Raw genomic sequence first — 72,089 nt, forward strand, 5'->3', positions numbered from 1 at the left:
ACATTGTAAAAATGCATCGCGGGCATCAACAAGCGTGAACAGACGTGCCTTAGGCAGCTTGTACAAAACATCCTTGAGAGTTGGCATGATGTAGTGAGATCGCCTCAGTGTCTGATTCAAGAATTTGGAATCTATGCATATTCGACAACCTTCTGGACTCCCTGGGGCAGAAAAAGATAGCTCAAGTTTCCTTTTGGAATATCAGTTGCACCAGAGTTGTATAAACGTAAACAACATGAAATATTGGCTGGACTCAGTGGTATCGAACCAATAGCTGATGACATCCTTGTGGTTGGCTGTGGGGACACAGATAGGGAAGCAGAGCAAGATCATGATGGCAAACTATTGGAACTAATGAATCGTTGTAGGCAGGTGAAACTAAGACTTGGCATGAAAAAACTGCAATTCAAGGTCAAAGAAGTCCGCTTCCATGGACACATACTATCCTTTGAGGGTTTGAAGGCTGACCCAGAAAAAATCAGAGCTATACTGGATATGCCACAGCCAGCAAATGTGAAATTCCTGCTGCGCTTTATAGGATTTGTTACCTACCTTTCAAAATCCCTACCACACCTCTCAGAGGTTTGCAAGCCGTTGAGAAGACTTCTGGACAAGGATGCAGTTTGGCATTGGCTTCCTAAGCATGATAATGCAGTGCAGGACATCAAACGTTTGGTCACTGATACACCTGTCCTGAAGTACTATGACGTTACAAAACCTGTAACTATTCAAAGTGATGCAAGCAAAAGTGGACTAGGGTGTTGCCTATTGCAAGCTGACCAGCCTATCGCTTTTGCTTCAAGGGCACTGACCCTTACTGAGCAAAACTATGCACAAATCGAAAAGGAATGTCTGAGTATTGTGTTTGCCTGCCAGCGCTTTCATCACTACCTCTATGGTCGTGATGAGATCACAGCAGAAACTGACCATAAGCCTCTGATATCTATTTTCAAGAAACCACTTTTGTGTGCACCAAAACGTCTACAGAGCATGTTGCTCACGTTACAAAATTATTGCCTAAATGTTGTCTATAAACCTGGACCTGAAATGTACATTAGTGACACTCTTAGCAGAGCTACAGCAGCAAGTGGTACACCTGAGAGTGCACAACACACAGTTTGCAATGTTCAACAGGACCTGGTTGTCCTGTTGCAGATTAATCATTCAGACTACTTAAACGTCACAGACCAACGATTGCTTCAGATAAGACAGCACACAGAAATTGACAAGAGTTTGCAAGCACTTAAGTATGTTGTTCTGAATGGTTGGCCAGATTCAAAGGCAGAGGTGCCATTAATTGTAAGAGAATATTGGACTTTCTGAGACGAAATCGGCATTCAGGATGATGTACTGTACAAGGGGTCAAGGGTCATCATTCCTAAATTATTAAGATCGGAGATGCTGACGTGTATTCATGCCAGTCAAATTGGTGGTGAAGCATGCTATAGACAGGCACGAGATACCCTATATTGGCCTAACATGCAAAATAAGATTAGAGACTTTGTTAGCCGTTGTTCAGCATGCAATGAATATGCGCAGGCACAACAGAAAGAACTCATGATGTCACATGTGCTGCCCACACGGCCTTGGCAAATTGTAAGCATGGATTTACTGAATTATGCCGGGCAAGATGTTCTACTAATCGTTGATCACTATTCTGACTTTTGGGAGATTGAGCTCCTTCCCGACCTGTCTGCTGAAACTACAATCAAGCGTTGTAAAGCACAGTTTGCACGTCATGGACTGCCAGACAGGGTAATCTCAGATAATGGACCTCAGTTTGCATGTGAGCAATTCAGACGGTTCTTTACAAATTGGGGGTTTGAGCATCTTTCCTCTTCTTCCCCGTGGCACCCTCAAGCTAATGACAAAGCGGAATCAGCTGTAAAGATAGTGAAGAATCTTTGCAAAAAGGCCAAGTATGAAGGTAATGGAAAGCCATTCTACGTTGGAGGAACACCCCAACTGAAGGCATGGACAGCAGTCCTGCACAGCGCTTGATGTCAAGGAGGCTGAAGACTTCATTGCCAGTGGCAAATAAATTACTTGAACCTTGTGTGGTAAGAGGGGTACTGGAGAAGCTGCGACGGAGGAAACAGTTCTCCAAACTGACATACGATGTGTCTGCCAACAACTTACCTGAACTAAGCATTGGAGAGCCAATCTGTATGAAGCGGCTCCCTGGTGACAGGACTGGTCGCTGGAGACTGGGTACCTGTGTTAAGAGGGTTGCTCCTCGCTCATATCTTGTGGATGTGGAAGGCAGTCTCTACCGCCGCAATCGAGTGGACCTGCGAGTGGCAGAACATCTCACCACACAAACCTATAAGCATCCGGCACTTGAGCATTCCGAGGCTCTCAATGCACTTAGTCCTACTGGACCACATAAGCAAGGCAGAGACAATACTGCTGTCATATCGGAAGGATACAATGAGGATGCCATAATGCAGCCTCTTATACCAGCAAGTTCTTCCGTGCCAAACACACGAGCACAGGGAAAGAGGGCAGCTCCTTAACACCTTCTGGAGCTGAACAGCTTCACCCAGGCAAAATCCCTGTGGCCTTGCGTAGTGGTCGAGTTTCAAGAACACCAGATAGACTCAATCTGTAGTGTATCTACCAGTAATGTAGTATGTTATGTTTAAGACTGTTCAGGATCTGTTTTAGGTAAATTGTTAGCAAGTTTAGGATTGAATGTAAAAAGGGGAGATGTTATGTAGTTATTATGCAAATACTGTGACTCTGTTTGTTTATGGTAATATTGAATTGCCTTATACTTCCTGTTTCCTGTTCCTACCTCTGACCTGGATGTAGTTCTTTAGTTCAATATGATTCCTCACACTAACAGCTTGTAGTATCTTTATTTCTATACATGAAACAGCTTCTAGAACATAAAATATGGGATGCAACAATGTTGACCATAAAGGGACATATAAATGCTTAGATTGATTAAAATGCAAAAGCAAAAACATGTATATTTAACTAGAAGCGTGACTCTAAGCCCTCAAGTCTCTTTCCTTAATTGAAATTTTTAATTTTATAAATTTGTATTAGGTAATTTGGGGAGAAAAGCTAAGAGGAGCACAAAGACTAAGGTTATAGTTATAGTATATATGTTTGAAGAGTTTCTGATGCTAATGAAGCTGTTTTTTTCAGTATTTCATGTGATACATTTGTGGCATGGGCCATCATTTGTGGTATGGCAAGTGCTTTGATTTCTATGACATTCAAAAATAATACATCCCACTGTTGTGATAAATTAAATTTACTTTTATATACTTATCAATGTCAATTTGACAATTAGACCTTGACTAAAATGTGCCCACCACTAAAATGAATTGTGTGTATGTGAAACAGAGTGAAAGTGTGTGTTTATGTGAGAGAATGTGTGTGTGTGTGGGCCATGTGTGTGTGGGCTATCTGTGTGTGCTTGTGTGGGCTATGTGTGTGTGGGGGTTATCTGTGTGTGTGTGTGTGGGGGCTATCTGTGTGTGTGTGGGGGCTGTGTGTGTGTGTGGGGGGCTATCTATGTGTGTGTGTGGGGGGGCTATATGTGTATGTGTGGGGGGGCTATCTGTGTGGGCGCTATCTGTGTGTGTGGGCTCTCTGTGTGTGTGGGGGGCTATCTGTGTGTGTGTGTGGGCCATATGTGTGTTGTGTGGGCCATGTGTGTGTGGGCTATCTGTGTGTTTGTGTGGGCTATCTGTGTGTGTGTGTGGGCTATCTGTGTGTGTGTGGGGGGGCTATCTGTGTGTGTGTGTGTGTGTGTGGGGGGGGCTATCTGTGTGTGTGTGGGGCTATCTATGTATGTGTGTGGGGGGCTATCTGTGTGTGTGTGGGGGGCTATATGTGTATGTGTGGGGGGGCTATCTATGTGGGCGCTATCTGTGTGTGTGGGCTCTCTGTGTGTGTGTGGGGGCTATCTGTGTGTGTGTGGGGGGGGAGCTATCTGTGTATGTGGGCGCTATCTGTGTGTGTGTGGGTGGGCGCTATCTGTGTGTTGTGTGGGGGCTATCTGTGTGTGTGTGGGCGTTTACACATGTGTATGTATATCTGTGTATGTGTCTGAGTGTGTGGATGTATGTGTATATAAGTATCTCTGTGCGTGTATTATATATGTGCACTGTGTTTGTGTGGTAGAGTGTTTTTTGTTCTGGGTAGAGGCCTGCGCTGTCATTCTGCCTAGGGACCTGCACTTGCTAGGGCGACCTTAGCATCTCTAATGTTCTTGTCAAAAGAAAACACATAAAAATGAGGCCCAGTTCAACTCAACTGTTCCTAATTGTCAGCACAATTCTTCATTATATACATAAACCGTTGTTCCAATAGTACAAATGGTATATTGCAATATATACAATGTTAGAGTGCTCCATTTTAGTGGATTTATATGGTTTTTTTTTATTTAACCCTTTAAGGACACAGCTTTCAGTTTGCTCAATTGTTTTATGACGGAAAAATTCCGTCATATGTCCTTAAGAGGTTAAAATGTTGTGCATTACCTTAAAATGATTTTTCTCCCATTTTTTTATTTGTAAAAACGGTGAGGACGGGGTTTGGGGCGGAAATTGGGCTGGGTTGGAGAGGAGATTAGGCGGGGTTGGGGTGGAGATGGGGCAGGGTTGGAGGCGGGGATAAAGGGGGCCCCATTTTGTCATCCTGCCTTGGGCCCCGCAATGGCTAGGGCTGGCCCTGCCCATCTGCTTCAAGGTTCGACGTGTTGTGCATTCAGAGATGGTATTCTGCATACCTTGGTTGTAACGAGTAGTTTATTTGAGTTACTTTTGCCTTTCTATCATCTTGAACCAGTCTGCCCATTTTCCTCTGACATCAACAAGGCATTTTCGTTCACACAACTGCTGCTCACTGGATATTTTCTCTTTTTTGGGCCATTTTCTGTAAACCCTGGAGATGGTTGTGCGTGAAAATCCCAGTAGATCAGCAGTTTTTAAAAAATACTCAGACCAGCCCGTCTTGCACCAACAACCATGCCATGTTCAAAACCACTTAAATCCCCTTTCTTCCCCATTCTGATGCTCGGTTTGAACTTCTGAAGTCTTCAGCAAGTCGTCTTTACCACGTCTAGATGCCTAAATGCATTGAGTTGCTGCCATGTGATTGGCCCATTATCCATTTGTGTTACAAAGGAATTGAACAGGTGTACCTAATAAAGTGGCCGGTAATATACATATTTATACATATATAGACATATATATAAGTTCAGAAAACATGAAAAACTTATTTATGCAATATTCATATTTAATAAAGTGTTTGTGTATTTACTGTAAATAGCTCACATTTTAATGTTCTGCACAAAGGGGAATATATGTATTTGTAAATAGATATTCCTATATATATATATATATATATATATATATATATATATATATATATATAAAATCAGCATGCACAGTAACTGGATTTACTGAAAAACGTGATTTATGGCAGTTTATGTGCCAGTAGAGCACTTTTTTCAGTAAATCCAGTGAGTGCATGCTGATGATTATGGATTTATATAATAATTCTGCTTGCGTGCACCCTGGTAGTGTTTAGGACGTTGAGAATGCGCACTGCTGGGATATAAATAATGTAAGTAAATTACAACTTCGTTACACATAACTAACAACAACAACGTCACTTCCTCTCTTCTGAGTATTATACAACAGTAAAAATGTGGCGGGAAATAAGCAAGTAAATTGGGTTACAGTTTTCTATTCTGGTTTGCAAAGTGGGTGTAAACTTCTATTCCTGCAGCCAGCTACAGCCATTGTAAACCGTGAACACCGCTCACTCTATTCAAGGACGCGCCTATTCCTAAAGTTTGCAGTAGTCTGTGAAGTGAACTGCTGTTATTATTATACACTTCAGACTCCGCCTTCTCAAGTGAAGCTCCGCCCTCTAATGCAAATTAATCGATAGAGATAGTTACGAAACTACCAGCTGTGCAGACTACGAGGCTGAAGTAAGTTTAGTTTTCTTTTAATTTACCAATTATTTATATTATCTTAATGATATGATACGCTTTTCCCTCATCATTTTCATAATTCCCCGCTCCGCTAAATGTTTTATCTTCTACTTATTTCCCCATTTAGCATTATATTCCCTTATGCGTGTGAGTAGGACAGTTAGATGTGACGGATCAATCAATGATTATGTATATGACAGCCCTAGATTCACTAAGTTCTCAAAGAACCATTAACAGCAACCTCTATACCCTATTCTGTTTTAAAGGGACAGCAAACTCGAAATACAATTTAGATGTATTGCATAGGGCATGACATTGTAAAAAACTTTCCATATTACTTGTACACAGTATTATCAATTTTCTTTAGTTCGCCTCTTGCTATTCTTTGTTAAAGAGTAAGTCTAGGTGAGCTCAGGAAAATGCACATTCTTCTAAAGACACATGCACTCTCCTATCAGACTACCTAGATTTATACCAAGAGACAAAGCACGTTTGATAATAGAAGTAAATTGGAAAGTTGTTTAAAAAATGCAAGTCTTCTCTCAAGTATGAAAGTTTTATTTTGATTTTATTGCCCCTTTAAAAAAATGATGAACATAAAGATTTTTTATTTTTTTGTGTGAATTATAGAGAATTTTTCGCTTGATTCCCCCCCCCCCCCCACGCTTATGCAAGGATTATTAGCGGTTTAGAATTTTGGAAACAAGCCACTTAGCTGAATCAACTAGCATTGCATTCAAGTTGTATACTGTTATAACTTGTAAGACTGGTGAAAAATGTCTATTCACAAACCTTATACACATGTATACGCACTTCTCTTTAAAATAAAAAAAGAAGCAATTAAAAAATACATATTTTTAAATTACCGGTACTTAAATTTAAAATAATTTAATATTTATCTATTTAAAAAGGAGTTACTGACACCTTTTTGCTAATCAATAAGCAAGTAATAACTAAACATTTACAGGCAAATATCTTTAAATGTTTGAATTTGCATATATGTGTCAAGTATAGATTTTTTTTTGCTTTTCATGTGACTTACTGTGCTGTTATATAAGACATAATTTTGTCAATATTTATCAGATTATAAACAGAAATAAAAGGAGAGTGGTCCCAGAGGTGCAGTTCTGAACCTAGAAATAATAGTTAGGATATACTAAATAAGCAGGACATTTAAGTTACTATTCTTGTCACTTGACCAAAATAACAACAGTTTTTCTTTTCTTAGAAATACATACACCAGGTGACATGACCCAGGATTCCGGTCTCTTACAATCATCTGTATTGTCCCCCAATAAAATGAATTGTGCAAAACAGAGACTCCCACGGAAACGTTTGCTGGCTCTCGAATCTCAAGAGGAGAAGCCCCAGAAGAAGAGAGTGTATAACCGTAAAGAGCAAAACAATGCAAAGAACCCAGTTGTGGTGGTGTCGCGTATTGATGAAACTAAAGCTGAAACAGCATCTGATGAGGACTCGGACCATGATGAACTCTATGATCAGGTGGATTGTCTTGAAAATAATCAGTCATTCATTTACAATTACTTTTCATTCTCTACTGCTTAGATAGTGTAACATCAGCTTGCACAGGATTTTTTTGGTGCTGTGAGCTTACAGCGGCTCAGATGGGTTAGGAGACCAGAATATTAGAATTGTAACATGATTATAGTAGCAGCCAATGAGTTAAATAAAGTAAATATAATGCATTTTCTTTCTCTCATGTTTTTCTTAAAAGCAATTTTTCTTTGATTCTGATGTGACAGTGTTGTACTTTATTATAGAGCTTGGGAATGAGTCATATCACAGTGTTGTTTATTAAAGGGACAGAAAAAGAGTTAACTGTCTGTACTATTGTATAGAATAGTTCATTATTAAAGGGACAGTCAACACCCGATGCAACTTCACTCCATACCTTAGATCAGGAATAGAAGATGCAGCTGCACCACATTGCATGTTGATGAGCTCTAACGGTATAGGAGTAATCACCCAGAATACATATGTTTTTATTCTGTGTCGATATGGCCGCCAAACTCCCCCCACTGTTTTATTTTATTTACTTTCCTTTTTTTTTAATCTTCCAATCATAATCCAATCCTCGGTTGGATTAACAAGCGTTCACAGAGAATTGCGCATGCGCAATGGATAATCACAGCAGCACTTACGATTTCAGCTTGCGTTTGCGAGCGGGCAGAAGATAATGCACATGCGCATTATCAGAAACAGCAACGTCACCCTTTGGAACATGAACGAGCAGGGAAAATATTAGAGAAGGGGACGAAGGAGGATGGGGAGGAGTTTGGCGGCCATATCTACATGGAATAAACATTTGTATTTTGGTTGATTACTCCAATACTGTTAGTGTTTCAACATGCGATGCAGTGCAGCGGAATCTTCTATTCCTGATCTAAGGTATAGAGTTAAGTTACATCGAGTGTTGACTGTCCCTTTAACCATTTTGCAGTATGATATAATTAGAACTTATTTGTAAAAAATTTTTTTTGTAGTTTACCTAATATTAAAAACTAGCCCAAGCCCTCCAGAACTGAATGTGAAACTTCCCATTAGTGCAATTGTACGCTGATATCAATGTTGGCTACCTGCACGTGCGCAGTAGGCTCTGTACGGCTTTGCAATTTCACAGCAACACCCATAACGTTCCAGACAGGGCGTTACTGTGATTGAGCAGGCTAACAGCAGGGGCGTTAACGCTAAGCAGTAGACAAGTCCTTGCTGTTTCCCAAGCAGTTTAGTTGCCGGATCAGACTCTGTTATTGCTGTGATCGACATTGCCCACTTTAAAAGTAAGCGCCTCTATGAGTGCCCCAATGAAGACAGAGCTAAATGCGTGATAAAAGGCTAAACAGGATATAGATCCTGATTGGCTTTTGTGTGGAGACAGCCTGAGTGCATCTTCTCTAGAGGGTGGATCAGACTCTACAGTCACAAACTATTTAGCATGACAAGCGGTAGATAATTTATTATTAAATAAACAGCGAATATTGTTTTTAACACCATGGGGCATTTTAATAACTAGTATAGATAATTTGCAAGTGCATATTTGGGCACTTATTTTCTATACCTTTAAGCACACTCTGCTGGGTTGGTTGTACCCAGCAGATTTTGAAGCATTTGTTATATTGCTGATCTGGAAGTGTTCTGGCAAGACGCCAGACATGCCATTTGAGAATATTCTCAATGTTACTTCACCAGGTTAGGTACTTTAGACCAGTGTTTCTCAACTGCGGTCCTCAAGTACACCCAACAGGTCAGGTTTTCATTATAGCTGAACCAGTGCACAGGTGAAATAATCAGCTGATGGATGAGAGCATGTTGGTTACCAAGGCTACTGATCAGCTGATTACTTCACCTGTGCACTAGTTCAGCTATAATGAAAACCTGGCCTGTTGGAGGTACTTGAGGACCGCGGTTGAGAAACTTTGCCCTAGACAAACCTAGCTGTGGTTGATATCAGTAGTCTGTGGCAACATCTACTTTATCAGCTCTGAAACTATCTAGTAACACAAGACTGTGATTTTCATCATCTATAATGGATTAACCAGGAGGCTCTGAACACAGTGTTTATACTTGTTTTAAAAAAAAAAGTTAATTCTGTCAAAAAGTGACATAGTAAATTTGTTCCATAAAATTAGTTTTTTGTTCCAGATCATGAGTTTAAGCAGCTGTTTTCTTGTCATTTGTGAAAGATTAAAATTAGGAAGTTGGGTAATTGAATTGTGTCTTAGATTTAGAATTTGATTATAGAAAGACCTGTTGGGTAGCATTTTGTAGGCTATCTATTATTTAATATACGAAAACTTTACACCTGTTTCTTTTTTTTCTTTTTCTTGCAGGAACAATCTGGCCTGTCAGCATATGAACTAGAAAGGTTAAGAAACATAAAAGAAAATACAAAATTTCTCTCATGTTTGAATTTGTTTGAGGTATAGTAAAGTTTTTATTCTAAATACTAAATATGATTTTATTATTCTTTATTTAAAAGTGTAATCCTTATTTTGCATAGTAATAACTTTTATTAAGGTATGAAAATTAAGATAATCTGTATGTGAATACTCAGATTACTATATATATATATATATATATATATATATATATATATATATATATATATATATATATATATATATATATATATATATATATATATTGTAATCTGAGCATTAACATACAGATTATCTTAATTTGCATACCTTATTATATATACATATATACACAAAATCACATTTATAGCCTTTTGAGTGTATTACAGAAAAGTATGTCTTTAGCAGGATACGTCGCATGCTGACATTATTTTAACAGACTTTGAATTCTTTTTTAGGTTGCATTTTATATTTGCATTTTATAATTTTCTTAGAAGATTTACATTATAGCTGCCCAGTACAGCAGCTATATTTTGTTTGAACGTTTCTTTATAAATATTTTTTACAGGCTGCTTCAAATGCTCGTCCTTCCAAACAAAATCGAAGTCTGACCCGTGGTATTAAAAGGTAAAATCTTCTCATACTTTTATATGATTTTTAACAGAGCTCTAAAATTTTTAGGTTTTGTGTTTTTTTTTTTTTTTTTTGTCTGTCTTCCTTAATATTGTTTTATATTTCCGCAAAAATTCTTAAAGGAAATATAGTGATGAGCTTTTGAGAGCTAGCAGGAGATGGTTTAAAGGGACACTATACAAATTGTAATTATAAGACATTTCTGTTGTCTTGCTATAGAATAACATATCTGCCAAGACTAAACCTTTTTAAAGCAAAGTAACATCATTTTATTTACTGCAGTTGTTTTTTCAAAGCCAGACTCCACCTACAGCTTGCCTTTTTTAGAGGGACCAATCAGGGCTTGAGTCTGCAGACATGGCTATTCACTGTCGTTAAAGGGACATTAAACACTTTGAGATGGTCATATAAAATGATAAATCATATATGTAAAAAAAAACTGCAATATACTTTCATTATTTATTTTGTCCCCCTTTCCTGTAAATCCATTCTGAAATTGTGAGCTTTTCAGTTCCTGTTAAAAATGGAAGTTCAGTTCCACACAGCCGTTGGCTGCACACTCTAGTGACCTATTTTTATAACTGTCCATAATTGGCCACAGCAGAGAAGGTAACCTAAGTTACAACATGGCAGCTCCCATTATTTTATAGACACTAAAACTTTAAACTTTTTTTCAGTATTTAAACAGCTAATGAAACTTTAAAAAAAATACATCTACATGTTCTTCTCAGACTAATATTTTCTTTGAATGCATCACTCTATCTAGCATTTATTTAGTGTTTAATATCCCTTTAAAGGGACAGTATACTGTAAAAAAAAAGTATAAAATGTATGAGAAATTTTATTTTCAGTTAATTTGTGTATATGAAATAGCTGGTTTTGTGCTTTGAAACCACATCCTATTAACATGGGTTGAGCTTGCAGATAAAATCAGATCTCATTATGTTATCACTTTGTGTACACATACTTGCTTTCTTATCTTATATTTGTCTGTAAACCAAAGTTCAATACTTAAAGAGAGAGAGAGAACAATGGAAAAAGTTTCATTTTATTAGTTATGATTTCTTCACCCCACCTGGAGTGTAATTTATTCTACTGGTTGTGTTTACATAGCCTGTCAATAGCCTGGACTTAAGTATAGAAACTTTCAGTTTAGGTGTGGCTACCACAGGCTAAATCTGCTATTTCAAATTCCAAATGTTGGACACAAATAAGGGCTGCTGAGTTTTGAAATGCCACCTTTATGTGGGTGCAGATTGAAGTTGATAAAGGTTCTTCTGCTTGAGGTGCCACTGAAACTTTATTTGATTGTATTGACTGGGAGACCCCGTCTGATGGTTCTGAGTTAGAAGCAAACCTTTTTTTAGGGGAAACTATTTTTATTTAGGGCAATTGTTGATTTTGATTACTGAAATCAAAATAGGAATTGATAGGACTAAATAGGGAAAGAGATTTGTTTTTTATTTATAAAAAAATACTTGAAATTATAACATTATTAAGAAAATTAGAAGCTGACTTCAACATTTTCTGATGTCTAAAGTACCAAAACCAGAAAGCAGATGCTTTGCATTGATACCCCACACCAACTATATTTCAGTCTAGATGGTTTCACACAATTCTTGGATTTTCATAATTCAACAGCCTTACTCTTCTTGGAAATCTCATTTCGGCCTGTTTTGCACAATGTTTGGGCATTTGCACTGTATTTTGTTTACTTGTTTGTTTTTTGCACATGCATACATCACATGTTGATAAACACAATTCTTTTCTCATTTAAAAAAAATTAAAGCTATAGTTCAAATTACAGTTTTAAAGCATGACACTTGTGATTAATTGTTTGGACATTTATAAAGTGTTTTATTATTATGCTTTATTTATAAAGTGCCAACATATTCTGCAGCTCTGTCAATAGTCATTTAAACAAAATGTATTGATTATAAAACAACAAATTTATACAAAATTGTTTATTGCATACATCTTCAAATATTATTGTTGGTTAAGTGAACTAGCCACTGTGTTTTGCTTTAAAGTGAATGTAAATTTTGATGATAAAGTGCCAGTTTCCATCTAAAGGGGAGGAGAGTTCACAGCTTCATTCATTACTATTGGAAATTAAGAACCTGGCCACCAGAAGGAGGCAAAGACACCCCAGCCAAAGGCTTTAAATACCTCTCCCACTCCCCTCATCCCCCAGTCATTCTTTGCCTTTCGTCACAGGAGGTGGCAGAGAGGTGCCAAAGATTCGGAGGTCTCTTATGGAGGGTATTACTCTTCACAATGGGACAGGAGTTTTAAGTAGCCCTATAAGGCTTCTCAGTGAGGGCTTGGGTGAAAGTTAAAGTCCCGAGATGCAGGAGAGTCTCTTTTGCAAAACCATCCCGACTCATATTAACAGCTCCTACAGCAATCGGAGTTGACGAGTTTCGCAGACTTTCTTCTCTCAAGTCCATATCAGGAGCGCTGCTATGACCTGTCACACTTGAAGGGCTGTGTTCCTGTTCCACGGCGTGGATTCTGGTAAGATCGTTTCATTTTATACACAATGTTAATATAGAAGACAGGGCCACAGTGTGGTGCCTCTTATCTTTACAGAATCACAGGTTAATATTCCTGGTAGGTGGGGGTTATACATGATATTGTGTGTCATTGATGTGTGGAACTATCAGGTTCTTTTCCCAGAGTTTTTGTGCAGTCTTTTTTTTTTTTTTTGTGGGGCTCTTCACTTCTGGTCTGATCTGCGACGGAGACAAAGCGGTTTCTGTAGTCCGGTTCAAAGGAGGTGGTGAGTGCCCCGGCCATTGGCGATTATAAAGAATTCTGACGCGTTAGAGGGTATTCCCTCTTTGACAAAATCTCATTCCTGTGTTTATTGTGAGGTTCTGGTAGAGCAGCCTGCCCAATTATGTTCCACATGCCTTAAGAGGGTCGAGACATCCAAGACTAAAAGAATGTCTAGTACCACTGAGCCGTCCACCTCTGAGGGTTCTCTGTCCTGTGAGGTGCGTTCCCGAATTGAGTTCCCTATTGCACATGCAGCGCCCGGGGTCCGACTGTTGCTCCTTCGGGAGAGATATGTTGACCGCCAGATTTTGTGGATCAACAGCAGACGGCGGTTTCTAAAGTGATCCACGCCACAAGCGTAGGGCCTTTCAGAGCGGCCCGACTCAGGACTTGTCTTTGTCGGATGCTCCTGCGGAGTGGTTCAATGACGAGGCCCACTCTGACGTTTCGGAGGGGACTCCTTCTGGGTTGCAATTCGTGTCGTATAAAGCTCCGGCAGAGGAGCCTGGCTATAGGTTTAAGATGGACAATTTGAGTTTTTTGTTAAAGCAAGTGCTTGCTACTCTAGAGGTTTCGGAGCCGAAGCTTCTGGAGGAACCTTCTATCTCTAAGCTAGATAAGGTATATGAGGACAGGGTGGTACCCCAGACCTTCCTGGTTCCTATAAAGATGGCTAACATTATCAAGAACGAATGGGCTAGATTAGGTTCTTTTCCCCTTCCTCGTCCTTTAAGAAACTTTTCCCCCATTCCGGAGGCTCAGTTGGAGCTTTGGAGGGCCATTCCTAGGGTGGATGGGGCCATCTCCACGCTCGCTAAGCTAACGACTATTCCCCTAGAGGATAGTTTGTCGTTCAAAGAGCCCATGGATAAAAAGTTGGAGAACATGCTGAGAAAGATGTTTCAGCACAGGGTTTGTTTTCAGCCGGCAGCAGCCGTAGCCGCGGTTGCTGGAGCTGCGTCATATTGGTGTAATTCCCAGTGTGAAATGATTTGAGGCTTTTAGGGTAGCCAATTCTTTCATTTGCTATGCCAATATGCAAATTATCCGCCTGAATGCAAAGTGTCGGTTTTAGCGTGCAGGGCCTTGTGGCTAAAATCTTGGTCGGCGGACATGACCTCTAAATTGTGGTTGCTGTATCTGCCTTTTCAAGGAAAGATTCTGTTCGGTCCAGGCCTGGACTCGATCATTTCCACGGTTACAGGAGGCAAGGGTGCCTTCCTACCCTAAGAAAAGAGGCCTACTTTTCGTCCCTTTTGTGTGGATAAGGCCCAGCGCCAGCAGCCCGCCGCAAAAGCGGACCAGTCCAAGGGAACTTGGAAGCCTGCTCAGTCTTGGAACAAATCCAAACAAAACAAGAAGCCCACAGAGACAGTCGGCATGAAGGGGCAGCCCTTGTGACAGGTCTTCAGACTGAGTAGGGGGCAGGTTATCTCTAGTCTCCAAAGCCTGGTTGCAGGAAGTTCAGGACTCCTAGGTTCTGGAGGTTGTCTCCCAGGGTTACAGGATAGGATTCAAGTCCTTCCCTCCCGGGGCAGATTCCTCGTGTCAAACCTGTCATTGAGGCCGGAAAAGAAAGAGGCCTTTCTAGGATGTGTGAGGGATCTTTCCTTTCTAGGCGTTATCGTACCAGTACCCCTTGCAGAAAGGGGTCTAGGGTATTATTCAAATCTGTTCGTAGTGCACGTTCCGCCCGATTTTGGATCTGAAATGTTTAAACAAGTTTTTGTTCGTTCCATCGTTCAAAATGGAAACAATCAGGTCCATTTTGCCCCTAGTTCAAGAGGGGCAGTTCATGACCACAATAGACTTGAAGGATGCTTACCTTCATGTTCCAATTCACAGGGACCACTTCAAGTTCCTAAGATTTGCATTTCTGGACCAGCACTTCCAGTTTGTGGCCCTTCCTTTCAGTTTGGCGACGGCCCTGAGAGTTTTCACGATGGTTCTCGGGGCCCTGCGTGCTGTAGCCAGATCCAGGGGCATTGCGGTGGCGCCCTATCTAGACGACATCCTGGTTCTCATGGTTGGAAGATAAACTCCGGAAAAAGCTCCGTGGTACCCAGCACAAGGGTGGAGTTTCTGGGCACGATCATAGACTCGGTGTCCATGAAGATTTTTCTCACGGATCAGAGACGCAGGAAGCTTGCATCCTCTTGTCTGGCCCTTCGATCCTCAGAGAGACCCTCGGTGGCCCAATGTATGGAGGTGATTGGGCTCATGGTCTCCAGCATAGACGTCATTCCATTTGCCAGGTTTCATCTCAGGCCTCTTCAGTTATGGAACGGCGATCATTCAGATCTCTCACAGCTGATATCCATGGATGTTTGGGCTCGGACCTCCCTCTCTTTGTGGATCCGCCCGGAACAACTGTCCATGGAGACATCCTTCTTGAGACTGTCCTGGGAGATTGTGACCACGGATGAGTCTGGCGGGATGGGGAGCTGTTTTGGATGCCAGAATGGCACAGGGAAAATTATCCGATTTAAATATCTTTTAACTTCAAGCAATCTACAATGCTCTGAAGGTGTGGCCCCGTCTGGGGGCATTTAACTTCATAAGGTTTCATACGGACAACATTATCTCGGTGGCTTACATCAACCATCAGGGGGGTACGAGGAGTTCCCTCGCAATGAGGGAGGTGTCTCTGATATTGGAATGGGCGGTGACCCACAACTGCTTGCTTTCGGCGATCGACATCCCGGGTGTGGACAACTGGGAAGCGGACTTTCTCAGCAGGCAAACATTCTATCCGGGGAAATGGTCTCTTCACCCCCGAGGTGTTTGCGGAGATTTGTCTCAGATGGGGGACGCCAGAGATAGATCTCATGGCATCCAGACTCAATTGCAAACTTCCCTGTTACATGTCGAGGGACCCTCAGGCAGAACTGATAGATGCATTAGCGGTGCCTTGGGGGTTCGATCTAGCGTACATTTTTCCTCCCTTACCACTTATACCTCGTATAGTGGCACGCATAAAGCAGGAGAGAGCGTCGACCATTCTGATTGCTCCTTCGTGGCCGCAGAGCACGTGGTTTGCGGATCTGGTGGGGATGTCATCCTCTGCCGTGGAGGTTACCCTGTCGCAGGGATCTGCTGGAACAGGGTCCTTTCCAACATCAGAAACTCGATTCTCTGAGGCTGACTGCGTGGAGATTAGCCAAGAGAGGTTTTTCTGAAAGTGTGATTGACGCTCTAGTTCAGGCAAGGAAGCCAGTCACTCTGTGCATCTACCATAAGCTGTGGAGGACTTACTTGACATGGTGTGAGACATGGATACCCTTGGCACAAGGTGAGGGTTTTCAGAATTCTTTCCTTTCTTCAAGAAGGTTTAGAGAAGGGACTTGCCGCTAGTTCCTTTTTAAAGGGACAGATTTCAGCATTATCTGTTTTGTTACACAGGAGACTCGCTGAGCTCCCTGACATTCAATCCTTTGTTCAGGCTTTGTCTCAAATCAGGCCTGTCTTTAAGCAGTCTGCTCCCCCATGGAGCTTAAACTTGGTCCTTAGGGTTCTGCAAGGGGTCCCTTTCCTGTTGGCCATTGCATCGGCACGCAGAGTATCTGAACTGGCGGCCTTGCAACATGGGCCACCTTATCTCCTTTTTCATTCGGATAAGGCTGTTCTTCACACCAGCTTGGGTTTTCTTCCCAAGGTGGTGTCCAATCGTAACATCAATCAGGAAATAGTTGTTCCTTCTCTGTGCCCTAACCCTTCTTCGACGGAGCGGTTACTTCATAATCTAGATGTGGTCCGTGCCCTGAAGTTCTATCTTCAGGCTACAAAGGACCTCAGACAATCTACATCTATTATTGTCGTGTATTCAGGGAAGCGCAGGGGTCAGAGGGCTTCTGCTACTTCTTTCTTTTTGGCTGAGGAGCTTTGATTGTTTGGTTTATGAGACAGCGGGACATAAGCCTCCTCAGAGGATCACGGCTCATTCCACTAGAGCGGTGGCTTCATTTTGGGCCTTCAAGAATGAGGCCTCTATGGAGCAGATTTGTAAGGCGGCTACTTGGTCTTCCATAGTTTTATGAAGTTTTACAAATTTGACGTTTTTGCTTCTGCGGAAGCGGCTTTTGGGAGAGAGGTTTTTACAGGCTGTGGTGCCCTCAGATCAGGGTCCGCCTTTTACCCTCCCGGTTTCATTCAGTGTCTTCTAGAGCTTGGGTATATGTTTCCAATAGTAATGAATGAAGCCGTGGATTCTCCTCCCCTTTTAGATGGAAAACATAAATTATGCTTACCTGATAAATTCATTTCCATTGTGGGGAGGAGAGGCCACGGCTCCCGTCCGTATCTCCGGTGGGCGGACCTAAATTTAATTTCTCTTCTGGCACCATTTATACCCTGATATTTCTCCTACTGTTTCTTGTTCCCTCGGCAGAATGACTGGGGGGATGAGGGGAGTGGGAGAGGTATTTAAGCCTTTGGCTGGGGTGTCTTTGCCTCCTCCTGGTGGCCAGGTTCATTCCCAATAGTAATGAATGAAGCCATGGACTCTCCTCCCCACGATGGAAACAAAATTATCAGGTAAGCATAATTTATGTTTTTTTTAAAAATTTGATTAAAAACAGGGGCACTAATTCATCAAAATTTACATTTCACTTGTGCTGTGAAAATACTTACCTTTTAATCTTCACAGCAGCTCCAGCTTCCTCCGTCCGTCGCAAAGCCTCTTCCTGGGTCTAAAATGAGGAATCCGGATTCCTCCAATCATGGCGTTGAATCAGACACTGGTTCCCCCAGGGGGGAAACTGTGATTGGAGGATGACCGATCCGTCATTTCTGTCGTAGGAAGAGGCTTGCGACGACCGGGGGAAGCTGGAGCGGCTGTCAAGATTAAAAGGTAAGTATTTTCACAACACAAGTGAAATGTTAATTTTGATGAATTAAAGTGCCCTTTTTTTAATCAAATTTTTTAAAAAAACGGGCACTTTATCATCAAAATTTACATTCACTTTAACTGCATATTTTTTGCTTTGGTATAGATCTGTGGGAAAACTCCTTTTTAAAAAGCCTGTTTTATATACATTTTTTATGTATTTACTCAGTTCAAATATAAGAAAACCAGATAGTTGCATACATAATTTGTACAGTTTATACAACAGATAAGCTTCTAATGCAATGTTTTCACATAGCAATTTTAATAGATTGGAATGGAGGGCACTGGAACATTAAAGGGACACTGAACCCAATTTTTTTCTTTCATGATTCAGATAGAGCATGCAAATTTAAGCAACTTTCTCATTTACTCCTATTATCAATTTTCTTGGTTCTCTTGGTATCTTTATTTGAAAAAGTAGGAATGTAAGCTTACGAGCCGGCCCATCTTTGGTTCAGAACCCTGGATTGCGCTTGCTGATTGGTGGCTGCTTAAAATTGCATCCTCTATCTGAATCATGAAAGAAAAAATGTGGGTCCAGTATCCCTTTAAGATTTCTAGTTTTCACCTCCTTTTTATGTAGCTATGTTATCTATTGGTTTTAATGGATTGTTAGGAGGGAAAAAAATCTTGCTCTGTTCTTTCATCTAGAGAAAAGCCAAAAAAACAGGAGGTAGAGCATGTAAGGCGTCGTTCCATGAGACTGCAAAGAATTGATCCTTCAGGTGCCCCACTCCCCGACAAGCCTGAACTGCTAGAACCAATGGTAGAAGAACATGTGAGTAGAAATAGTTTTTATATAGACATAACCCCATGTTAGGCGGAAGGCTGTATAGGACTGTAAGTATTGTGTTCAGTGTATGATGGAAGTTGTTCTTCACTGTGCTATATTGGGGACCACCGTACACTGGAATCCTGTTATAACAAGTTTTTATGCAGTTTGTGTGGCTGTCGCATTATTTTAAAGAAGTGTAGCTATAAGAGTTTTCAGTCGGTATGTTCCCATTGACTGTTTTATGCACTGGGGCACTGAAACAAAACTTTAAAGGGACATGAAACCCAAACCATTTTCTTTCATGATTCAGACAGAGCATGTCATTGTAAACAACTTTCCACTTTACTTCTGTTATCTAAATTGATTCATTCTCTTGACATCCTTTGTTGAAAAGCATACATAGGTAGGCTCAGGAGCTAGCTGCTGATTGGAGCCTGCACATCATGCCTCTTGTCATTGGCTTAACAATGTGTTAAGCTAGCTCCAAGTAGTGCATGCATTGCAGCTTCTTCAATAAATGTTACCAAGAGAATGAAGCAAAATTGATAATGGAAGTAAACTGGAAAGTTGTTTAAAATTGTATGTTCTGTCTGATTCATGAAATAAAATGTTTGCTTTTATTCTGTCACACATGCTGCTCTTAGTATATAATTAGGTGAAGTCTCATGCTGTTCTTTAGTGGCCTACATATATTACATTTTTTATTTTAATTCCAAGTTATTAGTAGATATCACATTCGTGACATTTTCTAAAAAGTGTATTTATCTCTCACATTTTAGCCAATGAAGCCTCCAGGTCCTTTCGAGATGATTCCCTCCAATCAGGCAGATAAAGAAACAGTAGGGATGTTCATGACTATGTGGAAATCTATTAGCCAGGTTTGTTATTGTGTTTATATTAAAACAACCTATTTAGGGCTAGATTACAAGTGGAGCGCAATCTTTTGTGCCTGAGCGATAAGGATTATAGTGCAAGGGTTTGCTCTCATCGGACTTGCTTGTATTACAAGTTAAGCGTAAGCATGAGCGCAATCGCAATTTACGTTGGAATTATTATCTCTGGTTAACTGTTTTGCGAAAATAAAAAGTTGCATAAAACATCATAAATACATTGCAAAGTATAGTAACACTCATAATAACACTAATAAAAATTATTTGAAAAAAAATATTGCACACATGTTATAAGGTATAAGATATGAAATCTCGGGTGTTAGAAAGAAAGAAAAAAAAACCTGGGAAAGGGCTTTTAACATACATATACATGTCTAAAGATGGGTGGGTATGTGTGTATGTAATATATATATATATATATATATATATATATGTGTGTGTGTGTGTATACTACTGCACTTGTAATTTAGCCCTTAGTGTCTTGGTGATCTGTACTGCTTGCTATTATTACTATAATATTTGAAAACAATTAGTTTTTATTTATCTTGTAATTTATTTAATTTCCTATATGATAAAACAGGAAGAAGTAAGAAGTTGTGAGAAGCCACAACAAGGAAACCTGAAGAAGTAAGGAGGGCTCATTTGTAGTAAATTTGCAAACATGACATACTATGATAAAACCTGCACAAAACTATTGCAAAAATCACGAAAATAAGTAAACCATGTAAACTAGGGGGAGATACCATCAGGTTAATATTGGTTTCTAGTGTAAGTGTAGGACGGGAAACTTTTGAAGTGTTAACAAGGATCTGCATACAGGTAATGCCCAATTCCTCTTCTCATTTACTGACATAAAAAAGGGACGTCTCTGTACTCATTTCCCATGAGTAATTTATGATTTAGACAAGAGGTTGTGCGTAAGTGTGATTGTGGTATATTTTTTTTTAAACATAGTTTAGAGCCTGGTGATATAATCTGCCTTTGATGAAAAGAGATAAATTGACTTGGCTCGAAGTAGGACAACTAAGCTGACAAAAATGTGGAGCTATTTTGGATTTGAGATCTGTAAAAATGTTGTACTTTTATTATGTTGAGAGAGCAAGATTTGCCAGCTAGTGAACCCTTTTGTTGGAAGGCAAAGGGAGTACTCAGTTGCCCAGCACTAGGGATAGTGGAGAGCGAATTAAGGACAACTGTGGAACTTTTACTGCTATTTTCTTATAAAAATGTATTGTATAACTGAGTTTTATTTGCGTTGTGGTAATGTGTTTGGTTTGGTATGTAGTCTAAGAAAATCATCAAAGCTATTATATTTCTTATTTGGTAAAATTTCAGGTATGCATCCAGTTTGAAAGCAATGACTCTAAAGGAGGAAGCCGTCGCAAAAGTTGTTCAGAACCGTATCTTCTCTGTGGCTATCCATCCATCACGTAGTCATGCTCTGGTTGCAGCTGGAGATAAATGGGGACAAGTAGGACTATGGGGCCTGGTATGTGTTTGTGTCCCTTGCGTTGGACACTGTGCAAAAATGTTATACCTTTTATGTTATACCTTTTTATATTATACATTCTACATTGCATAAGATCTATCATAGTTGGTGTTATAAACCAAACTGACAGCAAGATCTATAACGCACTGCATGGCCAAAAGTATGTGGACACCTAACCATCACACCTATGTTAGCATGTTGAACATCCCATTCCAAAACCATGGCCATTAATATGGAGTTGGCCTCCCCTCTCCCTTTTTGGCTACAACAAGGAGTAGTTCCAATGGTGTTCATTAGGGTTGATGTCAAGCAGGTCTTCCCTTAGGATGAGGCAACTTAGGCAGCTACCTAGGGCTCCATGCTTATAGGGGCTCTGCACCTGCTAACTGCGAATTACAGAGTCCTCTATGTCAGGCCTTGTGCTTGGGTACCGCATGTTTATGTATTATTATTCTGTTCTAAATTGGCATCAGAGCGTTGGCCTTCCACATCTGCCCTATTCTCTCTGAAAAAATAGGGAGGGGGGAGGACTAGAGCAACGGTGCAGAGTGCCTCCTCAGCATGAGCAGTAGGGTCCCCAGTATGCTGACTGTGCCTGTAATAGTTTATGTGCATCTCCTATATTGTAAGTAAACCTAAGTCTAGTTTTTATAAATGTTGTTGCAGCATGTTGAAGATCATTCAGTGATTTACAGATCAAAACAAGTGAAAGGGATTCTTGGGTAATTTTGTTGAGTGCCTGGTAATTAGTGCAGGACTTGGAGATTGTGATTGCTTCAAAGATGATCCCTGTAGATTAAGTAGATAGTGTGTGTGGCATAGTGTGTTGTCCCTTTTCTTTGAAGTAATTTTATTTCTGGGTAGGAGACCCATACTGCCTAGGCTCCTCACACTTGCTAGCGCTAGCTCTGCGTTTAGGGCTCTGTGCAGGACACTCAAGTTCTCCACACCAAACTCTTTAAAACATGTCTTAATTAAATGAAACAGGAAAGGGCTTTCCCCAAACTGTTGCCACAATGCTCAAAGCACCCCATTGGCTAAAATGTCCTTGTATCCTGTATGATTTAAATGACCTATCACTGAAACTAAGCAGCCTAGCTGAAACTCTGAAAAACAGACCATTTTCCCTCCTCCATCAAACTTTTCAGTAGGCACTATTTATTCTTGTAGGTAGCATTTTCCTGGCATCCGCAACACCAGATTCTTTCATCAGACTGCTATATAGTGAAGCGTGATTCATCACTTCAGAGCTGCTCTGGCTAAAAGAGGCTGCTCCTAGGTGGTAACTCGCCATAGAACAAGCTACTGAGCTGCTGTTCGTTCCTGGTAGAGCACTTCTCTTTCTGCATGCATTTTTATTATGACCCTGGGGAAGTCTCCCTAAGAATGATGGGGGAAACCAGACGTGGACTCCTTGCTCGGTGTGCTTAGAGGGATATAGTTGCACCTCACTGAGGCCCACAGAAGGCCAAAAACGATTGCCTGGGGTTGCCATGTTCCTTGTTCAGAGGAGGACTGTCTGGTATTTAGGGCTGGACTGACCTTACTAGGTGGGATCAGACTAATATACTTCAGGAAAGTTGTCCTCTGTTAAAGGCACAATTGGGCTAAAAGAGGCTACTCTTGGGTGGTCACGCCCCATAAAACAAGCTACTGAGCTGTTTGTTCCTAGTAGAGCGCTTCTCGTTCTGTATGCATTCATCACTCTAAAGAATACGTATCCAGTGCTCCAGAGTCCTGTGGCAATGTGCTTTACACCACTCCAGCCAACGCTTGACATTGCACATGTTGATTTGAGTCTTGTGTACAGCTGCTCCGCTACGGAAACCCATTTTGTGAAGCTCCTGATGCACAGTTTTTGTGCTAATGTTGCTTCTAGAGGCAGTTTTTGAAACTCTGTAGTACGGGATGCTGCAGACAATTGGTGATTTTCACGTACTTGAGAACTTGGCAGCTTTGTGAGTTTGCGTGGACTACCATTTTGTGGCTGGGCTTTTGTTGCTCTAGACGCCTCCACTTCACAATAATAACACAGTTGACAGGGTCAGATCTAGTTGGACAGAAATTCCATAAACTGACTTGCGGCATCTTATGACGGTGCCACATTTAAAATCACTGAGCTGTCAATGTTTGTCAATGGAGATTTCATGGCTGTGCGCTGGATTTTTTTGCAGCTGTTAGCAATGGGTGTGGCTGAAACACCAACTCAATAAAGGGTGTCCACCTACTTTTGGCCATATGCCATATAGTGTGTGTTTAAAGGGACAGTATACACTCATTTTCATATAACTGCATGTAATAGACACTACTGTAATAGACACTACTATAAAGAATAAGATGCACAGATACTGATATAAAAATCCAGTATAAAACTGTTTAAAAACTTACTTAGAAGCTCTCAGTTTAGCTCTGTTGAAAAGGTAGCTGGAAATATCAGACACTCCCCCTTCTTTTGCATGTGAAAAGACCCTTTACACAAACAGGAGCAATCTGTAGTAGGTAGCTGACGGTATTCACATAAAACTTTGGGGCTTGGTTAGGAGTCTGAAAATCAGAGCAATGTTATTTAAAAAAAAAAAGCAAAACAATAAATTTAAAAAAAAAACAAAAAACTTTATGGGTTATATAGATCATCCACAAAACATTTATGCAAAGAAAAAATGAGTGTATAATGTCCCTTTAAGGGTAATAAAGTACACTTTTATGTTGTATAATATATTTTGTCAATTAAACACTACAAAGCGCTTCGTTAAAAATCAATGTTTTAAAACTCAGTGTTTAGAAATATTTGCAGGGTCATAAAAACATGACAGTTTATGGATACACCTCTTGACTATCAGGTCTGCATGGTTAGTTATGCTTTTTCCCAGGGGCTGCAAAAATGAGTGCAGAGGGCCAAATGTAGCCAACAGTTGGCTATCCCTGATCTAAAGCAATCCCTGTGTACCATATAGAATACTAGTTAATTTTAATTTTGAATATAACCATGTTTGTAAAATATATTACTGTTTCGGGGGTAGATTTAACTGTGCACAAGCACACAGACTATTTGTGCACTGTACCACACACTGATTAGCAGTTACATTTTACACCAAACTAACTGCCAGCTATCACCTCACCCTAGTGATGCAACAAGGCAGTGCATGATAATAAAAAGCATTCTGTTATATTCTTTATTCTTAGTGTGTATTTTTCATTCTAGGACTTTAAATCATCCGATGATGGAGTCTGTCTGTTTATGCCACATTCCCGACCTGTTAGTTGCATGTCTTTCTCCGCCGTTAATGCTGCACAGTTGTTTTCTCTCAGTTACGATGGAACCGTGCGCTGTGGAGATGTTTCTCATGGAGTCTTTGATGAGGTGACTATTTCCTGCCTATTCAAGAAGTAGCTTAGAATTATCACCAGTTGTGAATGATTGTCAATGTAGTGAAACATAAGTAATTATTAAGTAAAAAAGATGGATGATCCATCATGAAATATATTCTCACATGCTCATGATGCAAATCATTTGCATCCTTTTTTACACTTCTCCTGTAAAATTATTTAGAAGTTTTATTTCTTTTTAAAGACACGAGTCCACGGATTTCATCCTTACTCCTTACTTGTGGGATTACGCCTCCTGGTCAGCAGGAGGAGGCAAAGAGCACCACAGCAGAGCTGTATATATACAGCTCCTCCCTCCCACTCAGTCATTCTCTTTGCCTACGTTTAGTGATAGGAGCTAGCAAAGTGAGGTGTTAGTTTTTGATTCTTCAATCAAGAGTTTTTTATTTTCAAAATAGTGACAAAGTGTGCTGTTTTGTCTATGGTGTAGCCGTAGTCCACATCAGAGCAATGGGAACTGGTGGGACATAATTCTCACTGCGCCTCCCATATATTTCATGCTGCCCTGTATCCTACAGTCTGAGGTGAAGATTATTCAGCACTTTGTCTCCACAGGTCGATGTGAGGAAGAGGACATCTCAAGCCGGTGAGGCTGCCTTGCTGCAGGCAGAAGTTCAAGGTAAGTGCTAACTTTAATGTTTTCTGGAGATATAAAACCACTCAGAAGTAAAGTGAGCACTACATTACTGGACAGTCACACAAGCAAGGGCTAAGAAATAGGGCTCTTCACGTGAGGGGACAAGTAAACTCTCCTAGATGGAGAGGTCTATTGGCAGCTAATTTTATGCAGACTCTGATAGGAGTTTGACTATACCGACAAGAGATGGTTCCGGTTTGGGTTATTACAAACCAGTCCACTTGGAAACGGGTATGGAGACGTTAATGTGGCGAAACACACAATCGTTTGGTAAAATAGGAAATGGTGTATGGGTCACTCTTTTAGTCTGTGGAGCTACATGACTTGCGGTAGCCTGATCGTCCTGAATGAATGGAGTGCCAGTCTCTGAGGGTACAGTTTTAACTAACTCCCGGTGACCTATCTATGAAAATTAATGGTGACCGGGAGATTGTTTGCTACACACCCACTATGGGCGGAGTTACTAATTCACGCCGTTTTGGGCTGCTTTTTCTCTATCTCAGGGCACAGTCATAAAAGTCCCAGGAGATGGAGCTTTTTCACGCCCACGAGGGGCAGAGCTATGTGGGTGTTGGATTACGCTCTTCACCTCTGTCGTTATCGGGGGCAGAGCATTTAACACAGTACTAGTGGTGTTGTTTTTTCATTGCGGGTATAGCACGCTATGAGAGAGCCAGTGGTGCATTGCATTATTGATTACTCAATTTACATGATCAATAGTGTCTCAGGGATACAAACTGGAGTTAAGAAACTCCCCCCCCCCCCCCCCCCCAGGAAGATTTCTTCTTTCAAGATTATCTGCTGTCCAGATAAAGAGAGGCGTTCTTACATTGTGTAAGAGATCTCTCTTCCATGGGAGTAATTTGTCCCGTTCCAATACAGGGACAGGGGTTTTATCAAATCTGTTTGTAGTTCCCAAAAAGGAGGTATCTTTCAGACCTATCTTAGACCTCAAGAGTCTAAACAAGTTTCCCAGAGTTCCATCTTCAAGATGGAACCTATTCGTACCATTCTCCCATTGATCCAGGGGGGTCAATTTATGACAACAGTGGATCTAAAGGATGCATATTTTCTTGTGCCTATCCACAGAGATCATCACAGGTTCCTGAGGTTTGCCTTTCTGGACAAACATTTTTAATTTGTGGCTCTCCCTTTATATCTGACCACGGCACCCAGAATTTTCACAAGGGTTCTGGAGTCTCTACTGGCGATTCTAAGACCGCGGGGCATTGCGGTGGTACCTTATCTGGACGATATTCTAATCCAGGCGTCTTATTCCTCGGCTGTCAGTGGCTCATTCCATGGAGGTAATCGGATTGATGGTGGCGGCAATGGACATCATAACGTTCGCTCGGTTTCATCTCAGGCCTCTGCAGCTAAGCATGCTCAGGCAGTGGAATGGAGATTATACAGATTTGTCTCCTCGAATAATCCTGGATCAGGAGACGAGGGACTCTCTTCAATGGTGGTTGTCTCTGGCTCATCTATCCCAAGGGACATGCTTTTGCAGACCTTCCTGGGTGATGGTGACAATGGCTGCCAGCCTTTTAGGATGGGGAGCAGTCTGGGGCTCTTTAAAGGCTCGGAGTATGGACTCAGGCAGAGTCTCTCCTTCCCATCAATATTCTAGAGCTGAGGGCAATCTTCAATGCGCTTCAGGCCTGGCCTCAGTTGGCTTCGGCCAAATTCATCAGATTCCAGGCGGACTACATAACGACGGTGGCTTACATCAGTCATCAGGGACAAGGAGTTTCTTAGAGATGACCGAAGTGGCCAAGATAATCCAGTGGGCGGAGGCCCATTCTTGCTATCTGTCGGTGATCTACATCCCAGGGGTGGACAACTGGGAAACAGATTTTCTGAGCAGGCAGGCTTTTCATCCAGGAGAGTGGGAACTCCATCCGGAAATATTCTCCAACCTGATTCTCCGATGGGGTCGGCTGGAGTTGGATCTCATGGCATCTCGTCAGAATGCCAAGCTTCTGAGATACAGGTCCAGGGACCCCCATGCCGAGTTGATAGATGCCTTGGCAGTTCCTTGGTCCTTCAGCCTAGCATATCTATTCTCCCCCGTTTGCGCTCTTTCCCCGGGTTATTGCTCGAATCAAACAGGAAAGGGCATCAGTGCTCCTCATTGCTCCTGCCTGGCCTCGCAGGATTTGGTATGCCGATCTGGTGGACATGTCATCTCTGCCACCTTGGAAGCTTCCATTGAGGAAGGTCCTTCTCATTCAGGGTCCCTTCCGTCACCTGCATATAGTTTCTCTGCAGTTGACTGCTTGGAGATTGTACGCTTAAACATATCCAAGCAAGGGTTTTCTGATTTGGTCATAGATACCTTAATTCAGGCGCGTAAGCCAATACCTAGGAAGATTTGCCATAAGATATGGAGCAAATATCTTTATTGGTGTGAATCCAAGGGCTACTCATGGAGTAGTTAGGATTCCCATGATTTTGTCTTTTCTCCAAGAAGGATTGGAGAAGGGGTTATCACTCGGCGAGTTCCCTAAAGGGTCAGATCTCTGCCTTTTCTATTTTATTGAGCAAGCGTCTGACAGATGTACCAGATATTCAATCTTTTTGTCAGGCCTTGCTTAGAATCGGGCCTATGTTTAAACCAATTGCTCCTCCATGGAGTTTAAATTTAGTTATTACAGTTCTTCAAGTGGTTCCGTTTGAACCTATGCATTCCATAGATATGAAGTTATCATCTTGGAAAGTTTAGTCTCTTGTTGCCATTTCTTCTGCTCGAAGAGTGTCTGAGCTTTTGGTATTACAATATAATTCTCCTTACCTTATTTTTCATTCGGACAAGGTGGTGTTATGTACTACACTTGGTTTTCTTCCTAAAGTTGTTTCAGACAAAAACATTAGTCAGGAGATTGTTTCTTCATTGTGTCCTGATCCTTCTTATCAGAAGGAACGCCTGCTACGCAATTTGGACATAGTCCGTGCTTTAATATTTTACTTACAAGTGACTATGGACTTTTGTCAATCGTCTTCTTTATTTGTCGTTTTTTTCGGGAAGACGTAAAGGTCAGAAAGCTACGGCTACCTCTTTCTTTTTGGCTGAAGAGTATCGTCCGTTTTGCATATGAGACTACTGGACAGCAGCCTTCTGAAAAAATTACGTCTCATTCCACTATTCTCATATTACTTAGTGACAAAACGTTTACATGTTTTCATAAATAGAACGTTTTTTTTCTCTGAGGGAGATAAGTCTTTATTTGGGGCCTAGTTTTCCAAATGGCTAGTCAGGTACTCCTAGGAGTATTTTCTTAAGGCCCCTCTGACATCCAGTACATGGTGGGAGGGGCCTATTTTTGCGCTCTAGATGCGCAGTTTCCTTCAGACTGAGACACCCAGCTTCCCTAGAGGAGTCCTCTGGCATCTGAGGACCATCATAAAGGGTTTATTTCTTCACTAAATCGTATTTGAGGGCAGGTAGGAGCCTCAGCAGAGCTGTGGCAAGGTGCTCAACTGTCTTTTACCTGTGGTTGACGTTTTTTTAAATCCGGTTTGGGGGCTAAGGGGTTAATCATCCATTTGCAAGTGGGTGCAATGTTGCTTTAGTCCCTTACACATACTGTAAAAATTTTGAAGACTTTACTATATTTTTACACTGTTTTGCAGTTTAAGTGCTAGTTTTTTTCTCTTAAAGGCACAGTAACGTTTTTGTTTAATTGCTGTTTCACCTTTATTAAAGTGTTTTCCAAGCTTGCTTGTCTCATTACTAGTCTGTTAAACATGTCTGACATAGAGGAAACTCCTTGTTAAATATGTTTGGAAGCCATTGTGGAACCCCCTCTTAGAATGTGTACCAAATGTACTGAAATTGCTATAAACTATAAAGACCATATTATGGCGCTTAAAGATTTATCTCCAGAGGTTTCTCTGACTGAAAAAAGGGAGATTATGCCATCTAGCTTTCCCCATGTGTCAGAACCTATAACTCCCGCTCAAGTGACGCCAAGTACATCTAGCGCGTCTAATTCTTTTACCTTACAGGACATGGCGGCAGTTATGAATGCTACCCTCTCAGAGGTATTGTCCAAACTGCCAGGGTTACAAGGAAAGCGAGACAGCTCTGGGGCTAGAACAAATACAGAGCTTTCTGACGCTTTAATACCTGTGTCCGCTATACCCTCACAATACTCAGAAGCCAAGGCAGGAGAGCTTCTATCTGTGGGTGACATTTCAGATTCAGGGAAGGCGTTGCTTTAGTCTGATTCTGAAATGACAGCGTTTAAATTTAAGCTCAAACACCTCCACTTATTGCTTAGGGAGGTTTTAGCGACTCTGGATGACTGTGAACCTGTTGTAGTTCCAGAGAAATTGTGTAAGATGGACAAATACTTTGCAGTGCCTGTTTACACTGATGTTTTTCCAGTCCCTAAGAGGTTTTCGGAAATTATTACTAAGGGATGGGATAGACCAGGTGGGCTGTTCTCTCCCCCTCCTGCTTTTAAAAAGATGTTTCCCATAGATGCCGCCATACGGTACTCGTGGCAGACGGTCCCTAAGGTGGAGGGAGCAGTCTCTACCCTAGTTAAAGTGAAGGTAAAGTTTTAGTTATTAAACTTCTTTCCCTGTAAATAGTATCCAAATAAATGTGTTTAATTCATCAAAATTTTCGTTTCGCTATATTAATGTATTTATTACCTCTTCTTTATCCGATTCATCAGACTGTTTAAACAGCCCGTTTTTTATTTATTTTTTCCTTATCCTGGTCACGTTTTTTTCTAAGCCAATAGAGACACTGGCCGTTAGGTGGCCGTCAAATTACGTCACTGCAAAACTCTAACAAATGCGCATGCGTTGTATTTACTTCCTATGTGTTAGGCTCAACGCGCGTTCTAGTTTTTGCGCATGCACTTTCCTCAATTCCTCCGGCTATGTCTTGTATTTTGTCAAAATAGGTCACGCAGGCGCAAATACAAATTACGGCAAGTGGTGCGCATGCGCAATTGCTCATGAAAACATGAACGAGCTTTTGAATGACGTACAAAGCGGGTGGGACTGCTCTGTACGTAATGTAATGAATAATCCGGAAATCAATGGAGGGAGGAGCAACAAACGGCCGGGAGAGTAAATATAACATGTTTATAACACTATAATCTATATACTTATATTAAAAAAAAAAAATAGCGATCATGTTATTTAGGACTTATATAATATATTACAGGTGACGAAACCACTAAACTTAACCTTCACTTAAGCGTACAACTATCCCCGTCGAGGACAGTTGTGCTTTCCTAGATCCTATGGATAAAAAATTGGAGGGTCTCCTTAAGAAAATTTTTGTACATCAAGGTTTTATTCTCCAGCCTCTTGCATGCATTGCCCCAGTTACTGCTGCAGTGGCTTTCTGGTTCGAGTCTCTCGAGGAGGCTCTACAGGTGGAGACCCCGTTAGATAATATTTTAGACAGGATTAAAGCTCTTAAGTTGGCTAAATCCTTTGTCTCTGACTCCGTTTTTCATTTAACCAAGCTAACGGCTAATAATTCAGGTTTTGCCATTCTGGCGCGTAGGGCGCTATGGCTTAAGTCCTGGTCAGCAGACGTTACTTCAAAGTCTAAGCTTCTTAACATCCCCTTCAAGGGACAGACCCTTTTCTGGCCTGGTCTGAAGGAGATCATTTCTGATATTACTGGAGGAAAAGGTCACGCCCTTCCTCAGGATAAGTCCAATAAGTTAAGGACCAAACAGAATAATTTTCGTTCCATTCGAAACTTCAAGAGTGGCGCAGCTTCAGCTTCCTCTAATGCAAAACAAGATGGAAATTTCGCCCAGTCCAAACCAGTCTGGAGACCTAACCAGGCTTGGAACAAGGGGAAGCAGGCCAAAAAACCTGCTGCTGCCTCTAAGACAGCATGAAGGAGTAGCCCCCGGTCCGGGACTGGATCTTGTAGGGGGCAGACTTTCTCTCTTCGCTCAGGCTTGGGCAAGAGACGTCCAGGATACCTGGGCATTAGAGATTGTTTCCCAGGGATATCTTCTGGAATTGAAAGGTTCATCTCCAATGGGGAGATTTCACCTCTCACAACTATCTGCAAACCAGATAAAGAGAGAGGCATTCTTACGTTGCGTTCAAGACCTTCTGGTTATGGGAGTGATCCACCCAGTTCCAAGGGAGGAACAGGGGCAGGGTTTCTATTCAAACCTGTTTATAGTTCCCAAAAAAGAGGGAACGTTCAGACCAATCTTGGTTCTCAAGATCCTAAACACATTTCTCAGGGTCCCATCTTTCAAGATGGAGACAATCCGAACCATCCTCCCTATGATCCAGGAGGGTCAATATATGACTACCGTGGACTTAAAGGATGCTTATCTCCACATTCCGATTCACAGAGATCATCATCAGTTCCTCAGGTTCGCCTTCCTAGACAGGCATTACCAGTTTGTGGTTCTTCCCTTTGGGTTAGCCACAGCGCCAAGAATCTTTACGAAGGTTCTAGGGTCTCTCTACTGGAGGTTCTAAGGCCGCGGGGCATAGCGGTGGCTCCTTACCTAGACGACATCCTGATCCAGGCGTCGACTTTTCAAATCGCCAAGTCCCATACAGACATTGTTCTGGCCTTTCTGAGGTCTCACGGGTGGAAGGTGAACAGAGAAAAGAGTTCACTCTCCCCTCTCACAAGATTTTCCTTCCTAGGGACTCTGATAGATTCTCTAGAAATGAAAAATTTTCTGACAGAGGTCAGGATATCTAAGCTTCTAACTTCTTGCCGTGCTCTTCATTCCACTTCTCGGCCGTCAGTGGCTCAGTGTATGGAAATGATCGGCCTGATGGTAGCGGCAATGGACATAGTTCTGTTTGCCTGCCTACATCTCAGACCACTGCAACTTTGCATGCTCAATCAGTGGGATGGGGACTACACAGATTTGGCTCCTCTGTTAAATCTGGATCAAGAGACCAGGGATTCTATTCTCTGGTGGTTATCTCGGGTCCATCTGTCCAGGGGAATGAGTTTCCGCAGGCCAGAGTGGACTATAGGAACGTCAGATGCCAGCCTTCTGGGCTGGGGCGCAGTCTGGAATTCCCTGAAGGCTCAGGGTTCGTGGACTCGGGAGGAGGCCCTCCTTCCGATAAACATTCTGGAGCTAAGAGCGATATTCAATGCTCTTCAGGCTTGGCCTCAACTGGCTGCGGTCAGATTAATCCGATTTCAGTCGGACAATATCACGACTGTAGCCTATATAAACCATCAGGGGGGAACATGGAGTCCCCTGGCAATGATGGAGGTTTCCAAGATAATTCTTTGGGCAGAGGTTCACTCTTGCCATCTCTCAGCTATCCATATCCCAGAAGTAGAGAACTGGGAGGCGGACTTTCTAAGTCGGCAGACTTATCATCCGGGGGAGTGGGAGCTCCATCCAGAGGTATTTGCCCAGCTGATTCAACTATGGGGCACACCAGAACTGGATCTGATGGCGTCTCGTCAGAACGCCAAGCTTCCTCGTTACGGGTCCAGGTCAAGGGATCCCCAGGCAACGCTGATAGATGCTCTAGCAGTGCCCTGGTCCTTCAGCCTGGCTTATGTGTTTTCACCATTTCCTCTCCTCCCTCGTCTGATTGCCAAGATCAAGCAGGAGAGAGCTTCAGAGATTTTGATAGCACCTGCGTAGCCACGCAGGACTTGGTATGCAGATCTGGTGGACATGTCATCCTTTCCACCATGGCCTCTGCCGCTGAGGCAGGACCTTCTACTCCAAGGTCCATTCAAACATCCAAATCTAATTTCTCTGCGTCTGACTGCTTGGAGATTGAACGCTTGATTTTATCAAAACGTGGTTTCTCCGAGTCGGTCATTGATACCTTGATTCAGGCCCGAAAGCCTGTCACCAGGAAAATCTATCATAAGATATGTTGTAAATATCTTCATTGGTGTGAATCCAAGGGTTACTCGTGGAGTAATGTCAGGATTCCTAGGATATTATCTTTTCTCCAAGAAGGATTGGAAAAGGGATTATCGGCTAGTTCCTTAAAGGGACAGATTTCCGCTCTGTCTATTCTTTGCTTAAGCGTCTGGCTGATGTTCCAGACGTTAAGGCGTTTTGTCAGGCTTTGGTTAGAATCAGGCCTGTGTTTAAACCTGTTGCTCCACCATGGAGTTTAAATTTAGTTCTTAAAGTTCTTCAAGGGGTTCCGTTTGAACCTTTGCATTCCATAGATATCAAGCTTTTATCTTGGAAAGTTCTGTTCCTAGTAGCTATCTCTTCGGCTCGAAGAGTTTCAGAGTTATCTGCCTTACAGTGTGATTCCCCTTATCTGATCTTTCATGCAGATAAGGTAGTTTTGCGTACCAAACCTGGGTTTCTTCCTAAGGTGGTATCTAATAAGAATATCAATCAGGAAATTGTTGTTCCGTCTCTGTGTCCTAATCCTTCTTCAAAGAAGGAACGTCTGTTACACAATCTTGACGTGGTGCGTGCTTTAAAGTTTTATTTGCAAGCTACTAAAAATTTTCGTCAAACATCTGCATTGTTTGTTGTCTATTCTGGAAAGGCTTTGGGAACTTCTCTTTCTTTATGGCTGAGAAGCATAATCCGTTTATCTTAGGAGACTGCTGGCCAGCAGCCTCCTGAAAGAATTACAGCTCATTCTACTAGAGCGGTAGCTTCCACATGGGCTTTTAAACATGAGGCCTCTGTTGAACAGATTTGTAAGGCGGCGACTTGGTCTTCGCTTCATACTTTTTCTAAATTCTACAAATTTGATACTTTTGCTTCCTCGGAGGCTATTTTTGGGAGAAAGGTCTTACAGGCAGTGGTGCCTTCCGTTTAAGTTCCTGCCTTGTCCCTCCCTTCATCCGTGTCCTAAAGCTTTGGTATTGGTATCCAACAAGTAATGGATGAACCCGTGGACTGGATACACCTTACAAGAGAAAACAAAATTTATGCTTACCTGATAAATTTCTTTCTCTTGTGGTGTATCCAGTCCACGGCCTGCCCTGTCACTTTAAGGCAGGTGTTTTTATTTTTTAAAACTACAGTCACCACTGCACCCTATAGTTTCTCCTTTTTCTTACTTGTCTTCGGTCGAATGACTGGAGGTGGGGGTTAGGGGAGGAGCTATATAGACAGCTCTGCTGTGGGTGTCCTCTTGCAACTTCCTGTTGGGAAGGAGAATATCCCACAAGTAATGGATGAACCCGTGGACTGGATACACCACAAGAGAGAAATTTATCAGGTAAGCATAAATTTTGTTTTTAACAACGTTTCAATTTACCTATGCTATCAAATGTGCTTTATTTTCTTGGTATCCTTTGTTGAAGGAGCTGCAATGCACAAATTTGAGCTAGCTGAACACATCAGATGAGCTAATAATGAGGCTTGTATGTACAGCCACCAATCAGCAGCTAGCTCCAAGTACTACATTACTGCTGCTGACCCTACCTAGGTATGCTCTACAACAAAGGATCCCAAGAGAACAAAGCAAATTACATAATAGAAGTAAATTGGAAAGTTGTTTCAAATTGCATGCTCTATCTAAATCTTGAAAACTTTATTTTTACTTTACTGTCCCTTTAAAGTGAAGGTCAATTTTTACGAATTAGTGCCCGGTTTTTAATAATCCTATTAAAAACAAGGGCACTTTAATTCATCAAAATTTAAATTTCAAGCGTTTTCTTCAAAAACGTACCTTTTAATCCTGAAAGCTGCTCCATTGATTCCCCGGGCCGTCAGAAGCCTCTGCTTAAAGGGACAGTCTACACCAGAATTGTTATTGTTTAAAAAGATGGATAATCCCTTTATTACCCATTCCCCAGTTTTGCATAACCAACACAGTTATAATAATATACTTTTTACCTCTATAATTACCTTGTATCTAAGCCTCTGCAGACTGCCCCCTTATCTCAGTGCTTTTGACAGACAGGCAGTTTAGCCAATCAGTGCAGACTCCTAAATAACTCCATGGGAATGAGCACAATGTTATCTATATGACACACATGAACTAGTACTGTCTAACTGTGAAAAACTTTCAAAATGCTCTGAGCTAAAAGGCGGTTTTCAACGGTTTAGAAATCAGTTTAAGCCTACCTAGGTTTAGCTTTTGAAAAATAACACTGAGGGAACAAAGCAAATTTAGTGATACAAGTCAATTGGAAAGTTGTTTAAATTTTCATGCCCTATGTGAATCATGAAAGTTTAATTTTGACTAGACTGTCCCTTTTTTAAGTCAGAAATGACAAATCCGTCTTCCTCCAATCACGGCGTCCCCCCCTGGAGATCATGGCCTGAAGGAACGTCGTGATTGGAAGAAGCCTGTTTTGTCATTTTGGACCTGCGAAGTGGTCTAGCGACGGGCGGAGGAAATGCTGCAGCGGCTCTCAGGATTAAAAGGTACGTTTTTGAAGAAAATGCTTGAAATGTCAATTTTGATGAATTAAAGTGCCCTTGTTTTTAATAGGATTATTAAAAACTGGGCACTAATTCGTCAAAATTGACCTTCACTTTAAATGTTGCAAACATCTAAATGATGTTTAGGCATATAAGATATGTGCACCACCTATGTATGCTCCCATTTTGACACCCTAGGCATGTAAATAGAGCTGATCTCTGAGTTTAAAAAAATAAATGGCTAAGCAACTTTTTATTTTTTAAATGAAGTACAATGCAAAGTTGCACTAAAATAGCCCTTTTAACTAGATTGTCACTCTGTTATTCTCTAACATGCATAGAGTCAAATGCACAATTGTTTATAAGATAGTAAGACCCAGGCTTTGTGTGGCATCTCTGAAGGGCCAACACCTGGAGCATAAAGAAATATCCCTTCTGACGATGCCTAACTCCTATTTTTGGAGGCTGTCTCAGACTATGTTTAAAAAATTAGAGAGCAATCAATAATATAAAAAAGAAAAGTTGCAGAATGGACAGAAAACATAAATTGAGATGAAACAGCACAGTACAATGAGCTTGCAGTAGCACACAAATGTAAATAGATCTCAGTGCACAGTACTACAGTATAAACCTAAACACTACAGTCTGTAGAATGTATCAACTCAAAATACAGCAGATTGTATGTCCTAAGAGTGTGTACATTTTATGTTTGCAGGTGTTTCGTGATGAAAATGACAGCTTTTCGTCTTTTGACTTCCTGTCAGCTGACTCTAAAGTCCTTTTAGTTAGCCACTGGGACGCCTCCATCTCATTGGTGGATCAAAGGACCCCAGGAACATCATGTGAGCTTCATGCATCTCTAAGCATCAAGAGTGTTCGTACAGTGCATGTGCACCCTCTACAAAGAGACCTTTGTGTTGTAGCTGGTGCAAGGTAAGGAAGCAAAAATCTTGGCTGGCTCCATGAGTCTATTCTACTAAGATTACTTATGTAAGAAGTAGCTGAGCTATCTAAATGCAAAAGGTTAATGAACTCATCCTCAAATCTAAACAAACTAGTGGGGAGGTGCAGAAAATGTACAGCTGTCAGAAGTAAATTACAGAGAAAGCAAGCAGAATGAATAATAAATGTACATTGAATAATTTTTCAGTGCTTGATAAAACGTATTGCGTGGCTTTGATTTTAAAATGTAATGTTTCTTTCTTCCACAATAGGCATACAAAATAATTTTCAGTTGTTTGCCTTTCTGGTTTGTGCATGTGTTCTATTGGAGAAAAGAATGGGGTGTTACTGATCTTTTTCAAATAAATTTCCTTTTTATATGCAGCATGTTTAAAATGATTGCATTCTAGAGAAGGGGCAACTGAAAACTAGGAATGTTCTACTTCTATATTATGGGGAGGCTAATAACTTGATTGTTAAGATGGTCTTCACGTTTTGTCACCCAGAATGTTCAGATGGGAATATTTTAACTTCCGTTCACTAGCAGTGCTCTTTACTAGATTAACTTTTACAGAAATGTCTTTAAAGTGTGTTACGTTTGTAGACTGAGAGTGCCCTCAATCACATTGCTTTTTAGATAATCAAAGATAGTGCTCTGCATTCTGTATGTTCCATCTAATATGTATTCTGTGTTATGATCCCTCGTCATTACTGTTTTGCAGGGATGTATGTATCTATGATATTAGGCAGCTCAAGCAGAAGAGAAACCAGCCCATATTGTCTCTGCCCGGACACACCAAATCTGTAGCCTCTGCATACTTCTCGCCTAGTACTGGCAACAGGATACTCACCACTTGTGCTGATGACTGTATCAGGTAAAGGAGATTTGTGTTAGTGATGTGTAGTTGGAGATATGATCTATCATGTTTTTACCATATGATAACATCTGCTGACAGATATTACCAACATTTACTAACATCTAGAAACATTTTAGTTTCCTTTCAGCTTCTCACTCTCTTTACCTTTTGGCAAACCATGAGGTGAGATTTTATATGTTTAGGGTCACCTTATATTTCTTATAAAATGACTAACATGAATTCTTATATGGATGTGTGTCTGACATCCCCAGTTGTCACTTCTGTATATTTTATATGTGTACGCTTCTTAATGCAAGTAATAAGTAAACCAGCTTCATCTATACAATTACAAGATCAGTAACTAGGCACTTTGGGACAGAAGATATACATAGTCCAAACTGCAAGGAATGAGGATAAGTAATTTTTTAGCCAACATTTTAGCACTTATAATGTCATTTTAGAATAAAGAAGCTGCTGTCAGTACTGCTGCAGCTGGATAATTTAGCGAATACTTTATTCCTGGGTTTGATATGGGATAGCTGAGTCGACAACCTGTTTTAGTTGCCAGAGTGTATTCTTTCTGAACAAACTGTTATTTTGTTTTGTTATTTCAGAGTCTATGATAGTAGCAATATGGGTTCTGTGGCTCCTCTTCTTAAATCAATCAGGTAATGTGTACAAGGGCTTCATGTTCAGATCGTTACAATTCAAACTATCCAACCTTTTTTTATTGATATTTATAAACGGTATAATAAAGTAACAACTGAAATATAGTAAAAAAAAAAAAACAATGCAGGTGCACCAAAATATATTCATTCTTTGATGGGATTAAAACAGCAAGCATTAATCAATAGAGAGAGTCCATCGTCTGGAGGGAGAAAAGCAAAATGGAGATCTACAAGGATCCCCTATCAAAAGCAGTGTCTAATGACTGTAGCTACTAGGAAATATAGGCGGCACATAACTAATGTATAGAAACAGAATTTTTTTTTTTTTTTGCTACCATAATAAATTCTACTTTTAAAGTTACAATAAGCCCTGCCGTAGGTACAAAGAAAATATCCTACCATTGGAAGTCCTTTTTTTATTTCAAGTAAAACAAAAGTGTCCTCTTCTAATGATACAGTATCTCAAAAAAGTGAGTACACCCCTCACATTTTTGTAAATATTTTATTATCTTTTCATGTGATACTGAAGAAGTAGTGAGTATACAGCCTGTATAAAAGTGTAAATTTGCTGTCCTCTCAAAATAACAACACACAGCCATTAATGTCTAAACCATTGGCAACATAAGTGAGTACACCCCTAAGTGAAAATGTCCAAATTGGGCCCAATTACCCATTTTCCCTCCCCGGTGTCATGTGACTCGTTAGTGTTACAAGGTCTCAGATGTGAATGGGGAGCAGGTGTGTTAAATTTGGTGTTATCACTCTCACACTCTCATACTGGTCACTGGAAGTTCAACATGGCACCTCATGGCAAAGAACTCTCTGAGGATCTGAAAAAAAGAATTGTTGCTCTACATAAAGATGGCCTAGGTTATAAGAAGATTGCCAAGACCCTGAAACTGAGCTGCAGCATGGTGGGCAAGACCATACAACGGTTTAACAGGACAGGTTCCACTTAGAACAGGCCTCGCCATGGTCAACCAAAGAAGTTGAGTGCACATGCTTAGCGTCATATCCAGAGGTTGTCTTTGGGAAATAAATGTATGAATGCTGCTAGCATTGCTGTAGAGGTTGAAGGGGTGGGGGTTCAGCCTGTCAGTGCTCAGACCATACGCCGCACACCACATCAAATTGGTCTGCATGGCTGTCGTCCCAGAAGGAAGCCTCTTCTAAAGAGGATGCACAAGAAAGCCCGCAAACAGTTTGCTGAAGACAAGCAGACTAAGGACATGGATTACTGGAACCATGTCCTGTGGTCCGATGAGACAAAGATAAACTTATTTGGTTCAGATGGTGTCTAGCGTGCGTGGTGGCAACCAGGTGAGGAGTACAAAGACAAGTGTGTCTTGCCTACAGTCAAGCATGGTGGTGGGAATGTCATGATCTGGGCCTGCATGAGTGCTGCCGGCACTGGGGAGCTACTGTTCATTGAGGGAACCATGAATAACATGTACTATGACATACTGAAGCAGAGCATGATCCCCTCCCTTCGGAGACTGGGCCGCAGGGCAGTATTCCAACATAACAACCCCAAACACACCTCCAAGACGACCACTGCCTTGCTAAAGAAGCTGAGGGTAAAGGTGATGGACTGGCCAAGCATGTCTTCAGACCTAAACCCTATTGAGCATCTGTGGGGCGTCCTCAAACGGAAGGTGGGGGAGCGCAAGGTCTCTAACATCCACCAGCTTTGTGATGCTCTGGTGAACTCCATACCCAAGAAGGTTAAGGCAGTGCTGGAAAATAATGGTGGCCACACAAAATATTGACACTTTGGGCCCAATTTGGACATTTCCGACTAGGGGTGTATTTACTTTTGTTGCCAACAGTTTAGACATTAATGGCTGTGTGTTGAGTTATTTTGAAAGGACAGCAAATGTACACTGTTATACAGGCTGTACACTCACTACTTTACATTGTAGCAAAGTGTAATTTCTTCAGTGTTGTCAAATAAAGATATAACAAAATATTTACAAAAATGTGAGGGGTGTACTCACTTTTGTGAGATTCTGAATCTTGGTGTGGTTTGGCTCCAGCTTGATTTTTCAGAGGGAGGTGGCCATGGGTGGGCTGGCCTGTTCAGTTGGTTATTAAAGGGGTGGTCCTGGTTAGTTATTTAAAATGCAGATCTCAGTTGACCTTTTGGTTAAAGGTTAATTATGGTGGGGAAATCAGTGGGCCTAGCATTTAAAGATTAAATGTAGTAAACCTAGCTTAAAGGGTAAATTGTGGTGGGGGGTCTCGTGGTATAGCAGTTAAGGATTAATTGCACTGTTAAGGGTCATGGCTAGGATTAATTTGCATTAGGAGTCTGGGCCAAAAAAAAACTTTGATTTATAAGTCACATGTAAAGTGAAAACTAGTATAGACGGCACAAAGTAAAGGATACCATATCATCAATGCTGTTGCGGCTCTTATATAAAGTATGAGGTTAGTACAAGCTACTTTATTCGTTCTCTTGCTATCTTTATTTGAAAAAGGCATCTAAGCTTTTTTTTGGTTAAGACCTCTGGACAGCACTTTTTTATTGGTTGATAAATTTAAAACCCAGGTTGTTCACCAAAAATGGGCCGGCATCTAAACTTACGTTCTTGCATTTCAAATAAAGATACCAAGAGAATAAAGAAAATTTGATAATAGGAGTAAATTATAAAGTTGCTTAAAATTTCATGCTCTATCTGAATCATGAAAGAAAAAAAAAATGGGTTCAGTGTCCCTTTTAACCCCTTAATGACCACAGCACTTTTCCATTTTCTGTCCGTTTGGGACCAAGGCTATTTTTACATTTTTGCGGTGTTTGTGTTTAGCTGTAATTTCCCTCTTACTCATTTACTGTACACACACATATTATATACCGTTTTTCTCGCCATTAAATTAACTTTCTAAAAATACCATTATTTTCATCATATCTTATAATTTACTATAAAAAAAATTATAAAATATGAGGAAAAAATGGAAAAAAACACACTTTTTTTTTAACTTTGACCCCCAAAATCTGTTACACATCTACAACCACCAAAAAAAAAACATGCTAAATAGTTTCTAAATTTTGTCCTGAGTTTAGAAATACCTAATATTTACATGTTCTTTGCTTTTTTTGAAAGCTATAGGGCCATAAATACAAGTAGCATTTTGCTATTTCCAAACTACTTTTTTTCAAAATTAGCGCTAGTTACATTGGAACACTAATATCTTTCAGGAATCCCTGAATATCAATTGACATGTATATATTTTTTTTTAGAAGACATCCCAAAGTATTAATCTAGGCCAATTTTGGTATATTTCATGCCACCATTTCACCGCCAAATGCGATCAAATACAAAATATCGTTCACTTTTTCACAAATTTTTTCACAAACTTTCGGTTTCTCACTGAAATTATTTACAAACAGCTTGTGCAATTATGGCACAAATGGTTGTAAATGCTTCTCTGGGATCCCCTTTGTTCAGAAATAGCAGACATATATGGCTTTGGCATTGCTTTTTGGTAATTAGGCCGCTAAATGCCGCTGCGCACCACACGTGTATTATGCCCAGCAGTGCAGGGGTTAATTAGGGAGCTTGTAGGGAGCTTGTATGGTTAATTTTAGCTTTAGTGTAGTGTAGTAGACAACCCAAAGTAATGATCTAGGCCCATTTTGGTATATTTCATGCCACCATTTCACCGCCAAATGCGATCAAATAAAAAAAAAACGTTAAATTTTTCACAATTTTAGGTTTCTCACTGAAATCATTTACAAACAGCTTGTGCAATTATGGCACAAATGGTTGTAAATGCTTCTCTGGGATCCCCTTTGTTCAGAAATAGCAGATATATATGACTTTGGCGTTGCTTTCTGGTAATTAGAAGGCCGCAAAATGCTGCTGCGCATCACACGTGTATTATGGCTAGCAGTGAAGGGGTTAATTAGGAAGTTTGTAGGGAGCTTGCAGGGTTAATTTTAGCTTTAGTGTAGAGATCAGCCTCCCACCTGACACATCAGACCCCCTGATCCCTCCCAAACAGCTCCCTTCCCTCCCCCACCCCACAATTGTCCCCGCCATCTTAAGTACTGGCAGAAAGTCTGCCAGTACTAAAATAAAAGCTTTTTGGGGGGTTTAGGTTTTTTTTTTTTTTTTTAAAATAATTATTCTGCTGTATAGGACCCCCCTTAGCCTCCAACCTCCCTGATCCCCCCCCCCCCCCAAAACAGCTCTGTAACCTTCCCTATCTGCCTTATTGGGGCCATCTTGGGTACTGGCAGCTGTCTGCCAGTACCCAGCTTACACAAAAAAGTGCTTTTTTTTCTTAGTTTTTTTTTTTCTGTAGTGTAGCTTCCCCAAACCCCCCCACCACCACCACAAACCCCAACCACCTCATTGATCGTTTTTTTTTTTTCACTTATTTTAAACTGATTGCACCTTTTTCTGTAGTGTAGCGGTTCCCACCCGCTCCCTCCCCGTGCACGCGCCCGCCCCCGCCCTCCCGTGCACGCGCCCGCGTCCGTGCGCGCCCCCGGGCATCCCCGCCCACGATCCCGCCCCCCTCCACATCTCCAGGGCCATCGATGGCCGCCACCCGCCTCCCGGTACTGCTCCCACCCACCAACGAAGGAAGCCACCGATCTCCGGTGCAGAGAGGGCCACAGAGTGGCTCTCTCTGCATCGGATGGCTTCAAAAGGTTATTGCAGGATGCCTCCATATCGAGGCATCACTGCAATAACCGGAAAGCAGCTGGAAGCAAACAGGATCGCTTCCAGCTGCTTTCCACACCGAGGACGTGCAGGGTACGTTCTCAGGCGTTAACTGCCTTTTTTTTTAGGACGTACCCTGCACGTCCTCGGTCGTTAAGGGGTTAAGGAACATTAGTGCATTATTAACATTCCCAGTTAAATTAGAGCATGTTAATTTTTGTATTAGAATGTCCCTTTAAACCTATGGGAGGTCATTAAGACTTTCTTTGTTTTCACACTTTTTTGTGTATAATTATTTTAATACTTAATATAGTTTTGTTTCCCTTTAAATGAATACTCCTGCTAATATATTTTTATGAAAAGTGCAGCACACTATATGAAGTTTGCTAAACTTTTTTACTTTCAGGCACAATAACAACACGGGTCGCTGGCTGACGCGTTTCCGTGCTGCATGGGATCCTAAGCAGGAGGATTGCTTTGTAGTCGGAAGCATGGCAAGGCCCAGACAGATTGAAGTTTTTCATGAAAGTGGAGAGCTTCTACATTCATTTCAGAACGCTGAATTCCTTGGGTCTGTGTGCTCTATTAATGCAATGCATCCCAACAGGCAACTGCTAGTGGGAGGAAATTCCAGTGGAAGGCTACATGTATTCCAAGATTAGCTTTGGCATCGCCTTCCTGTAAAGACTTTTTGGAGTTGCTTTTTGCAGGGGGCATACCTATGTGCTGCTGTTTCCAAGAGGGTAGAGGGGCAGAATCTCAAAAGAAAAAAAAGAATAGGAACAATACCAAAGTGGCTCTATACTGGGATGGGGACCCCAAAATTGCATTGTCTTTAGGCTTTTGTATGCATTAGTGGGATATTATTTAAATACTAATAAACATTGCTGTTTCTGTACATTTATTGGATAGCTTTTACTTAGAAGTCCCTTTTAGTCTGTAAAAATTTTCCATGCAAGGGCCTTTTTGTTTTGAATAAATATGGTATTTTTATTTTTTTTAATAATATAGCAGATACAATTTTATATTGCATATCAGGCACAAATTGTCTATTTTCTTCATGTTTTCCTCTTTTTTCATGTCTGTTTTTATTGTTGCCTGGGAGTGTTTTTTTTCCATATATTTGTTACTATATCATCTGTTTGTCCAAAAAAAAGTTTGTCTACACAATTTTTGTTAACATAAAATTAAACGTATTGAAAACAAAATTTCACATTTTATAAAATGCTTTAAAAAGTTGGTAGTCTTTTCATGTTATTGTGTTAGCTATCTCTTGTTTCCAGTTATTGTATTCATAGAAGTTTTATGCCTGGCTTTATATTCGTCTGAAACTGCAGTTCTCAACTGTTGTTTTTTTTTTAGGACTTCCTTGCCTTAATTTAAAATTAATTTGATCTACATTGTATATTTATCTGCTTGGGAGTTTCCTATGCCTTTTTAAAACTTTAAAGGGACACTCAAGTCAAAATTAAGATTTAAATAGAGCATGCAATTTTAAACAACTTTCCAATTAACTTCCATTAACAAAGAATTCACAGCATATATGTATATGCATCTGTGATTGACTGATGTCGCATGATACATGAGGAGTGGAAATAGACCTAACTGAAATTTGTCACAAAAAATCTACTCATTTGAAGTTCAGACTAAGTGCTACTGCATTGTCTTTTTATCATACATGTTGATTCTGCAAATCTACTGTATTTACTGGTCCTTTAAATACTGCCTATAAAGAAGTACATGAATATAATAGTATGCAAGGTGTATAACAAATAATGTTTGAAGATTGAGTTTTTGGTCAAAGAAAGTAATAATCAGCTTTGACTCTTCACTCTCATCCCTAATTTCCTTCCATAAGGAAGGGAGAGTCCACAACTTAATTCCTTACTGTTGGGAAATACAACACCTGGCCACCAGGAGGAGGCAAAGACACCCCAGCGAAAGGCTTAAATATCCCTCCCACTTCCCCTATCCCCCAGTCATTCTTTTCCTTTTGTCACTATAGGAGGTGGCAGAAGATTTGGATAGTCCTGTAATGGGTATGTTCCTTTCAAGAAAGGACTGGAGGTTTACGTAATCCTGTCAACCTCTGTGAGAGTATTGATGAAAGATAGAGTCTGGAGATGCAGGGAAAGTTTTTCTGTGAACCTATCCAGACTGTCGCCTAACAGCTCTTGAGCAATCAGTGTTGACGAGTTTCACTGCTTGCTGTTACAGACTCGAGTCCATTTCAGAAGCGTCGCTGCAAGACTGTCACACTTGAGAGGCTGTGCCTGTTCCACAGCATGAATCCTGGAGGGTAAGACCATTTTATATATACACTTTCTTTCCAATGACACAGTGAGTCCACGGATCATTTCTAATTACTATTGGGAATATCATTCCTGGCCAGCAGGAGGAGGCAAAGAGCACCACAGCAAAGCTGTTAAGTATCACCTCCCTTCCCTCCAACCCCAGTCATTCTCTTTGCCTACGTTAAAAGCAAGGAGGTGGTAAAGTTTTGGTGTCAAGATTTTATTATTTTACAGCAGAGTGAGTTTGTCCTGCTCCTTCCTGGGGTTTAGCCGTAGCCCATGTTAGTTTCTTTAGTAGAGCAATGGTGGCTTTTAAGCAATTGGGAACTTGTGGGGTATAATCCTCACTGCGCCTCCCAAATAGTTATTGCTGCCCTAACTTGAAAACCTGAGTAAGATTACTCAGTCTTTCTTTTTTTTCCATGGTCCATGTGAGGGAGAATGCCTCTCAAACCTAGTGAGCTGCCCTGCTGCCAGGCAGATTACATTGAGGTAAGTGCTAAATTTATTTTTCTAAGCAGGTAAAATAAAAATATTGTCACTTTAACAGTTAGCTCTGTATGGGACACCAGATACATTAATCCTATTATCGGTTAATAGGATAATATGAGGCAGTTTGTGCAGGCACTGGGGACGAGAGGAGGCTCAAGGGACGTAGGCTGTTTGTCTTTATTCTGGTCAGGGTGGTAGTGTTTTTTACTTGCTCTCGGCGGCTTTACCTTCAGAGTGAAGATTAATGCCGGGAGGTTCAGCTTGATACGCCCACAATGGGCGGGTCTGTTCTGAAGCGGCAAAGAGTTTTTGCACACTTTTTTTTTCCCTTCACACTTCCTGAGTGCCGGAAGGGTGACGTATTTCATTGCAGCTCTGCATTTCAGTGATAGCGGTCGCCGGATACCGGTGAGAGCAGCTCTGGATTGAGTCTGTATTTTCTCTATCTATTGACTCCGGCAACCAGCAGTGGTGTAGAGGCTGTCTGGGGTGCCCTTAAACCACTGTTTCTGCATTGGAAAATAAAAAGTTGTGTTTAGAATTTAAAGGGACAGTAACTTTTGTGCCATAATCTCAAATAAAAGTTTTTTTATTTGTTCAATTATTGGGTAAATATGGACAAAGAGGCCCTGCAAAATGTTACTTGTACTTTGTGTTTTGATGCTAATGTGGAATCACATTCAAAACGTAGCAGAATAACCCGGGTTACCTCAGATATTGGTTAAAACTTTTAACCAATATCTGAGGTAACCCGGGTTATTCTGCTACGTTTTGAATCATCAATATTGGAGTCTAAATTATCCCTGCGTGCATTGGTACTAGGTGCAGGGTGTGATTTCAACTGGCTCACAAAGAACTTATCTCCCAAATCATATCTGGATACAACATACACTCCAGCTGAGAATTTCTTCTTTTTTTGATAACTGGCGGATTTACCGGTGACGTCAGACGCCAAGATCCATGCGGCGTGCTGACTCGGCTGAGAGATAGCCGGCGGACACAGGCTCCAGAAGCTCTTCCAGGACTCAGAAAAAGTAAGCTTTAAAATTTGTCTTAACCACAATTGAAGGGAGTGTGCAATCACCCCTAGAAAACATACCTCTGTGTGTCATCACAATCTATTACGGAACTTGCATAGAGACTCTGTACTATCCACATATAATTTTAAGGTATAAAAAAATTCAGTCCGGATAACAAATCTATCATAGAATTCAACTGTGCTTATATGATATATAGTTTTTGACTATTTGCTGACAATTACAGAGATTGTTTTATTTAAGTTTTTTTTAGATTTTTATGGTTTTAGAGAAATTTTAGGCTGTGCAATTGGGGAGACGTCCCCTTTCTAATTGTTATATTGTAAAACTTTTAATCGATAATAAATATGTAAGATTCTTTACATCTGTGTGCATTTACTATATAAGGGCTATCTGTTAGATCCCTTGGAACCTATTATTTTTCAGTTCTGGACCCATAAATATACAATCTCAAATATTGCTATTGATATTACACTTTCTATTATTAAGTCTCTAAGTACCGTATTACCCTATATAAGGAGTTTTTACACATAATAAATTTTAAACACTGCTAACGACACATTTTTTCACATCACCTTGTTAGCAACATTTTTAGTTACTTTTTTACGATATCACTTAGAGAAGTTTAAATCCACTCTCAATTTTAGCACATAAAATCTAAAGAACAACACCTTCGATCAACATTTGTTTTATTTATAATTTTAGCATATATTTCGAAGATCACATCTTATTATTTTTTTCACCACTGTTTAACATAGCTAAACATAAACAATTCATCAAAATATTAATGTAATACTAATGATCATTAAGAAAAACTAAACTTTGTTCTGATACCTTTAGCTTTTTTAGCGCACTTACCCCATTCCCCTTCTCCCTAGGGGCTACTAATCCCCAAAAGAGCGGAGCTCTGGGGCACATGGTTGCTGGAGCGACCAGGGGTTAAGTTAGCGGGTGTTCTACTGTCCTGTGGCCGACCGGGAGTTCCAGGAGCTCCAGGAGCCCGGACACCCTGAGAGGGGTTAGGCGGGTGTCCGTTGTGAGGCGGCCGACCGGGAGTTCCAGGAGTCCAGCCAGCCTAGGAGGGTTTTCCAGGTTATAGACTCTTTTCTAAACAAGTTTGGAACACAAAACCATGCAACCAAAAGCTTCCAGAGATTGTGGTTGCTCTGAGGAGCCAAAAACCACTGAGAAACAACAGGGGTGAGGTTGTAGGGGAGTGGGGGGTAGCCTTAGCCGTCTGGTATCCGTGACACCCGGTATTACGAGTCTAACTGGGAGGCCAAAAAGGGAGCGGTACAGCCTATACCGCCAAGATCCCTACCGTAAACTGAAAGTCAGTAGTTATGGGTTTTATGCTACAAAGCTGTAGCATAAAATTCATAACTAAAGTGCTAAAAAGTACACTAACACCCATAAACTACCTATTAACCCCTAAACCGCGGCCCTCCCGCATCGCAAATAATAAAACAAAATTATTAACCCCTAATCTGCCGCTCCAGACATCGCCACCACTATAATAAACATATTAACCCCTAAATCGCTGCACTCCCGCATCACAAACACTAGTTAAATATTAACCCCCTAATCTGCCGCCCCCAACGTCGCCGCCACTCTACTAAATGTTTATCGTATTTAATTTATGTAATTTATTTAATTGTAGTGTAAGGTTAGGTTTTATTTTACAGGTAAATTTGTATTTATTTTAGCTAGGTAGTTAGTAAATAGTTAATAACTATTTATTAACTATTCTACCTAGTTAAAATAAATACAAACTTACCTGTGAAATTAAAATAAAACATAAGATAGATACAATGTAACTATTAGTTATATTGTAGCTAGCTTAGGGTTTATTTTATAGGTATTTAGTTTTAAATAGGAATTATTTAGTTATTAATGGTAGGTTTTATTTAGATTTATTTTAATTACATTAAAGTTGGGGGTTAATAACTTTAGTATAGTGGGGGCGGAAGATTAGGGGTTAATAAATGTAGGTAGGTGGCGGCAATGATAGGGGCGGAAGATTAGGGGTTAATAAGTGTAGGTGGGGGACGGCAGATTAGGGGGTTAATGTAGGTAGGTGGCGGCGACATTGGGGGCAGCAGATTAGGGATTAATAACTAATGTAGGTGTCGGGGGCGGCAGAATAGGGCTTAATTAGTGTAATGTGGGTGTCGGCGAATGCGGGGGCAGCAGATTAGGGGTGTTTAGACTCAGAGTTTGTTAGGGTGTTAGGTGTAAACATAAATTTTAGTTTCCCCATAGACTTTAATGGGGCTGCGTTACGGAGCTTTACGCTGCTTTATTGCAGGTATTAGGCTTTTTTCCAGCCAGCTCTCCCTATTGATGTCTATGGGGAAATCGTGTACGAGCACGTAAAACCAGCTCACTGCAGCTTTCAGCAGCGCTGGTATTGGAGTGCGGTATGGAGCTCAATTTCGCTCTACGCTCACTTTTTGCCTGCTAATGCCGGGTTTTTGTAAACCTGTAATACCAGCGCTGTAGGTAAGTGAGCGGTGACAATAACTTGCAAGTTAGCACCGCGCCGCTCATAACGCAAAACTCGTAATCTAGCCGTATGTTTGTAACGTAAGGAGGTTTTGGCTATCTTGGACGACTCCGACACTACTGTCGTAGTCAATCCTAAGAAGTCTAGTAGGCTGAACAAGTACTTTGATGTACCTTCGATAAATAAGCAAAAGAAGTGAGTGCCTAGTAATGAAGGCTAAGGTGGTATAAGGATATAAAAAATTGTACAGTATAATTTAATAAAATCACAATATTAGTCCAATACAGATAAAATATAAATTAAAACCTCCATGGATGCATGATATGGTGTGGAAAAAATAAAATAAGATACAATAGTGCGGTAGAATTACAACAGTTTTCCAATATAGTTACAATATATAGTTATGTTGATGCATTTTGGCCTATAACAGGCCTTTCTCAAGACTATGACTATAGTCTTGAGAAAGGCCTGTTATAGGCCATAATGCGTCAACATACTCCTGGTAAGCACATTTCCAATATTTCAACAAGGTGTCAAAATTGTTCTGCACTATTGTTATTTCTCTTGTTAAGTGTATCCAGTCCACGGATCATCCATTACTTATGGAATATATTCTCCTTCCCAACAGGAAGCTGCAAGAGTCCACCCACAGCAAAGCTGCTATATAGCTCCTCCCCTAACTGCCATATTCAGTCATTCTCTTGCAAGCCTCAACATAGATAGGAGGTTGTGAGAGTCTGTGGTGCTTTCTGCTTAGTTTATTCTTCAATCAAAAGTTTGTTATTTTTAAATGGCACCGGAGTGTGCTGTTTATCTCAGGCAGTATTTGGAAGAAGAATCTGCCTGCGTTTTTCTATGATCTTAGCAGACGTAACTAAGATCCATTTGCTGTTCTCACACATTCTGAGGAGTGAGGTACTTCAGAGGGGGAATGGCGTGCAGGTTTTCCTGCAGATAAGGTATGTGCAGTAAAATATTTTTCTAGGAATGGAATTGACTAAGAAAATACTGCTGATACCGAAGTAATGTAAGTAAAGCCTTAAATGCAGCGATATCGACTGGTATCAGGCTTATTAATAGAGATACATACTCTTGTAAAAATGTGTTTTAAAACGTTTGCTGGCATGTTTAATCGTTTTTAACATATGTTTGGTGATAAAACTTATTGGGGCCTAAGTTTTTTCCACATGGCTGGCTTAAATTTTGCATAGAAACAATTTCCACTGTTATAGTATAAAAGTTACAGTTGGTGCAGTTAAAATTACAAACAGTGACATTCAGCTTCCCTCAGCAGTCCCCTGCATGCTATAGGACATCTCTGAAGGGCTCAAAAGGGCTTCAAAAGTAGGAGCTGTTATGACTGTTTAAAACATATTTTTCGTTTTGTTAATCTGTTTTTTGTATTAAGGGGTTAATCATCCATTTGCAAGTGGGTGCAATGCTCTGCTAACTTGTTACATACACTGTAAAAATTTTGTTAGTTTAACTGCCTTTTTTTCACTGTTATTTCAAATTTTGGCAAAATTTGTTTCTCTTAAAGGCACAGTAACGTTTTATATATTTGCTTGTTAACTTGATTTAAAGTGTTTTCCAAGCTTACTAGTCTCATTATTAGTCTGTTCTAACATGTCTGACATAGAGGAAGCTCTGTGTTCATTATGTTTTAAAGCCATGGTGGAACCCCATCTTAGAATGTGTACCAGATGTACTGATTTCATGTTAAACCATAAAGATCATTTTTTGTCTTTAAAAACATTATCACCAGAGGATTCTGTCGTGGGGGTAGTTATGCCGACTAACTCTCCCCACGTGTCAGACCTTTTGACTCCCGCTTTAGGGACTCACGCTCAAATGGCGCCAAGTACATCAAGGGCACCCATAGCGTTTCTTTACCAGGGGATTCTGTCGAGGGGAAAGTTATGCCGACTAACTCTCCCCACGTGTCAGACCCTTCGACTCCCGCTTCAGGGACTCACGCTCAAATGGCGCCAAGTACATCAAGGGCGCCCATAGCGTTTATTTTACAAGACATGGCAAAGGTGGTGAATAATATTCTGGCAGCAGTATTAGTCAGACTACCTGAAATGAAAGGAAAGCAGTTAGCTCTGGGGGTAGATACAGAGCATACAGACGCTTTAAGAACCATGTATGATACTACCTCACAATATGCTTAGTCTGTGGGTGATTTTTTTTTTTTTGACTCAGGGAAGATGATTTAACCTGATTCTGATATTTCTACATTTAAAATGTATGCTTGAGAACCTCCACTTGTTGCTCAGGGAGGCTTTGGCTGCTCTGAATGAATGTGTACAATCGCAGGGCCAGAGAAATTGTGTAGACTGGATAAATAATATGCAGTGCCGGTGTGTACTGATGTTTTTCCAATACCTAAAGAGGTTTACTAAAAAATTTTTTTAATAAGGAATGGGATAGACCAGGTGTGCCGTTCTCTTCCCCTCCTATTTTTTAGAAGAATGTTTTCTAATAGTTACCACCACACGGGACTTCTGGCAGACAGTTCCTAAGGTGGAGAGAAGAGTTTCTACTCTAGCTAAGCGTACCACTACCTCTGACGAGGACAGTTGTGCTTTTTAGATCCAATGGATAAAAAATGTTTATTCAACAGGGTTTTATCCTGCAGCCCCTTGCATACATTGTTTCTGTCACTGCTGCTGCGGCGTTCTGGGTTGAGTCTCTTGATGAGGCTTTACAGTTAAGCGACTCCATTGGATGAATATATTTGACAAGCTTATGCTAGCCAATTCCTTTGTTTTCTGATGCCTTGTTCATTTGACTAGACTAACGGCTAAGAATTCTGTTTTTTACTATACTGGCGCGCAGAGCGCTATGGCTTATATCATGGTCAGCTGTCGTGACTTTAATAAATAAGCTACTTAACTTCCCTTCAAGGGGCAGACCCTATTCGGGCCTGGTTTGAAGGAGATTATTGCTTATATCACTGGAGGAAAAGGTCATGCCCTTCCTCAGGATAGGTCTAAATCAAGGGCAAAAAAAAAAAAAAAAAAAAAAAAAAAGTCTAATTTTCGTACCTTTTAAAAACTTCAGGGCAGGTGTGGCATCCTCTTCCTCTAAGGCAAAACAAGAGGGAATTTTTGCTCAGTCCAAGGCGGTCTGGAGACAATCGGACCTGGAACAAAGATAAGCAGGCCAAGGAGCCTGCTGCTGCCTCTAAGGCAGCATGAAGGAACGGACCCCTATCCGGTAACGGATCCTATAGGGGGCAGACTTTCATTCTTTGCCCAGGCGTGGGCAAGAGATGCCCAGGATCCCTAGGCATTGGAATTTATATCCCAGAGATATCTTCTGGATTTCAAAGATTCCCCCCCAAAAAAAGGTGAGATTTCGCCTTTCACAATTATCTGCAAACCAGATAAAGAAGGAGGCATTCTTACATTGTGTACGAAATACATCCAGTTCCAAGAGAGGAACAGGGACAGAGTTTTTACTCAAATCTGTTTGTGGTTCCCAAGGAGAGGGAACCTTCAGACCTATTTTGGAACTAAAGATCTTAAAAAAATTCCTCAGAATTCCGTCATTTAAGATGGAAACTATTCGTACCATCTTAACTATGATCCAGGAGAGTCAATAGAGGACTACAATGGATTTGAAGGATGCTTATCCTCACATTGTGATGCATAAAGATCACCATCGTTTTTCAGGTTTGCCTTTCTAGACAGGCATTACCAGTTTGTAGCTCTTTCCTTTGGGATATCTACAGCCCCAAGAACCTTTATGGAGGTTCTGGGGTCGCTTTGGCGGTCCTTAGACCGCGGGGCATAGAAGTGGCCCCTTATTTAGACGACATCCTGATACAGGCGTCAAACATCCAAATTGCCCAGTCTCATACGGACGTAGTACTGGCATTTCTGAGATCACATGGGTGGAAAGTGAACAAGGAAAGAGTTCTCTATCCCCAATCTCAAGGGTTTCCCTCCTAGGGACTCTGATAGATTCTGTAGAAATGAAAATTTACCTGACGGAGTCCAGGTTGTCAAAGTTTCTAAATTTCTGCCGTGTTTTTTTCATCCCATCCGCGCCCTTCGGTGGCTCAGTACATGAATGAAATCGGCTTAATGGTAGCGGCAAGGGACATAGTACCGTTTGCACGTCTACATTTCAGACCGCTGCAACTATGCATGCTCAGTCAGAGGAACGGGGATTACACAGATTTGTCCCCCTGTTAAACCTGGACCAAGAGACCAGAGATTCTCTTCTCTGGTGACTATGTCGGGTCCATCTGTCCAAGGGTGTGACCTTCCGCAGGTCAGATGGGACAATTGTTACAATAGATGCCAGCCTTTTAGGTTGGGATGCAGTCTGGAACTCCCTGAAGGCTCAGGGATAGTGGACTTAGGAGGAGACCCTCCTTCTAATAAATATTCTGGAACTGGGAGTGATATTTCATGCTCTTCAGACTTGGCCTCAGTTAGCAACTCTGAGGTACATCATACTCAGTCGGACAATATACACGACTGTGGCTTACATCAGCCATCAAGGGGGAACAGAAGTTCCCTAGCGATGTTAGAAGTCTTACAATAATTTACTGGACAGAGACTCACTTTTGTCTATCAGCTATCCATATCCCAGGTGTTGAGAACTGGGAGGTGGATTTTCTAAGTCGTCAGACTTTTCTTCCGGGGGAGTGGGATTTCCTCCGGAGGTCAAGACCAAGCAGGAGAGGGCTTTGGTGTTTTTGACAGCGCCTGCGTAGCCACGCAGGACCTGGTATGCAGATCTGGTGGACATGTCATCCTTTCCATCACGGTCTCTGCTTCAGAGACAGGTCCCTCTACCTCAGGGTCTTTTCAACCATCTAAATAGAATCAATCTGAGATGGACTGCCTGGAGACTGAACGCTTGATGTTATCAAAGCATGGCTTCTCCGAGTCAGTCATTGATACCTTAATACAGACATGAAAGCCTGTCTCTAGGAAAATTGAACATAGATATGGTGTAAATATCTGATTGTTATGAATCCAAGGGTTACTCATGGAGTAAAGTCTGGATTCCCAGGATATTATCTTTTCTCCAAAATGTTTTTGAGAAAAGGGTTGTCAGCTAATTCCTTAAAAGGGGACAGATTTTTACTCTGTCTATTTTTTTGCACAAGCGTCTGGCAGGTATTCTAGACGTTCAGGCATTTGGTCAGGCTTTGGTTAGATCCAAGCCTGTGTTTAAAACTGTTGCTCCGCCATGGAGCTTAAACCTGATTCTTAAGGTTCTTCAAGAAGTTCCGTTTGAACCTTTTTTGTTCCATAGATATCAATCTTTATCTTGGAAAGTTCCTTTTGGGTAGCTAATTCCTCGACTCGTAGAGTCTCCAAGTTATCTGTGTTACAATGTGATTCTCCTTATCTGGTCCTTCGTACGGATAAGGTAGTCCTGCGTACCAACCTGGGTTTTTTCCTAAGGTGGTATCTAACAAGTACATCACTCAAGAGATAGTTGTTCCATGCTTGTATCCTAATCCTTCCTCAAAGAAGGAACGTCTATTACACAATATTGGACGTGGTTTGTGCTTTAAAGTTTTACTTACAAGCTACTACAGTTTTCATCAAACGTTCACCTTGTTTGTTGTATATTCTGGACAGAGGAGAGGTCAAAAGACTTCAGCAGCCTCTCTGTCTTTTTGGTTAAAAAGCATAATTCATTTAGCTTATGAGACTGCTGGACAGCAGCCTCCTGAAGGGATTACAGCTCATTCTACTAGAGCTGTGGTTTTCACTTGGGCCTTTTTTAAATGTGGCTTCTGTTGAACAGATTTACAAGACGGAGTCTTGGTCTGCGCTTCATACTTTTCAAATTTAACAAATTTGATACCTTGCTTCTTCGGAGGCTATTTTTGGGAGAAAGGGTTTTTTACAGGCAGTGGTAACTTCCGTTTAAGTACCTGCCTTGTCCCTCCCATCATCCGTGTACTTTAGCTTTGGTATTGGTATTCCATAAGTAATGGATGATCCGTGGACTGGATACACTTAACAAGAGAAAACATAATTTATGCTTACCTGATAAATTTATTTCTCTTGTAGTGTATCCAGTCCACGGCCCGCCCTGTCACTTTAAGGCAGGTAATTTTTTCATTTGAACTACAGTCACCACTGCACCCTATGGTTTTTCCTTTCTCTGCATGTTTTCGGTCGAATGACTGAATATGGCAGTTAGGGGAGGAGCTATATAGCAGCTTTGCTGTGGGTGGACTCTTGCAGCTTCCTGTTGGGAAGGAGAATATATTCCATAAGTAATGGATGATCCGTGGACTGGATACACTACAAGAGAAATAAATTTATCAGGTAAGCATAAATTATGTTTTTTGTTGTTCATAGGGTTTTTTCAGGATTGAATTTTACCAACAAATAGGATTTTTTAAATTAGGAATACCAGATGTTCACTCTATTCTCCTATAAAGCACAATATTATTTCACACTGAGTTACCCACCACTCATTTGGATCCTTTTTATTTATACATTTATTTATTTTTTCTCACATAATTTGAGCATTTTTTACACTAATTTGAAGATTTTTTCCACATCATTTGAACATTTGGATTTGTCACACTCTCAATTGGGGTTTTCACTGCTAATAAAGACCTATCATTCTTTACTGAACACATCATTCGGGACATTTATAGTCATCCTTTTTCTATAGTAAGACTTTAATATCCTTTTTCGGAGGCACCTATAGGAACACATTTATGAGCTCATTCAGATTAGACTCTCCACTATCCACTATACACTATTGATGCCACCGGTGCATTGTTAGTGAACTTTTAATTTTATTTTCAATTTTATATTACTGTATCATTGCTGCTATTATGTTGTAACTATATTGGAATACTGTTGTAATTCTACCGCACTATTGTTGTATCTTATTTTATTTTTTCCACACCTTATTATGGATCCATGAGGTTTTAATTTATATTTTATCTGTATTGGACTATATTGTGATTTTATTAAATTATACTGTACGATTTTTTATATCCTTATACCACCTTAGCCTTCATTACTAGGCGCTCACTTCTTTTGCTTATTTATCTGACATTCATTAGGTCTACTAGGAGACCTTTGGAAGAGAGCTGTAGGTGCATCCATTAGCGCTAGGTCTACTATACTATACTATACAACACTTTAATGTACCTTCCATGGTGGAGGTTTTGCCTGTACCAGACCGGGCTACAGAGATTATTGCTAGGGAATGGGAGAGACCTGGGCCTATATTTAACAAAGTCTGGCGGACCTCGCTGAATACGGAGAGCAATACGTTCTCCGTATTCAGCATTGCACCAGCAGCTCACAAGAGCTGCTGGTGCAACGCCGCCCCCTGCAGGCCGCCAGCAGGGAGGTGTCAATCATCCCGATCGTACTCGATCGGGTTGATTTCCGGCGATGTCTGTCCGCCTGCTCAGAGCAGGCGGACAGGTTATGGAGCAGCGGTCTTTGTGACGCTGCTTCATAACTGCTGTTTCTGGCGAGCCTACAGGCTCGCCAGAAACACAGGGCATCAAGCTCCGTTCAGAGCTTGATAGATAGGCCCCCTGGTATCCCTTTTTCAACATCTCCAATTTTTAAGAAGATGTTTCCAATTGCTGACTATCAAGGAGTCTTGGCAGACTGTCCCAAAAGTGGAAGGGGCAATTTCCACTTTGGCTAAGAGAACCACTATTCCCATAGAGGATAGCTGTACCTTTAAGGATCCTATGAATAAGAAGTTGGAAGGGTTACTTAAAAATATTTAGGTACAGCAGGGTTTACAATGGCAACCTGCAGTGTGTATTGCTACCGTCACCAGCGCGGCAGCATACTGGTTTGATGCATTGTTTGAATCTATTCAGACAGATACTCCCCTTGAAGAGATCCAGGATAGGATCAAGGCCCTTAAGTTGGCCAATTCCTTTATTACGGATGCTTCCCTATTAAGCTGAGAGCAAAGATTTCTGGTTTTGCCGTACTGGCCCGCAGAGCTTTATGGTTGAAGTCCTGGTCTGCGGCTGTATCGTCCAAGTCTAAGCTTTTGGCAATTCCCGACAAGGGTAACACCTTGTTTGGGCCGGCTTGGCTGAAATTATTTCTGACATTACGGGAGGAAAGGGTCATTTCCTCCCTCAGGATAAGAGGAAAAAGCAGAAAGGATGTCAGAGTAATTTTCGTTCCTTTCGAAACTTCAAATTTAAGCCTTCCTCTCCCTCTTCCAAGCAAGAACAGTCCAAGCCTTCCTGGAGGACCAAACAGTCTTGGAACAAGGGGAAGCAATCTACATATATGTGTTGTTTTGGTGTTACTATTTTTATTGCTTTTATTTTTATTGTTTGCTTCCTAATGACATATCTACATCAGGCAGTAGGGGACTTGTACTCACGCACATCCAAAATACTGTACTCAGCACAGGCAGAATCTACTGATCAAAAGGTATCTCTGCAGACTGGCGGTTTCTTTTTTAGTATCTGCAGGTTATGATAGTCTGTCAGCCAATCGATGGCAACAAATGGGAGGGAGAAGCTCACCAGACCCCAAAATGCCATTTTTCTCCCTCTGAGGCCCAGACTCTCTTAGAAATTAGTAGCTACTTTCAAGTCCCACTACCCTGTTGGAATTTTTTTTTGTTTTCTTTCAAAGGAAAGGGAGAGAATTCAAGTATGGTTAACTCATATATGGCCTGGTTATCCCTAATAAAGCAGTCTCCCAATTCTAACTATTTCATAGCAAATAAAAGTTTTTATAAGCGCCCATTTTAACTAACTCACATAGGCTATTTCATGCTACATAGATTGGGCTTTCACATGTCATACATAGCTGTTCCTCCTTAGGCAACTACCAGACCACTGTTTATTAACAGAAAACTATTGGGCAGTATAACTTATTAATAGATTCAGATACACCCCTACATTAGCACTCATATCAACTCAGGGTCAATAGTTTTATTCCTTTAAAGGCATAGGGTTGCTTATCCTACAATACCAGGTAGCTTATATATACGAACCCCCCATTTATACACATAATGGGGATGACGTACCCCTGAATCCTCTGTGTCATTTGGGATGGTGTTTAATTTTTATATTTTTGTTTGGTTAAGGTGTTCCTGTTTGTTTAGTGTCTTAGTATTTTGTTAATTTTGTTTTGCTAGTACTTATTCTCCTGTAGCAAGAGTAATTATCTCTAAGTGTCTAATGTAAACAGTATTTTGATATGTCATGTGTTCTGACACCTAATGTATTAGAAGATACCTCCACCGCACTATGACCTGGATTACATGTATACATTCATTACTTATATGGATCTCACCTTACCCCCCTTTAAACCGTGCTTTTTATTATCAATCCTCATTTATAAATGACCATACTATGTCAGGTCCTATCCCACAAGATCTAGCCTATTTTTGAGGCATACAAGCACTCTCAGGATTGTACTTCAACCTGACTAATACTTACACAGTAGTGCAATTCATTGTGAACCTAAAACTCTAAATAAGTGGAGGTCTTACACATTCGTTTCAAAGGGTGACATATATACGTTTTCAATGGTAGAAGGTACTAGTTTACTTTATTTTAATTTATTATTGTTTAGTTATGCTATGTTATGTTTGAAAAATGAAAAATCCCAACGCTGTATACAAATACTCTACACATGGTAATCATTGAACCTGTAGTAGACAGTGGAAGAGTCTGCACTAGCATATCTCACCTAATGTCGATACTGATCTAGTTGTGTGTTATTTATCTTTTAGTATGATTATATAACGTTCTGCCCTGCGTGGCGCAAAGACATGCAATATGTATGATTGTATACATTGTTGGATATAAATAAAAGTTAAAAAAAAAAAAAATTCTTTCTTTCTTGACACGGTGAGTCCACGGCCCATCCTGTTTATTTAGACAGGTTTTTTTGTGTTGTAAACCTCTGCACCTTGTGTTACTTCCTTTCTCTCTTTTTCCTTCGGTCGAATGACTGGGGTTGGAGGGAAGGGAGGTGATACTTAACAGCTTTGCTGTGGTGCTCTTTGCCTCCTCCTGCAAGCCAGGAGTGATATTCCCAATATTAATTAGAGATGATCCGTGGACTCACCGTGTCAAGAAATAAATACATTTATCAGGTAAGCATAAATTTTGTTTTTTCTATCCTTATGTCTGTCCTTCTGTGAATATATCTTAGCTATGGAGGACTCTGATATTACATTAGAAGGTTCTGCTGCTTCTGTACTGATTAATAATTCCTGTTTATATTTTGAGGAGGCCGCGGTTTGCCGCTTGCTCAATTTTGTTCCATTTGCCTAAGCACTGTTCTAAAGTCTAAGAAGGGGAGACTAGCCTGCTAATACTCATAGCGCTATTAGCCCCTCTGAGCCGTCTACCATTCAGGAATCTGTGTCCCGAGAGATTACTACCCTTTCTACACTACCCGCTCCACATGCAGTTTCCTGCGCCTCAACTAATCCTCCATCTGGAGGGGCCTTTTTTTCCCGGCGGACTTTACCGCGCAGTTACAATCGCAGTGTCTGCGGCCCTGAGTGCCTTACCACGCTCTAAGTAAGAGAAAGGTTAAACATAGTTCTCCTGACCTAGAGTCATCTAAATATTTGGAGAAAAAAAAGGAATACAATCCCAAACAATCCAGCCTCACAGCATTGAAGAGAAAAAGTTAAACTTTATTCCTCCATTAACCCTATGATGACAGGGCTAATTTGCCTACATCAGAACAACGTTCCGATGTAAACAAATTGAAATCCTGCGATTGTGCATGCGTACACGAGATTTCAATGATGGGATCAGGTCAGGGGGCGTCCCTGTGACGCTAGGCACGCCCTCTAGACCGCTATCACATAATCTGAAGCGCAGTTGGCTTTAGGACAGCCAACGGTTATGGCGTTCTCTTTCGTCATAACGGCACTAAAGCCCAGTGTAATTATGACGGAATGGAACGGCGTTAAAAAGGTTAAAATCGTGGTAACACAGTTTCAATGCCGGTCTCTAGGTAAAACATCCAACCAAAAGAAAAAGTTGGTCTGACCGGTTTCGTTCCTGTTGACCGCAATCAGATCAAATTGTATACAGGTAGATAGTGTTTAAAAAGAGTTAAAAACACAATCTCATTGGCTGACCGTTAATTAGGTAAATATTAACTCCTAATAAGCTGGATATACCAGCTATAAGAAGATTAAATTTAACTCATTAGACAATATGAACCTCTGTTCTGCCCAAGATATGGACAGATGATGTTTGTATAATTTATATACTATGGTTTGGGGCAAGTGATCATATGGATACATAGAATACATTGGACTAACAGTTTTCAACTACCACCTATGCTTGTATAGCCTGTTCATATTTAGGGATCGCATTGTGATAAGAAGTATTACATGGCTAAAAAAGGCAGAGGCCCCTCATATAAGAGCGGAATACATTCGTATATTATATCCATATCATTAGCCTGTTTGTGGATATTGTCACATGTGCAATCAATATAACGAATTTAGCCAATTCTTATGCAGATATATACATACATATAATACAGATTAGGAATATAAACACATATGAGAAACACAAGATTCTGAGAAAACAAATACACATATACAAGAGATAATATAAAGGGATATCTTGATATCCTATAGCAGGTGGCTACACTCAAGTTCAGCAAACTAAACTATAACCAAGTCCCAGGGGTAAAGTACACTACTACCCTGACCTCAGCCGTAACAGGAAATAGTATTGCTATTCTATCCACTACCTGATAGGAAAAGAACCCATACATGTATGTTACGTAGTTCTGTTGATTATCATATGTGCTGCCAATATTGCAATATTAACCAATCCTTGTTCAGATATGTACATAAATGTGATAAAGAGGGATATTTATCAAAGCGTCAACTGTGTTGCATTCGCGGGCGTCAATACACTCGTCTAACATCGCCAAACATCACGGCCGCGGATCTGAATACGATCTCCATATTTATAAAATAAGCCGTCAAAAACACACGCACCAAGTACGGGTGATGAGCATCGGACTGTTGTTAACTAACAGTCATCGATGACGCTGTTATTCGGGTTTTTCCCAACTTTATTTATACCAACTAAACTGCTACAACGTACACTAACACCCATAAATTTTATATTAACCCTTAAACCGCCAGCCCTTCCGCATCGCCGCCACTATAATAAACCTATTAACCCCTAATCTGCCGCTCCCGACATCAACACCACGAATATAAATATTAACCCCTATTCCGCCGCTTCCCGACATCGCCACCACAAAATAAACTCATTAACCCCTAAACCTCTGGCCTCCCACATCACCACCACTAACTAAACCTATAAACCCCTAAACTGTCAGCCCCCCACATCGCCAAAAACTAAATTAAGCTATTACCTAACAACCCCTTAACTTTAAATTAAAATTACAAGATCCCTATCTTAATATTAGGGATGCACCGATACCGATACCAAGTATTTGCATGAGTACTTGTACTCGTGCAAATGCACCGATACTTAAACCGATACCTCTACTAACTACCCATATGCTATCTTGTGGCGTTTTTTCAAACTGAATGTTCCCATTTAATGTTAAACTGGAGTGGAGACTAAACTAAAAATTGTTTACTACTGTTCTGACAATACAAATTGTTGTTATTTGTATTATTGTAGGAGAGATCACTGTACCTCGTTATTACAAAACCCTGAAGTACTGGGCAGTTAATAAACAGATTTCCAGCTCTGTCAAAAATAGCCCAAAAATATCTTTCTGCCCCATGCAGTATGGTTGAAAGTGAAAGACTGTTCAACTTAGAGTCGAACCTCCATACACATGTTAGATTGATGTTATATAACAGCCCTACAACCCAATTGCATCACCCCTTTAAATGTAATATTTTATTGTAATATTTTTTTATTTATAAACATGTTCAGTGAACTTTGTGACAAATAAAACTGTTTTATTATTTCATAATGTCTTTTGAATTACAGCACTTTATAATTATAAAGAAGGAATCTTAAATAATTAGTCTGTATTGTGCTTGGTAAACTGTCACATGACATTAAAAAAAAAAGTATTGGTAATTGGTATCGGCGAGTATTTGAAAACAAGTATCGGTACTTGTACTCAGTCATAAAAAAATGGTATCGGTGCAACCCTACTTAATATAAATTAAAACTTACCTGTAGAATTAAAATAAACTAATTTTAAACTATAAATTAACCTACCCTAACTATTATATTAAAATTAAATTAAACTACCAATTAAATAAACTAAATTACATTTAAAAAAACCTTACACTACTAAAATTATTTAAATATATAATTAAACATTATCACAAAGTACTAAATTACAAAAAAAACACTAAATTTAGAAAAATAACAAACAAAATTATCCAAAATAAAAAATGTACACCTAATCTAATAACCCTATCAAAATAAAAAAGCCCCCCCAAAATAAAAAACCCTAGCCTACAATAAACTACCAATGGCCCTTAAAAGAGCTTTTTGTGGGGCAAAGCCCCAAAGATATCAGCTATTTTACCTGTAAAAAAAAAAATACAAAGACCCCCCAACAGTAAAACCCACCACCCAACCAACCAACCACCCCAAATAAAAACCCTAGCTCTAAAAAAACCTAAGCTACCCATTGCCCTGAAAAGATCATTTGGATGGGCATTTAGCTCTTTTACAAGCCCAAACCCTAATCTAAAATAAAAACCCACCCAAAAAATTTAAGAAAATCCTAACACTGACCCCGAAGATCCACTTACAGTTTTGAAGTCCCGACATCCAGGCGGCGATGTCTTCATCCATCCAGACGGAAGAAGTCTTCATCCAAGCGGCATTTTCTATCTTCATCCCTGCGGTGCGGAGCGGGTCCATCATGAAGCCATCCGACGCGGAGCTCCTCTTCTTACAGTCGCCGCCGTAGACTGAAGCTTCAATGCAAGGGACGTGATTCAAGATGGCGTCCCTTGCATTCCTATTGGCTGATTTGAGTGTTAAATTCAAATCAGCCAATAGGAGGCGAGCTTCTGAAATCCTATCGGCTGTTCAAATATTGCATATTTATATTTATTTATCACATGTATGTATATAGCTGCATAAGAATTGGCTAAATTCGTTATATTGATAGCACATGTGACAATATCCACAAACAGGCTAATGATATGGATATAATATACGAATGTATTCCTATTATATGAGGGGCCTCTGCCTTTTGTAGCCATGTAATACTTATTACAATGTGATACAAGCATAAAGGGGTTAGCTGAAAACTGTTAGTCCAATGTATTCTATGTATCCATATGATCACTTGCCCAAAACCATAGTATATAAATTATACAAACATCATCTGTCCATATCTTGGGCAGTACAGAGGTTCATATTGTCTAATGAGTTAAATTTAATCTTCTAATAGCTGGTAAATTCCGCTTATTAGGAGTTAATATTTATCTAATTAACGGTCAGCCAATGAGATTGTGTTTTTAACTCTTTTTAAACACTATCTTCCTGTATACAATTATGTCTATGATTGCGGTCAACAGGACCGAAACCGGTCAGACAAACTTTTTTCCTTGGTTGAATGTTTTACCTAGAGAGCCCGGCATTGACACTGTGTTGCCACGGTTTTAATGGAGGAATACATTTTCACTTTTTATCTTCAATCCTGTGAGGCTACATTTTTTTAGATTGTATTCATTTTTTTTTCCAAGTTTAATACGGAGCACTGGGACTCCTAAAAGGGACACTGAACCCAAATTTTTTTCTTTCGTGATTCAGATAGAGCATGCAATTTTAAGCAACTTTGTAATTTACTCCTATTATGAAATTTTCTTCATTCTGTTAGTATCTTTATTTAAAAAACAAGAATGTAAGTTGAGATGCTGGCCCATTTTTAGTTAACAACCTGAGTTGTTCTTGCGGATTGGTGGATAAATTCACCCACTAATAAACAAGTGTTGTCCAGGGTCTGAACCAAAAATTGGCTGGCTACTTAGCTTAGATGCCTTCTTTTTCAAATAAAGATAGCAAGAGAACGAAAAAAATTGATAATAGGAGTTAATTAGAAAGTTGCTTAAACTTGCATGTTCTATCTGAATCATAAAAGAAAAAAATTGGGTTCAATGTCCCTTTAAGCATTCTAACATCCACGCCCCCTGACCCAGGAGCAAATTGTTAGCTGTGCATGGACTTGCCTGTGACGTCACTACGTCGATCACACACGCAAATGGATACCACTGCAGAGGGGGAGCTGATCAGAAAACAAGCTTGCTGCCAGCCGTAGGTGGAGTGAGATGTTCCCCACCACAGGTTCTTCAAATAACAAAACTCCAGGATCCCTGAACGTATGCAACATTTGGTAAGTCCTGGTGTTGCCGCTCACGGAGTGGACACTGCTTAAACAGATCTCATTTTATCCCACCCAGTAACTTTGTATATTTGCATAGGGGTAGGAGTAGGGTGACCATATTGCCGCTTTAAAAAGGGACACATATGAAAAATACATATGTCAGGGTTCTTATACAAAAATTTCTTTAAACAGCCATGAAAACAGCCCTGACATATGTATTTTTCATGTGTCCCTTTTTAAAGCGGCAATAGGGTCACCCTAGGTAGGAGGGAGATACTCCCTGTCCCCTGAATATATTTGGTACGGTTTTGGTCATAGAGGCAGGAGGCGGATGTGGCCCCATGGACCCTCTATAGTGACCTAGTAATTTACAATCGGGTGGTTGAGTGACTGGACACCCTGTAACAGTGTGACAAGCTAGACTCCTTTGTTTTGTGTATCTATTTATATTGCACCCCAATGGGTAATTTCTCCATTTTTTTGTACTCATCTAAATATTTGTCGGATTTAGCTACTATGTCCCAGCTATCCGAGGATGTGTTAACCTCTCTAGCTTCAGAGGGTAACCTTTCTGAGTCGGAGATTTCAGTTTCTAAACCTCCTTCAGTGGAGGAACCCTCCTTTAGATTTAAAATTGAGCATCTGCGTTTTTTATTAAAGGAGGTTCTGTCTAGGCTAGAGGTTCCAGAGGCTACATTCCCTAAGAAACCTAAGATCCCTAAATAAGACAGGGTTTAAGAAGACAGGAAGGTCCCTCTGACATTTCCTGTGCCAGTTAAGATGGCGAACATTATTAGTAACGAATGGGAAAGAATAGGAAATTATTTTTGCCCCTCGTCTACTTTAAAAAAAATATTCCGGGGGAGGAGCCAGCCCTGAGTCTGAAAGGTTGCATGCTGTCACAGCTCCGGCTGTATATTATAAAAAAATATAGATTTGACCTTTCAGCTCAGCCTATTTAAAACTCACAAGGTTCTTATTAGCTTACAGATCTCAATTAAGAAACCTGGAGTTCGGGAGAAATTGAGGAGTCAAGCTATTCTGTTTGTTTTGACGGAGGAGCTGGGTGAGGCCTTCCAAGAGCAGCCATCTTTTAAATGCGTGAGGAGGATAACTAGCAAAGTCAGAGTACAGCTTTATCCTCCCCAAGATCATTATAGCACCCATTTACTACTACCTCCTAGATGATAACAAAGATAGATAGGGTACAGCGCTAGACCAATCCTACTATGCCTAACTATGGTAATTGTCTCCTCGCTAGACAATTCAAAAGATATAAATTAGTAAAGCAATAGGTATAGAAGGCACTAAAAAGCAGTAGGATTTATAGATATGTGGTATCACTTTGTGTCAAATAGATCGATGTCACCTTATATAAAATAGATAAATGAACCAATACTAGTATAAAATAAAATAGCAATTTTAATCAATATAAAAATCAATCAGAGTATAACTAAAACCCATCAATGGTTAAAATCCAAAATTCAGATAAAAGATAAAAAATCTCTTAAACAGCTAAAACATATATGTGTTATTACCAGATAAACATTCACACTGCTCATTCAACAATACAATCTCTCAGACTCTTAATGCACATAACAGACTATATAAATGCCAGTATCACAAGTGTCCAGCTGATACTTTCTCTTATGGGGATCCCCAACTTAGATTCTTATAGATTCGGAAGTCAATATGGGCTAAATTATCTGCAATTCTCCAACACAAGTTACTAGTATGGGTGCCCCCGGATGTCAGCGTCCTCGCTTTACCTTCAGTAGCTCCTTTTAAATATGGCTACAGATCAAAGTGGTTTATCTCATTCCCTTACCGCTGTATTAGTGATTGGAACAGTCAATGATACTGAATGGAGCTGCAAGGCTCTCTTACCTCCTCTAAGTGTCTACTTGTCAGCCTCCTCACCTGACCCGACACTATGGCTTCTCCTTCGGTTCCTGGCTTTCAGATTTCCGTGAGTGACGTCACCCGGTTCCCGGATCCTAGGTGACTACTTGCGCAAGTAATTTCCACGGATGTATCCAGACGATCCTCTGCACTTCAGTACACCAGGGTACGCAGAGTTCAGCTTAGCTGCAAAAAGTCAAACAGCCCACAGTAAATGGCAGGAAAAGTCCTCTACGCGTTTCAACCCCTTTCAGGGTCTTTATCAAGATACCACTTCCTGCATCCTCTGTCCTTAAATACTCTCTCTATGTAGGTGATTCGCTGTTGCTCCAATACCTTTTCAGCAGGTAAGTATTTCTTAGAAGCTCCCAGTTTAGCTCTGTTAAAAAGGTTAGCTGGAACACCCACTGGAAGTGGTTGTATAGCAAAAAAAAGCAGACACTCACCCCTCCCCCTTCCTCAGCATATGAAAAAACTCTTTACACAAACAGGAGCAAGCTGGAGTAGGTATACGTCAGTATTCTCCTAAAACATTGGGGCTTGGTTAGGAGTCTGGAAATAAGCGCAATGTTATTTAAAAATTAAGCAAAACTATGCATTTTTAAAAATTAAAAAAAGCTGTATAGGCTATATAAAGTAGTCATCTACAAAACATTTATACAAAGAAAAATCTAGTGTATAATGTCCCTTTAAGGGAATTTGTGCAATGTCCAAATTCCCTTAAAGTGACATTATACACTAGATTTTTCTTTGTATAAATGTTTTGTAGATGACTAATTTATATAGCCTATACAGCTTTTTTTTTAATTTTTAAAAATGCATAGTTTTGCTTAATTTTTAAATAACATTGCGCTTATTTCCAGACTCCTAACCAAGCCCCAATGTTTTAGAAGAATACTGACGTATACCTACTCCAGCTTGCTCCTGTTTGTGTAAAAAGTTTTTTCATATGCTGAGGAAGGGGGAGGGGTGAGTGTCTGCTTTTTTTTGCTATACAACCACTTCCAGTGGATGTTCCAGCTAACCTTTTTAACAGAGCTAAACTGGGAGCTTCTAAGAAATACTTACCTGCTGAAAAGGTATTGGAGCAACAGCGAATCACCTACATAGAGAGAGTATTTAAGGACAGAGGATGCAGGAAGTGGTATCTTGATAAAGACCCTGAAAGGGGTTGAAACGCGTAGAGGACTTTTCCTGCCAATTACTGTGGGCTGTTTGACTTTTTGCAGCTAAGCTGAACTCTGCGTACCCTGGCGTACTGAAGTGCAGAGGATCGTCTGGATACATCCATGGAAATTACTTGCGCAAGTAGTCACCTAGGATCCGGGAACCGGGTGACGTCACTCACGGAAATCTGAAAGCCAGGAACCGAAGGAGAAGCCATAGTGTCGGGTCAGGTGAGGAGGCCGACAAGTAGACACTTAGAGGAGGTAAGAGAGCCTCGCAGCTCCATTCAGTATCATTGACTGTTCCAATCACTAATACAGCGGTAAGGGAATGAGATAAACCACTTTGATCTGTAGCCATATTTAAAAGGAGCTACTGAAGGTAAAGCGAGGACGCTGACATCCGGGGGCACCCATACTAGTAACTTGTGTTGGAGAATTGCAGATAATTTAGCCCATATTGACTTCCGAATCTATAAGAATCTAAGTTGGGGATCCCCATAAGAGAAAGTATCAGCTGGACACTTGTGATACTGGCATTTATATAGTCTGTTATGTGCATTAAGAGTCTGAGAGATTGTATTGTTGAATGAGCAGTGTGAATATTTATCTGGTAATAACACATATATGTTTTAGCTGTTTAAGAGATTTTTTATCTTTTATCTGAATTTTGGATTTTAACCATTGATGGGTTTTAGTTATACTCTGATTGATTTTTATATTGATTAAAATTGCTATTTTATTTTATACTAGTATTGGTTCATTTATCTATTTTATATAAGGTGACATCGATCTATTTGACACAAAGTGATACCACATATCTATAAATCCTACTGCTTTTTAGCGCCTTCTATACCTATTGCTTTACCTCCTAGATGATATCAGGGCTCTCCTACAGCAGTATCAGCTTCGCTTTCTAGAGACTTTACAATCTGCTATGGACTTACCTACTTCTGAAGCTCCGGAACAGCCCAAGGGAAAACCGGATGATTTGATCTTTTGTGGATTTGCGCAATACAATGATGCACTGCAGAGGGAATCTCCGCTTATTACAAAGGAGGCAGGAGACTTATGTGTGGAGTCTGACTCTTATAAGGGGCGAATGGGTGTCCAGCAGTCCAATGATTGGAAGCAAGTTTCATTGAGCCCCAAGCTGCTGCCAAAAAGGAAAGTGTATTCTGGAAGTGCTGATTTTTACTCTGACTACCTCAAGACTCGGTTCACTGACTCAGAAATGAAGAAAGCAACAGCGCAAATTACCTTCCAAAGAAACCTGCTCCATTTGATCCTTGCAACCCGGTACAGGGCTTCTTCGGCATTTGTTGAAATTCTCTATCTCCAGCTTATGGTAATACTGAGGCAATGTGAGGAACGTTTGTATGCAAACTTGGCCATCAAAAGAGGCATTGGGTAAAACTGAAGATTTTTTTTTTTCTGAGCCTGCAACTCCACTTTGCCCCCTATATCAGCCATTGAACAGATAGGTTGAAAGATGGAGTGTGATAGGGGCGATTGAGTTGCTAAAAAATATTTTAATCCCCTCCAAGTCCCTGGACTCGGACATTTCACCTATTCTCAGTAGTTAATTAACAGAGAGTCTACCCACTACAGACAAAACTGGGTTACATTTTTTATATTTGGACTGTATTTACATAATTGATATTCACTGCATTTCTAAGTTCAATTTGGGTTTCTTGGTTTTCATCTCTGAGTTTTATATTAGAGTTAAACTAATTGTTGCATCAAGCAATGGAGGTGCTGGAGAGATATTGGGGATTTGAAATAAAACCTATACTGTTTAATGTATTTCCAAATCATATGTTATTTGAGGCATTTAAATACACACTGTAAGGTAGAGCAAGGATTCAAAACAAAATTATAAAAATTATAAAAGTATAAGCAAATTTCGCGCACTGTAAATCTGTTTGGCCACTTGATCAGCGCACGAAGTTGGGTAGACATATTTGATAAATGAGGTTCTAGGGTTTATGTTTAATACCCCCACGAGCATATCTATAGGAGTGTTGTAACCATGCTACCTACTTCTGCCTATCTAATGCATGGATTTCAATTACTCCAGGATGACTTGCTTTCTAATGCAGGCTGGACCTGCACTAGTGTCTTGATGTAAGTCTCTCTCTCTGTAAAGCATCAGAATGGAGCTGCATAACCCTTGCCATATGTATAATCTTAGATTCTTAGGTTTCATTATGCGAGATTTAGTCTCAGTCCGTGCGCAATTAGCTTATCGATATAGTTAGGGCGCCTTGCCCTATGGCAGCCTGTTTACTTTAGGTCAGAATACAGTAGGTCATCTTGCATCCTTCAGAAATATACGATTCTCTGATATACCTTGTTTAATATACCCAAATTACCACCTCCTCCCCTCCATATTCTCATATAATATATCTCCTAATTTAGGAGGGTTACCTAAGCGGTTTATCTTGCCTATACCGCACCCTTATTACTTCTCTTATGCATATATCTTGCAGTGTAACATAATATTGACCATATCTCTTCTTCTTAGCTCTGCAAGACTGTTTAACTCTTTCTGTTTAACGCTTTTTTTTAAAATGTATATTTCTTACATAGTTCAGTTGTAGTGTTTGAATTTAATGCAACATACCTACATATCTTACTACACATATTATACATTAGGAAAATTCCTCCTTTACAGCACTGCAACTTTTTCAAGGCCCATGAGTGGCCTCAGGTGTGATTGGAGGAAATTATATTCTACACTTGCCATAAAAAGAGGTTGTAACCTTACTTTGTACTATATAATTTCTGTTGTTCTAAATGTTTATATTGTTAAGATAACTCCACATTGTAAAAACTGGCAAAATGACATTTGATGTACATGAATATATTTGTGCAAACTTTAGTTTTGACTCCTGTCTCTGAACAAATGTAGACATAAATTAATTTGTTTTTATCTGTTTCTTGTCTCCTTTTTTCTGCTATCCATTTCATTTTAAAGGTAGATTGGCGCCTTCCTTACTACTTTAACATGATTCTTTCTTTCCCTACTCTCATTACTAAAAAGTTCATCTTTAAATATTTAGAATAGAATCTGTGCCACAGTTCTCTCCTTCCCTTCAGTTTATGTGCCTGTGTACACTAGTCATGTTCTATTCTAATTATCAAAAGGAGGCTATATTGTAGTTCAGGGATGGCAATCTGACAGCATAAAGGCCACATGCCGTTCAGGGAAAAAACAGAACTTTTAATGTGACAATGTGTGTCATAGTTTTTGTGGGGGAAACCAGACGTGGACTCCTTGCACACTTGCCCTACAGAGATGCAACTGCACCTCACTGACGAGGCCGAAACGTACATGTGGGGTTTGTTGTTTACCAGAATTGCCTGGTATTTCGGCGCTGGACTGTCATTGGGCAAGGTCAGACTGATATGTTACAGGATATTTTTTCTCTGTGAAAGGCTTAGTGGCATATTTATCAAGCTCCATACGGAGCTTGATGCCCCCTGTTTCTAAAGACCGCTGCTCCATAACATGTCCACCTGCTCTGAGGCGGCAGACAGAAATCGACAGAAATCAACCCGGTCGAAAACGATCGGGTTGATTGACACCCCCTGCTGACCGTGAATCTGCAGGGGGCGGTATTGCACCAGCAGTTCACAAGAACTGCTGTTGCAATGATAAATGCTGACAGCGTATGCTGTGAGCATTTATCGATGTGCAGCGGGCATGATCAGCTATATTGGATCATGTCAGCTCGCACAATCATAAATACACCCCTTTGTGTGCTATAAGAGACTGCACCCTGAGTGGCACTGGCCTTGTGAACAAGCACAGAAGTTTTTCTAGCTTTTGTTCTGTCTCAGTTGAGTGTGTCTTTCTATTTTCTTGTTTATAGTTTTTGTGGTGTCATGAACAAGTGGATTGAAAATATGTGCTTTGGAGAATTTTGGTGCGTGAGTAAAAAAGGTGGCCACAGTTCAAAAGAGCCCTCTGAAGAGAAAGAACAGCAGATAGAGGTTGCACTGTAACTTTACCAAAATCTGATCCTGTGCGACTGAGGTTTATAGGAAATACTGTATATTATTACTGTTCTGCAGACTCCATGTGTTAGGGAGTTGGCCATCACTGTCATAGTTGATGCATTAAGAAGGTGCAACATTGGCTAAGAAAATGACCGTTTAAATGCTTTTAAAACATTTATTTTGTATGTACAACTTTTCTAGTGTAGTGCTTGACTGCTGAATATAATATACACATAAAGTATTTAATGTCCTTTTAATGCATCATTTCCACTACAAAGAAAATTAAAAATAGCAACAATAAAATACATTTTGTTTGTTGCTTAAAAAAAGGCAAATAGGCAGTATCTTCTTTTTATCAAACCCTATTGCCTTATTTTTAGAATAAAACCGCTTCACATAACTAAATTACGCGCCAACAAATATGCTGAATGAAATGAATTCACTATGGACTTTTTTCAGCTAAAATAGAGCTTATGCTAAATCCTTTTTTTTTTTTCTCTTCCCCTTTCCTTATTTCCTATCAAACAGTACCTGTGTAAAAGTGATTTTCCC

General features: G+C 40.4%; 1 protein-coding gene across 1 annotated transcript; it reads left to right on the plus strand.

Annotated features, from left to right (window-relative positions):
- The first annotated feature begins 5,801 nt into the window (after positions 1 to 5,801).
- Positions 5,802 to 44,042, plus strand: WDR76 (WD repeat domain 76). The gene is made up of 13 exons (XM_053716157.1): positions 5,802 to 5,959; positions 7,191 to 7,465; positions 9,814 to 9,903; positions 10,409 to 10,467; positions 18,791 to 18,917; positions 19,694 to 19,792; positions 20,385 to 20,431; positions 21,140 to 21,293; positions 24,496 to 24,654; positions 36,379 to 36,596; positions 37,328 to 37,480; positions 38,077 to 38,130; positions 43,210 to 44,042. The coding sequence occupies exons 2-13, from the start codon at positions 7,211 to 7,213 to the stop codon at positions 43,463 to 43,465; spliced, it is 1,671 nt and encodes a 556-aa protein (XP_053572132.1). The 5' UTR covers positions 5,802 to 5,959; positions 7,191 to 7,210; the 3' UTR covers positions 43,466 to 44,042.
- The last annotated feature ends 28,047 nt before the right edge of the window (positions 44,043 to 72,089 follow it).

This window comes from Bombina bombina, chromosome 6 (assembly GCF_027579735.1).
Source record: "Bombina bombina isolate aBomBom1 chromosome 6, aBomBom1.pri, whole genome shotgun sequence".
NCBI lineage: Eukaryota > Metazoa > Chordata > Amphibia > Anura > Bombinatoridae > Bombina > Bombina bombina.

Bases quoted from the DNA above. Each gene is read 5' to 3' on its own strand.
- WDR76 (XM_053716157.1), top strand. From the start codon at position 7,211: ATGACCCAGGATTCCGGTCTCTTACAATCATCTGTATTGTCCCCCAAT. The intron at 19,793-20,384 runs GTTTGTTATTGT...ATGATAAAACAG, and splicing joins TGTGGAAATCTATTAGCCAG to GAAGAAGTAAGAAGTTGTGA. The intron at 21,294-24,495 runs GTATGTGTTTGT...TTTTCATTCTAG, and splicing joins AAGTAGGACTATGGGGCCTG to GACTTTAAATCATCCGATGA.